At 45.4% G+C, this 69,771-nt stretch overlaps 4 protein-coding genes across 12 annotated transcripts in view; 2 read left to right on the top strand and 2 right to left on the bottom strand.

Moving 5' to 3' along the window:
- Positions 1–2,198: 2,198 nt before the first annotated feature.
- Positions 2,199–58,338, bottom strand: SEC31B (SEC31 homolog B, COPII coat complex component). Of its 7 annotated transcripts, none has more exons than XM_035027199.1 (27): positions 56,107–58,338; positions 55,626–55,749; positions 48,572–48,767; positions 48,263–48,358; positions 47,165–47,305; positions 46,690–46,832; positions 45,741–45,840; positions 45,475–45,636; positions 44,811–44,945; positions 42,245–42,475; positions 39,787–39,861; positions 39,421–39,525; positions 38,979–39,078; positions 38,063–38,241; positions 37,682–37,808; positions 37,181–37,326; positions 36,280–36,453; positions 35,622–35,783; positions 32,330–32,507; positions 31,572–31,886; positions 31,256–31,314; positions 30,587–30,733; positions 30,186–30,305; positions 29,646–29,717; positions 15,869–15,979; positions 3,516–3,630; positions 2,199–2,995 (listed from the first exon to the last, which is right to left on the bottom strand). In XM_035027199.1, exons 1-27 carry the CDS (start codon positions 56,183–56,185, stop codon positions 2,988–2,990), a joined length of 3,600 nt encoding a protein of 1,199 aa, XP_034883090.1. In that variant the 5' UTR covers positions 56,186–58,338; the 3' UTR covers positions 2,199–2,987. The 7 variants fall into 7 exon arrangements, 6 of the variants coding, with proteins under 6 accessions (XP_034883090.1, XP_034883082.1, XP_034883099.1 ...); XM_035027191.1 differs by having other exon boundaries at positions 47,165–47,308; XM_035027208.1 differs by lacking the exon at positions 3,516–3,630 and adding an exon at positions 47,740–47,748 and having other exon boundaries at positions 47,165–47,308.
- WNT8B (Wnt family member 8B) lies at positions 20,611–24,504 on the top strand. The gene is made up of 6 exons (XM_035027323.1): positions 20,611–20,648; positions 20,840–20,873; positions 21,666–21,804; positions 22,666–22,791; positions 23,523–23,665; positions 23,876–24,504. Coding segments are annotated over exons 1-6 (990 nt in total). The 5' UTR covers positions 20,611–20,646; the 3' UTR covers positions 24,422–24,504.
- Positions 58,339–61,380: 3,042 nt separating the features above from the next.
- Positions 61,381–66,021, bottom strand: NDUFB8 (NADH:ubiquinone oxidoreductase subunit B8). Of its 3 annotated transcripts, none has more exons than XM_035027335.1 (5): positions 65,878–66,021; positions 65,467–65,593; positions 64,096–64,195; positions 63,504–63,659; positions 61,381–61,565 (listed from the first exon to the last, which is right to left on the bottom strand). In XM_035027335.1, exons 1-5 carry the CDS (start codon positions 65,960–65,962, stop codon positions 61,473–61,475), a joined length of 561 nt encoding a protein of 186 aa, XP_034883226.1. In that variant the 5' UTR covers positions 65,963–66,021; the 3' UTR covers positions 61,381–61,472. The 3 variants fall into 3 exon arrangements, with proteins under 3 accessions (XP_034883226.1, XP_034883231.1, XP_034883239.1); XM_035027340.1 differs by having other exon boundaries at positions 65,969–66,008; XM_035027348.1 differs by having other exon boundaries at positions 65,836–65,969.
- Positions 66,022–68,561: 2,540 nt separating this feature from the next.
- HIF1AN (hypoxia inducible factor 1 subunit alpha inhibitor) overlaps positions 68,562–69,771 on the top strand; it is a 19,361-nt gene continuing 18,151 nt past the window's right edge. The window contains exons 1-2 of the mRNA XM_035027359.1: positions 68,562–68,757; positions 69,036–69,286. Coding sequence (XP_034883250.1) covers positions 68,581–68,757; positions 69,036–69,286 — 428 coding nt within the window. The 5' untranslated portion in view covers positions 68,562–68,580. The remainder of the gene's footprint in view (positions 68,758–69,035; positions 69,287–69,771) is intronic.

Below are 69,771 nucleotides of genomic sequence, written 5' to 3' on the forward strand. Positions count from 1 at the left end.
CACACTTAGGAATCACAAATAAAGGCCTGGTCTGGAAGATTCCAGGTGGACAACAAATTAGTCAGTCAAAATACTCAGGTCAAGAGCCCTCAATCATCCAGCCTGAATAATCTGACAATGAATTAATCTGATAATTCTTTTCCAGTTGAGTTTGCCCGTGTAGACCTGGCTGGAAAGGGTTCTGAAGAGCCAGCAACAAGGATAAAAGGAAGAGAACAAAGACAGACCATTGCCTCTGGGGAGCCCTCAGGAAAGGCGATGTGGATGCCAGTCCAGGAGATGTGGCCACGTGCAAGTAAGCTGGGGGCCCTTTGAGGACCCCAGAACTGTGACTGAGGTGACCCTTCCTCTCTAGCGGACAAAAGGGACAGCAACTCAGAGATGTGTGAGCAAGAAGCTTCAGTGCCCTACTTGTTTCACCACCAGAGTTTTAAGAGGGTAGGGTTTTGGCTGCCTACTGAAATCTCTACCCTTTAGGAAGAGTAGGGGCTCTTCCTAAATTTATGAATTTTAAGTTCAAATTCTACCCTCTTTAGAAAACCTTCCCTAAATAAGCCTATATGATTTATAGTCAGTTTGAAGCAACTTAATACCTTATTAAATTACATTCTTATATTACCACCTTACTGGGCTATAAATGTCTCGAGGACAGAAATCATGTTTTGTCTTTTTAAAATGTCCATGATGCCTAGCGTCGGTTTGAGAATGTAATAGGTGTTCAACAAGTAAGTGTTCCATGGAAAAGTTGAAAGGCAGAAACCATCAGGTTCCCTAAAGTAGCCCAAGCTTCTTTCTAACTTACAGAGGTGGTTGGGTTGAATCCCCCACATTCTCAAATCAGAGGGCTGAGGTTCACCCAGTGCATGGTATATTTTTCTCTGAAGAAAGCTACTCTGAATGCAGATTAAGGCTCAAAGCCCTACAAAGGACAACCGGGAAAGCACAGTCCCTTCTAAATCCCCTTGGGGACCAGGCTCTCCTCCCTGTGTGTCTGAGTCTGCGGGTGAGTGTGCGTGGGTGGGGGAGGTTGTGGTGGGGCGGGAGGGCATAGGCAAGAGGGAGGAGAGAAACCCCAAGCGGTGATTATGTGGAGGGGATTTGCTATGTCTCTTTTCCTCCCCCCCTTCTTTCTTTGTCCTCTTTCTCCGTGTTCCTCGCTTTGTCCCCTTTTCCTCGTCTCCTTCTTCTGCATTTGTCTGGGAGGATCCTGGAGTGTTCTTTTGATCGACTCAATCTTTCTCTGGCACTTGAGTTCTGATTGGCTGAAGGACTTAGAAGGGGGAAAAAAAAACTTTAATTAAGTAGATAATCTCTTCTTTGGAAGTTTGGCAGCTCCATTTCACCTCCCCTTAACTCTGTTTGGGATCGCTTACACACCACGAAAGTTGGGACTTGAGGAGAATTCCATCCCACTACCACTGAGGAGTATATTTCCCCATCTTGTCTGTCTCCCAAGTTTTTAGAATTTTCTATCTCTGTTGCGCCAGAGGATTATGTTGCTTACGAAGCCTTCTGTGTGTATCTTCCTTTTCACCTGTATCCTCCGACTCAGCTACACCTGGTAAGTAACCTGGACTCCTACCTGGAACTGGGACTAGGTAAATGTATGTAATATATGGGAGAGAGCTCTTTTTCATTTCCCGAAATGTAGGAAGATTTGGGATCTCTCCTAGGAAAAACTGTTCTATGGAGTAGGGGCTCTTCCTAAATTTATGGCTGATTTCAGTAAATCTTTAGGACCCTGACTAATAAAATAATAGATTTAAAAATAGATTAATAAATTGCTGTACCACAAATATTCTAAGTGGTTTTGGGAGAAATGGACAGTAGTCCCCCCCCCCCCCCCCTTTTTTTTTTTTTTTTACCAAATCCTGATGTCAGCATTGTGGAGAAAAGGAAGGTGGTTCAAAGCAAGTTCTACTGTGTTTGAATCTGATCTTTGAGGTGAAGGCTGGAGACAAAATACAATGGGATCTTACTTTGCACTTTCTGACTTCACTTTTTTCAAAATATTCCAAGTAACTACTCACATCATTGTGTCTTAGAGATAAAAATTAGCTTGATCTGTTGAGTTGGTATTGGGTTAACAAACATATTTGAGATAAAATATTTTAGAAATCTAAACTTTCTACAAATTTATGTAATGTATACAATTTACAAACATTTCTAAATTGCTCAGGAAATGAGGCAATGTTGGTGAAAGTGCTTTGGAAACTATAAACCACCTCACAAATGATAGGTGATATTATTGTCAGTTTTGTTTAGCTCTTGGAAATCACATAAAGTATCTATACATGGAAATGTTAACAAGTAACTACGCAATGAGATACAAAAGAAAGACCTGGGAAGTGCAGGTTGCTAGGGTGTTTGGAGATATACTGAGATATATAAGCTCAGTCTCTTTCTTTATCAGTTTGCATTGTGACCATTTAACCAAGGTATGAATCCAATTGCTACATAAACTGTTGATGAAGCAAGGATAGGGATTTCTTTGCTGAAATCAGCTTCCTGTGCCAAGAACGTATTCTTATCATAAGCTAGTATAGCCATCTTTATGAGAGAGCTGGTTAAGAAATACGCCAAATTTATACAATGATTTGCAAGTCAAGGCAGTCATTTGCAACACCTCCAATTACGAAATGAACTACCAAATAATTGGTCAATTTTTAACTGGCATTTTAATTAAATATTTCACGTTCAAAAAAAAGTCTCTCTTTTTTCCTCTCATGAGAACAAAAAGACAAAAGGGAGCGGAGACTATTTCAGAGCATTTCTACTGATGTTCATGGTATTCTTCAGCTGATTCAGTATCAGCAAAAGAGAAACACGAGATTCCTTTCCCCAGTCACCAGGGCAGTGTGAAGAATTGTTCTGTAAAAAATACCTTTACTGTGTGTTCCTTCCCTGCTGGAGGGGGTCATGTTCATTTCATTCCAATACTGACAGAGCCACACTGAAAGGTGGCTGGGTTGCTTGTCTGTCCAAATTCAAGTGTCTGGATTCAAAAAGAAAAAAGAAAAAAGAGATGTGAAAGAAAGTTCTAATTTAAAAACAGGGTTTAAGAACCCCTTCTCGCCTTGCCTGACTTTGAGGAGAAAATGTACAAATCTCCTGTATAATGCAATGAGATTTTAATTGCTTTTTCTCTGTAAGCCCTAATTTGAATTAAACATTTACACTTCGCCAAGGGTCTGCTTTTGGTAGCATTTGAAGAGTGATTTTTACATTTAACATTAAGTCTTGATTATTCTTATAATGGAACTATCAGGGTTCTGCATAAGGTCATCTTCCCCTTTGTGCCATGCAGAGAAATTTGACCAACCACAGCCTTTCAGATGCTTCTCTTAATACTTCATTATCAGCCTTTTATGTAAGGACCTCAAAAGCATTTAACAAATAGAGAACCACAATTTCTGCTTGGCTGTTCAATTGTAGGCTTGCCTGAAATTACTGTCAAAAAAGTCCATCAACAGAAGCTCTTGGGCTTGAAAGGAGGAAATAAAGATGACACTCACTTACAACATGTAGTTTTACTAGGGTTCTCAAGGCAAGATGACTGGAAATTTTTTTAAAAAGCATTCTCCACCGTTTCTTCTTGTTGGGACACTCCTGAGAATTCTCCTTTAGTAACTGGAGAAAAATATTTTCTTTGAATCTGTTTTCCTTAATCCCAATGGCTCCCCCCCAAAAAAGCAGATAGTGATGGTTATAATGGTGGCCAGAGATGAGCCAATTTGACTTTTCATTTCCAGTACACTCACTCATCTGGCATGAATGGGCCTGGAACACGTTTTTCCTTAACTGTTGCCTTCATTTTACTTCAAATGATGTCTCATAATGATCCTAGGTTTTGCCCAATTCTGCCCATTTCTCCTTTCTCTCTCTCTCCTCCACCCGCCCAACTTGATGACCAAATCAGAAAGATGCACTGGAACACAGAGGTTAACTATGGCTCTGCTCTCATTCTTTCCAAAGCATTTAAACAGAGTCAGTTTCTTTTCTGCGGTAGAGCAAGAATTTATTGAAAATCTTTGGGTTTTAAGGCAGCTTTTGAAATACACCGTTCCTTGGTTAGCTACATTTATGTATTTAAAGTAACCTTTCTATGACCTTTCTATGAATTTCTGTGAAATTTCACCTGATAATGACTTGCAGAACCCCTGATCAGCAAGGGCTTCAGTGAATGTAGGGGGGTTGTCTTGCATCCATACCCTCTCCAAGCATCATCTATAGCTAAAATTATTCTCCACATACATGTGCTACTATTTTTCAAATGTATATTATGAACAATAAAATACACACTTAAAATTACTGAATTCATGATAATTTGTTGTCAAGTTTCTGTTAAGTTTTTTCACTAACAGATACAAAAGAACAAGTGCAATCAAGTGAGGATGCACTAAACTTTGTTACATTAAAAAGAAATTCTCATCCTCAGAGAGGCTGGGAATCTCTGATGTTAGGGAAATAAAAGGTAAGTGAAAGTTCCTTTGGAATCTGGAAAATAATATGCGAGTATCAAAGGGTCACATACCAATAGCTTCCCTGATCAATAAAAAAATTCATAACCCATGAAAAGACTTGGGATTCATGGGGTAACTCTTAGGGGGATTAGGTTAGTAGTTGCACTGTTGGAGGTTCTTCTAAGGGCTTGAGACATGATCACAGAAGTTTAATTCCCAGTTTTGTCATTGATTTGTCAACAACTTGAGCCCCACATTTTTACTTTCAGAGTCTCTATACTTCCTGCCATGAATAAAAATAAGTTAGCTAATAATAATTAATTAGTTAATAATATTTATTACTATCATCATCATCATTTGCAAAGGCTAGGAGGTCCTGGGAAGAGACACTTCATTGCAGCTTTTCTTACAAAACCAGTTTGTTTAAATAGGGCAGATGCTCCATGATGCGTGTTTATTTTGTGCATGTGGATGTTAATATGACACAAAGAAGGATCTCCTTAAAAAAGGATCAGAAGAAAAGGAGTTTCGATCCAAACCCTCTCTCTTCCATGGAAAGAGTTTACTTTTTTCTCTTTTTCCCACCTGGAACAATTGGTTTAATGCTATATATTAGGCAATGCTATTCTCTCTTGGGACTATAAATACAAATCCCTTTTTCCTGGGCTCAATTTACTCTTAGCTTTTTTTCTTTTCCAACTGATATGATCAAGTTCTCTTAATCTGCTTGATGTTTACTATTATTAAAATCAGTTAAGACATTTAGAAAGGATTTTATTTGTTCACATTTTGGGTGAAATGTTTTTTGGCTAAAAGATTCCAAAGATTCCACTAGAACCTTGCCATCTACTCATCTTTGAAGACTTAGTTTAGGTATTCCCTCCTCCTGGAAGGCTTCCCAGGTTGAATTAGCTACCTCTTCTCTCTGCCCCCATTATATCCAGTGGCAGATTAAGCCACTGTGGCACTTGGTACCTTTTATTGGAATTCTGCTTTTGAATCTGTCTTCTTCACTAGCCCAGAAACTCCTTTAGGATCAGACACCTTGCCTTATCTATCATTGTGTCTCTTATGTGGAAATTAACCACAATTGTAATAATGGGTAACTTGCTATGTAGGCAGGCACTGTTGTAAGTGCTTTACAAATCCTTATATTGATCCTCCAAAGTAGATTCTATAGTCATCTACATTTTACAGGTGAGGGAACTGAGGCCCAGAGATCTTAAATAACTTGGCAAGATCACCTAACTGATAATGATCCAGATGGAACGTGAACACAGAAAATTTGGTTGTTGAGGCCTCAGGCTGAACTATGCCCTACTGACGAATGTGTTTTGAACTGACCTTTGCATGTAAACTATTTTACATAAGGGAAGACCATGACAGGAAACTTCAATCTTAATTTAAGCTTAATCTTTTCTTAAGTTCAGAAACTTCCAGAAGTAGGTATCAGTTCTCAGAGCTTTTTCATATTTTCTAGTTTAAAAGCAGAAGGTTCCATGGTTTACTTAAGTCCTTACTTTTGCATTGCTATCGTCTTCTGAAAAAGGGTCATTTAGAATTAGCTTTGGCTCTGCCCCATATCCTGGGACAAAATCTATCTCAGGAATAATGATAATGTGAACCAACACTTAGTACATGTTCACTACCTAACTGGCCAAAGACACAAAACTTGTCAGTGGTAAGACAGGAATTTGAATCAACAGCACTCATGGCTTTTCTCCAATAAGCCCTTCTGCTTCAGATAGGACCTTGCTTGGTTTTCCGTGCCCACATTCATAGCTCAGGAGCCAGAACACTGGACCATGGTCCTTCCTGCTGTGGCCATCCTTCTTTCTCTGACACTCCAATTCTTCTGGGAATTTTTAATGATGTTAACAGTAGTCTGATCCACATTTAGAAGTCTGGCATTAAGAAACAAAAGCTTGTACCTGACTGGTATTTTTATGTTAAAAAAATTAGTTCTGTTAGCTTATTTAAATTATCTTACACTTATTATTTTAAAAGATTTTATTTATTTATTTGACAGAGAGAGACATAGCGAGAGAGGGAACACAAGCAGGGGGAGTGGGAGAGGGAGAAGCAGGCTTCCTGCCGAGCAGGGAGCCCAATGTGGGGTTCGATACCAGGACCCTGGGATCATGACCTGAGCTGAAGGCAGACACTTAACGACTGAGCCACCCAGGCGCCCCTATCCAACAAATTTATATTATTTCATTCTGTTATTTCATTCCTTTCATCTCACTGAAAACTGTCTGCAGGCTCTTTGATTTGGATTACATGTGTACCGTCTTTTGCCAAAAACCTCAAATTACCTGTTCTTTTCAACGTAGTGGGCTTGTGCTTATTTAAAGATCATTCAAAAACTATCTGTACTGCCTGTGATGTTAAGGTTTCCGGTATAGCATTAAGAAAGCTAGCTCTGACGATATTTTCCTAAGGATAAAGACCCATTTTTGTAGCACATCTTAGGATCTGCAGGAACCCAAGAATTATTGTGGTGCCCTCCATTTCATTGTTTTTCATGTAACAGCTTTTAAAGAGACACTTGGAATCTTTAGAGCTCTTTTACTTTTGATTCCCCCTACATTCAAAGTAATAGGCAGAGGCAAAAACAAATTCCCCAAGATCCCTAATTCAAACATGTGACAGGGAGATGTAGAGAATAAACATACAGTGTTGGTCTTGAAAGGAGGGAAGGAAGGAAGGAAGGAAGGAGAAAGAAAGAAAGAAAGGAAGAAAGAAAGAAAGAAAGAAAAAGAAAGAAAGATAGAAAGAAAGAAAGAGGGGCACCTGAGTGGCTCAGTCGGTTGGGCGTCTGCCTTTGGCTCAGGTCATGATCTCAGGGTCCTGAGCCCCGCATTGGGTTCTCTGCTCAGCAGGGAGTCTGCTTCTACCTCTCCCTCTATGCTCTCTCTCTCTCTCAAATAAATAAAATCTTTAAAAAGAAAGAAAGAAAAAGAAGGAAAGAACTCTGTTCTATCTCCATCAGAAAGGCAGAGGAGAATTCATAGGGCTAGGAGAGAGAGATCAATATAATTTTTCTTAGGATAAACCCTCACTTTGCAGAAAGCAGATTTTTTATCCTAAGTAAAAGACTAGCCTGGGGGAAACTGAGCTCAGTTCACATAAATAACATTCCCCATTGCCTCCCATTGAAATATATCTACACTCGGAGGGCCTCTCAAAAGAAACCACCATTCACTTTGGACAGATTCTCTAGTCTCATTATAAGCCAAACTTTTATGGCTTGTTTTTCTCAATCTTTATTGTAGGCTCTGGTTATTGATCATATCATTTCTCTGTATGCTTCTTAGGTCAGAGTTATCTCTAAGCCAAGAGCAATCAGACCATAAGGGGATCACTTAAATTCACCATTACCTGACCAGTCCAAATTCACTTTTGGTTGTTTCCCCAACTTCAGCATCCTCTGGAACCAGCACAGTATGAGGCTGTGTTCCAGTCATCTCCATGAGGCCCTGTCAGTGGGCCAGTAGTTCAGTCTTTCTGTACAACTCCATAGATGAAATTCTTAGGCTTTATAGGCCAAACTTAAATATTCTGCCTTATGAGAGATTTCCTCTTCATTCAAAACTAATTCTCTTTTGCTGCCATAAATCTCAGTCCTTTTCCTTTACTCAAGCTCTTCAGGCTCACCGCACCTGACTTGAAAGATTCCATTCCACACCAGGAGCCAGGATAATAAATAGTGAACCAAATTATCCTGTCTGACATTTCTTCACGTTAATCCAAGGTGTCTGGTGGAACCTACACTGCATAAATTATTGGTTCCGAAGTAGTGTATTGTTTAATTTTATGTTATGGAAAATTTCATTTTTTCAACAAAGAGAGAGAGAACAGTATCTAATGAACCACCCAAACTCTGCTTCAATAGTTATCAACCACTAGCTTATCTTGCTTCATCTATACTTTCTGTCACATTTTCAACTGCATGTATCTCTTTGTCTAAATCTTCTAAATACTACCATGGTTCAAAATTGGAAGAGGAGCAATAGGGAAAAAAAATCTCCTATCCTGCCTCTGAGAGATCTAGAGTCAGTGACTAGAGTGAATCTTGGAGAACATACAGATATGACCAACTGCCCTTGGGGAGAAAAATCAAAAATAAAAATTAGTAAAAAGAGAAAATTCATTCAAATACATATTTGAGTTTATTTCTGTTTGAGCTGTGGCTGATTAGCAAAGGCAGCAGAAGTAGATAGTTGGATTGGATTGAGGACAGAACATTTTTACCATCTATTTAGATTCAGTTCCATTAAATAGTAAAAAATGACACTAAAGTGCCAAAACTTGTCAAATTTCTCAGCTTGAACTCTTCACCTAGTTGCTCTGTAGGATAATTCTTAGAGTTACCATATACACCTACCTTCTTTTTTTTTTTTTTTTTAAGATTTTATTTATTTATTTGACAGAGAGAGAGATAGCGAGAGCAGGAACACAAGCAGGGGGAGTGGGAGAGGGAGAAGCAGGCTTCCTGCCGAGCAGGGAGCCCGACACGGGGCTCGATCCCAGGATCCTGGGATCATGACCTGAGCCGAAGGCAGACGCTTAACGACTGAGCCACCCAGGAGCCCCTACACCTTCCTTCTTGATCCTGAAATCAACTGGTATTGTATTCATCAGTGCAGTTGAGAACATGAACATTTTCTAAACCCTATACTACAGGGACAAAAGTAACAAAATCAACAAACAAAACAAAATTCTCTGCCTCCATAACGATCCTGGAAGAGGTTCCTGTAATCCCAGGCTTTCTGGGAACAGTGGCTTGGGCTGTTCCTTAGCAGCTTTTGCTTGGAGGCCACAGAACAGAGACAGAATACAGCTTATTCCCAGTTAGAGTCCTCATTTAAATGCTAAGTGTTGAAGTGCTTTTTTGTAGCTCAGCGTTTCTCAGCAGAGTTTGCCACAATACATAAAGAAGGAAGGAAATAAGGACAAGGAAGAACAGCCTATCACTTTATAAAATATCCGGGAATACACTTGACGTTTTAGTTCCAGAGGAAAAGACTGTGCCTTGAAAATTTGTGATTTGCTCGGGAAAGAATCTGCCTGGGATTGTTTTGCAGAGACCTATAATACACAGTTGTCCCATCAGCTACTGTATGGTCTTTGCCAGGAATTATTTGGCACGGGCTGGATTTGAGATAATGTGGGACTTTATTATAAATTTTAATATGACTTCTACTAAAACTGATGCATCTGTTTAACTTTTTTTTTAGCTAAGTGGTTTATAAGACTTTTCTTTTTCGTACGTTTTAGGGCACTGCATTATAATATGGAAAATTTACATTTGTGAAAAACAGTTTGAGAATTATTTATAGGCCTGAATTCCTTTGGAAGAAAGAGACCTAGGTATGGGAATAGGACAAAACAACACGTTCCTTAATTTTTTTTTTATACTTATCTTGGAAAAAACCTTCACTTGGCCCCAGTCTGCACTGCAATCATGTCTGTCTTTCCTTTTAATGCCTTCCTCCCTCAGTGAGTCTTCACTGGCAGCTTTCATTTCATAACTGCTCGTTTGCTGTAACCTTGCTTCTGTTCCTCTGCTCCTACTGAAATAGATCTCTCCACTAAGATCACCTTTGTCCCTTCCGGACAGATTTTTAAGTAGAAGGCAACATGTCTTTGAAATTCTGGATATTTCTCTTCCCTTCAAGACTTCAGATATCTGTGCCTTCTACTTTCTAATCCCTTCCCCTAGCTAAATGGGAAAGAGCCTGATCTCAATTATTTGGACTTTACAATGGAAAAGAATTAGTCATGCTGTTCACGCCTTAAAAAATGTTTGCATCTTAAATTTAATTCTTTCTAATTGTACAGCAAAATGCTCCTAGTTTAAATATCCTTGGGTATTGTCAGAGGGGGTAGTGAAAAACTTCGGGCCTATGGGATATTCTTTCACAGTCATTCGTAAAGCTTGTCTTCTATGTCACTGTGTGTGTGCATATCTCCACGTGTGCTGGTGAGCATGTGTCCTGTGGGTCAGATGCTGTAAAAGACGGAGAGAATCACACGGAGACTTGCTCAGAAAGAACCGTCTTTGGGCTCTCCCTGGCCCGAGACATCTTGTGAGTTCTAGGAGGTGAAAAGCTGGCTGTCACACATTCATTCAAAGAGAAGCTGCTTCCCTGGTGTACCTTCTAGCTACAGCTCCAGGCGGCTCCCCTACTCTGGATCCTCCCCTTAACCTGTTCACTCCTTTCCCATTCTCTCTCTGTGCTAGATCACCAGACAGAGATCTGCATCTGCATTCATTCCCTGCCACTTCTCTGTTTCCCTGGGCTATTCCCCCAATTTGTAATCAAATGGTCTCTCCTGAAATAGGCCAGCTAGAGCTTCAGAGACTTTTTATGGACCTCGAAAGATGGGATTAAAGGGTAGGGAGAAGTCAAACCTATTATTCAAAGACTTGTGAGGAAAGTGAAGGGGGTGGGTGCCAAATAAACGAGGGTATCAGAGTACATTGAGATGAAAGTTTTGGGCCCTGAGAGGAAAACACTAAATTCTGGAGACTCACATTCAGAATTTTGCTTTTTAAAAATATGTGGGGGAGGGGGGCACCTGGGTGGCTCAGTCTGCCTTCGGCTCAGGTCGTGACCTCAGGGTCCTGGGATGGAGCCCCACATCGAACTCCCTGCTCAGTGGAGAGTCTGCTTCTCCCTCTCCCTCTCACCCCTGCTCGTGCTCTCTCTCTCAAATAAATACATAAAATCTAAAAAAAAACCCCACAAAACTACACAGGTTTAAAAAAATAAATTAATTAATTTAAAAAAAATTAAAAAAAAAAAAAGGGGGCGCCTGGGTGGCTCAGTTGGTTAAGCGACTGCCTTCGGCTCAGGTCATGATCCTGGAGTCCCGGGATCGAGTCTGACATCAGGCTCCCCGCTCAGCAGGGAGTCTGCTTCTCCCTCTGACCCTCCTCCCTCTCATGCTGTCTCTCATTGTCTCTCTTGCAAATAAATAAAATCTTAAGAAAAAAAAATTAAAAAAAAAAAAACCTACACAGGTTTAAAAATATATATACACATGTGTGGGGAAGGCAAAAAGGGAATCCTAGCTTCAATCTAAGCTACTACGTTAACCATTGGGATTCAAGTGTATCAGAGCGCACTTGGCAAAGTAGTGCTGGCCTGTAAGAAGCTTGCTGCATGGGACTGAATTCTTCACCGGGAAAGGACTCTCTTACGCAGGGGAGATGGAGTCCAGCACATGAACTTGACCTCGTAACAGGGTCCTGGCCATGCAAAGGGAGAAGTAAGTCTGAAGCCAGCATCGTGTTTGGTACTGCTGTTCCTGTGTCCATCTGTGCCCCAGACCATATAGAATCAGGCATGTGTTCTCACCACGGCTGCTGAACTGCTAAGTACACAATGTGATGTGCAACAGACAGCTTCACGGGCTACACTACTTTGGAAAACTCCCCCAAATGGGAAGAAATTGTTGAAACTAATTGGATAGTGGTTTAAACTGCTCATCCACAATTAGACGTAACTACCAGAGAGTGGGAACTTGCAATTTTCTGTGAACTTCCTATGGTGGTAAAATAAATTTCTTCAAATGGTATCACATGAAGAGGGGCTTTAAAATTAGGGTGTATGGATCGGGGCGCCTGGGTGGCTCAGTCGTTAAGCGTCTGCCTTCGGCTCAGGTCATGATCCCAGGGTCCTGGGATCGAGCCTCGCATCGGGCTCCCTGCTCTGCGGGAAGCCTTCTTCTCCCTCTCCCACTCCCCCTTCTTGTGTTCCTTCTCTCGCTGTGTCTCTCTGTCAAATAAATAAATAAAATCTTTAAAAAATAATAATAAAATAAAATAAAATAAAATTAGGGTGTATGGATCATGGATCATAAATGTTAGGTAAGAAAACACAAAGAAACAAAAGAAACTTGGAGACTTTCCAAGAGCTAAAAGAGAAGCTATGGCATTTGTATTTGGGTTGATCCAAAGTCCCTCCCCTCCTGTCCCAGCTCCCTGGGAAAAATTTTTGCTGGTGATCAGGCTGATTATGAAATAGGCAATTCAGGAGGCAATATAGCTCACGAGAGAAGCTGCACAATGCTGAAAGCTGTGGGTGTTTGAGGATTTACAGTGCCCTAGATCAAAGAATTTTGAATTGTGGTTAGATCGTGGCTGATTAGAGCCACTGAGGTGTTGCAAGGTTAGATCTATAGGGCAGAGAAGCAATGGGAAAATGATAGAAAGTCCACAGGACTCTGCTCTAGCATTACCCATAGCTTCGAAACTACAAATGCATCTGTATCTGAATGGTTGTTTAACAAGAACTGAAAAAAATATTTAGTAATTAGGAGACTAGTAAGGACTTAGACACCCACTGAAATGAAAGGGAAAGGACTTGTAAATGTTGACAGTAGGGGAGCTGGGCAAAAGACAGTGAAAATGGGACAAGAGGACATGATTTAGCTAATCAGCCTAGACAGGAGCAAGTGACAGCAGAAGGTATGGTGAAACATTATTGTGAGAGCTGAGAAGGAATGATGGAGAGAGCGAGATTATTGCTCTCCCAATTCTTACTGTTGGTAAATTAACTTGGGAGAAGGATGACATGGCATTAGAAGCTTATAGGAAAAAGTACAAAATAAAGACTGAATTACAGACTCATTGATGACAGTGGGTTGATGACAAGAACGTGGAGGTGGTCTAAGAATATAAAATCATAGGGCGCCTGGGTGGCTCAGTCGTTAAGCGTCTGCCTTCGGCTCAGGTCATGATCCCAGGGTCCTGGGATCGAGTCCCACATCGGGCTTCCCGCTCTGCGGGAGGCCTGCTTCTCCCTCTCCCACTCCCCCTGCTTGTGTTCCTGCTCTCGCTGTGTCTCTCTCTGTTAAATAAATAAATGGAATCTTTGAAAAAATAAAATAAAATAAAATCATAGCTATGGCATTGAAGACTTCCATGAATGGAGGTAGTTAGCATGTTTCCTAGAGGACAGATGGCCCCTAGACAAACATTCAGAATGCTCGTGGGCACATTCCACCGCCCAAAATATTTTATGCCTGGTATGACAAAGGTAAGCATAAACAAGTCAGTTACAATTGCTAGGGGGAAAAATAAAACACTACAGTACCAAGAAAAACTGCAGGGAAGGAAAGAGATCCCCGTGATTTTAATGCTCAGTGCAGTCAGAGACCCAGCGCCTCAAGGCAGTGACCAGAGAGCACTGTGAGAGCTGCTGAAACCAGAAGGTACTCCATCCAGAAACAAAACAAGAGCATGTCCACCAATCTGGAGCAGCCCTTGTCTAGAAGACCGAAGCAATAATTTAAGCTTTCCAAGTCCTCAAATTATTGCCTAGGTATTAGATGCCTGTTCTCCCCCTGGACCAGTGTTTCTCAAAGTGGACTCTGAGGATCATCTTAGGAATGTGTACATACAGATTCCTACCATCTATTCCACCCATCACCACTGCTCAACAAGAGTCTCTGGAACTGGGACCCAAGAATCTTCATGTTCAATAAACTCCCCAGAGGATTCCTTATGGACTCTACTAGCTAATCCATGTGGATTAATTTTCAAATGCCTACACTGAAGTCTATTCTCCAGATCTCTGGCATTCCAGATCATGTATGTATGTATGCATGTAACATTTAATTTTTATATATTTATATATATTTATATTTTATATATTTAAATTATAAATGTATTTTAAAAAGATTTCTTTATTACTTGATAGAGAGGGAGAGAGAGAAAGCACAAGCAGGGGGAGCGGCAGGCAGAGGGAGAGTAAGAAGCAGGTTCCCCACTGAGCAGGGAGCCCGATGCGGGGCTCGATCCCAGGACTCTGGGACCATGACCTGAGCTGAAGGCAGATGCTTAACCGACTGAGCCACCCAGGTGCCCCTATCAATTTATTTTTATATAAATAACATTTTACAGATTTACAGAAGTTTGCAAACCATAGAGGGAAGTCCTATGCACCCTTTCCCCAGCCTTCCCCAGTGTTAACATCTTATAACCATAGTACTTCTTCCATAAAGCTTATTCAGACTTCCCAGTTTTACATACAACACTAAAGTTTGCACTCCATTGTCCTAGACTGATGGAACACTTCAAAAAAAAGTCAGAGCAAGACTGGCACCAGGAGACAGGAGGTAGAAGAATCCAGTCCTGTCTAGGCCAGGCACTAGGCCACCTGACAGTTAAAGGGAATTGGTGGAGCATGGTTGTTGCTTATACCCTTCACCACTGGGACTCACGGGAAGGCCACAGGCAGATCTGGGGAGATGCTTTCACCAAAGCCACCTTCTTTGGGCATCCGGAGATAGAGGCAGGGCTAGTTTCAGTAAGAATCTCATTGAAGAATTATCTGCTTATCTGGCAGGAGAGCCCCATCTATTTGCTTTTGAGCCAATGGAAACTGCCAGCTCCCAAGGTAATAAAGAGTCTTTCCTAAATCAGAAAGTGCACTGGTGCTTATTCTTGAGGGAGTTGTTATAGGGATGCAGGAGGTCCAGTGTGGGTGAATCAATAATAGCCAGTGTGCCAAGGCCAAGGATATTGCTCTTGGGGGGACAAAGGCACTTTTAGCGGGAGGTCACTGAAAGCTGAGCCCAGGAAAGGTATCAACAAAACACTAGAGAAACTCTAGTTGATACTTTTCTTTTTTTTTTTTTTTTAAAGATTTTATTTATTTATTTGAGAGAGAGAATGAGAGAGAGAGAGCATGAGAGGGGGAAGGGTCAGAGGGAGAAGCAGACTCCCTGCAGAGCAGGGAGCCCGATGTGGGACTCGATCCCGGGACTCCAGGATCATGACCTGAGCCGAAGGCAGTCGCTTAACCAACTGAGCCACCCAGGCACCCCTAGTTGATACTTTTCTTAATCACCCATTTCTTTGTGAGGATGGCACCTTTTGAAGGGGCTCCAGGCTGGGCCCACCACTTGAATTCTGCACATATGGGCAGGTCAGGAGAATTGGCAGGGCTGAAGACTCCAGAAGTTTATCTAAATAAGTTGGAGTCTTCCCAGGATAGCCTTTGCTCTAAGGGAAGGGAATCGAGAAGATCCCAGCAATGAAGCTTGTCACTGGAATGTGTTAGCAAGCCCTTCAGTCCAATGAAGGAGGTTGGAGGGTGACTAGGAGGTCATGTTACAGGCAAAACCTGAAAGAACTGTTTTACTTAAAACCCTGTAAGACCGTGTATACAAATGGCAGTTTTGATACATAAATGGAAAAAGCAAAACCCTAAAATGGATTAAAAGACATTTGTCCCTGTATTTTAAAAAAATTAATAGTTGCTTTAAAAGAAGTTTTAGATTCACAGGGAACTTGAACAGAAAATATACAGTTCCCATAAATTCCCCCCTTCCCCCACGCACAATTTCCCCCATTATTAACATCCTGAATTAGTGTGGTAGATTCCTACTTTTTTATGCATTGAACCCAGTCTAAGCAGCAACAGTCCTCCGCAAAATATGCCCAGGGAATGAGGTGCTACCCAGATAAAGCAGAGGCCAGGCCTGGCAGATATGGGTGCCTGGTGGACATACAAACAGAGGGAGGGTTGGAGCAATGGAAGAATGGAAGAGCAGCAGAGACAATGTGATAGTTAACTGAGCTTGTTTATGAATGTGTGCAAAACATCACTAAGATCTCCAAGATATACTGCTCACGAACTTTTGGGGGATCAGGAGTCCTGAATTAGCAGGTGGGAATAAGAGCAAGAGAAATATGGGTTACGGAGAAGCATAGCAGTGAAGGAATACATGCTCCAGAATCACACTGACTAGGTTCCAATCCTGGCTTTACCACTTAACTAGCTGTGTGATCCTGGCTAACCACTGTATGTTTCAGTTTCTGCTTCTGTAAAATGGAAGACATTATAGTTTCTACCTTATGCAGTTGTTGTGACAATTATACGAGCTTGAAACATGTAAAGAAAGCACTTAAAGTATTTTGTGTGCACCAGGTAAACATTCAGTAAATAGTACAGTACCTATCCCATGGGGTTGCCATGGAAATTAAAAATGATGATACAGGTAAAGCACTCCTTTAGAAGAGACATGATAAATGTCAGCTATTACTGTGTGATGTAAATTAAATTTTAAATGGTGTCAGTATATATACTGGAAGACTGTCCAAAGGAGAAACAATTACAAAATTTTTATTTGGCAGTATAAAAACAAAACTAACTGCAGTTATTTATGCAAATTGCTTACCACTTATGTCTAATTACTATGAAGCACAATAACAATTATACATAACATGAAGTGTGTCAGATTGACTTTGCTAAAACTTTTGATTATAACACCAACCTCTGTGTACATATGCTTAGTGTTCCCTGTCTGTTCCTCCTGTGGTATGATCATTTGCTAACGTAGCACGGTCGTCTGCTCACAATGTTAGAAAATTAGTGGGAGCACTGGCTTGCCAGACTTCCTTCTCATATCCTTCCCCAGATCTTTTTCAGTCCTTATTATCCTACAATTTTCTGTTCATTCTGATGATCCTTCCATCCTTTTTTTGAAACCCTTTAGTTCAATCCATTTTTAAAGAGCACTTATTCTGTTCAAGGTATTGTAGTGGGAGCTGGAAGGTGATACAAGGAAAACTAAGGCAATCCTTACTAATAGTCAAGTAGTGGGGAATAAAAGGAAACCTTAATACAAGGCGGAAGAAAGTTGCTGTGAGTCTTCAAGAAATGCTGGTTGTGGCTTTTGAACTAGATACTTAAAAATAAGTAAAATGTTTATATGGAATTGACTATTCTGGACATTTTGTATAAATAGAATCATACATCTTATGAAGCAGAGAAAGATGGGGGAGTTGTCATTTTAAATAGGATGACCAAAGAAAGCTTTAGGGAGAATGACACACTGGATTTAAAGGACGAATGCAGGTGAAGGAACAAACTATGTGGATATCTGAGTAAAAAGCATTCTGGGCAGAAAGAACAGCAAGTGCAATGGCCCAGAGACTGGAGAGTGCCTGGTGTGTTGGAGGAACAACAAGGAGACCAGTGTGGCTGGAGCAGAGTAAGTAAGGGGAGAGTAGTATGAGATTAGGCATTAACGGAGGCCAGATTGTATAGGATTTTATAAACCAGGGTAAGAGTTTGGCTTCTGCTCTATGTGAAATAGGAAATCATTAGAAGATTTTGAGGAGAAAGTAGCAAAATTTGATTTACATTTTATTTTTTAAAAGATTTATTTATTTATTTGAGAGGGGGTGCAGGGAGGGGTGGAGAGAGAATCTTCAAGCAGACTCCCCACTAAGCGTGGAGCCTGACATGGGGCTCGGTCTCATGACACATGAGATCATGACCAGAGTGGAAAGCAAGAGTTGGATGTTCAACCGACTGAGGCCACCCAGGTGCCCCTGATCTATATTTTAAAGGGACTGATCTTTAAAGGGACCAATCATTTTGAGAATAATATATGGGAGAATAAGGGTGGAAGCGAGGAGCTCAGTCAGTAGGCTTTAACAATAATCCAGGCAACGGGGTGCCTGGCTGGCTCAATTGGTAGAGCATGCGACTTTTGATCTCGGGGTTGTGAGTTCAAGCCCCACACTGGGTGTAGAGATTGCTTAAAAGTAAAATCTTAAAAACAAAACAATAATCCAGGCAAGAGACAATGATAGCTTGGACCCAGTGATAGCAGTGACGGTGCTGAGAACTGATTAGAGTCTGAATATAATTTGAGCCGGAGTTGGCAGGATTTGATGACAGAATGAATATGGGATGTGAGAGAAAGAAAGGAGTCAAAGATGATTCCAAGATTGTTGTCTGACAACTAGAAGGAGAAACTGTCCTTTACCTAAGTGGGGAAGACTACAGAAGGAGCAGGTTTGGGATGGTGGCAGCAAAGATCAGGAGTTAAGTTTTGGATGTATTAAGTTTGAGATGCCCATCAAACATTGTAGTGGAGATGTCAAGAATATAGTTGGATATGCAAGTCTGGAGTTCAAGAAAAGGTCTGAGAATTGTTGGGAGGGTAAGGCACAAGCCTTTTGAATGACACTCAGTCTGGGTAGTATCTTCAGCAACTGTCCATATGGGGGATGGGAAGCTTGTACTTCGTCTAGGAGCATGCTGATTGTACCATGTTCTATTGAGCTGCCTCCACTTGGTAAACACATTTTATATCTTCTACTGTTTATTAGCATTCTGCCTCCAATCACATAATTGTCCCTAGGTAATACCCATACAAACACTTAAATTCCTTCCTCTCTGGCTCTCTTTACACTTTCTAACATCACACACTAACTATGCTTTCTATAACCCATATTATATTTTACTCCCTAATAAAAAATCTTGCCATTGTCTCATTAATTAAGAACAAGATCCTCCTCCTTTGGTGTTCACAAGGACACACAGTCTTTTTTTTTTTTAATTGAGATATAGTCAACATATAACATTAGTTTCCAGTATACAACAGAATGATTTGATATATGAACATACTGCAAAATGATCATTACAATAACTCTAGTTAATACCTATCCCAAGTCTTTTCTTAATACTGGATGGTCTGAATATGAGGAAGCCAGCCCTAACGGTTTGAATATGTCTGCAAATAACTCCAGGGTTAACAAACATTAATTAATGGAAATGTCCACACAAGGCCTACAGTCTTGTCCCATGGCAGGTGTTCAATTAAATCTAATTGATTAATCATTTTGGCTCAACCAGCATATCATACAAATCTTTACATATTGTAGGATCTTGAGAAAAGAATCCTCTATTATCTGCCCCCACCCCGCTCCCCCCGGCCCATGGTTCCCTGTGATTCCAACTTAGTATCCTCTCACAGTGTGTCTCTTCACCCAGGCTCATGGCAAAGCTTTCTCTTTTGTCTGCCACTTGATTTTTGTTCTGTTGCTGTTTTCTTTCCTGATACTGTCTATCCTCTGAATGGGAACTAGCCTCTGTCTGACCTGGTAATGTCCAAAAGTCTTTGCAAATTATGCCCAACATAAAGATTGCCTCTGTGAGCCAGAGCAAGACTCTCTGGTGTTACCCCATTATAGCCACACACATCCCCTATCCCTAGCCCCTGGCAATCATTAATCTATTCTCCAGCTCTGTAATTACGTATTTCACAATGGTTACATAAATGAAATCATGAAGTATGTATCCTTTTTTTTTTTTGAGAGAGAGAGACAGAGAGATAGAGCATGAGTGGGGGAGAGGAAGAGAGAGAATCCTAAGCGGGCTCATGCCCAGTGGGGAGCCTGACACTGGGCTTGATCTCACGACCTTGAGATCATGACCTGAGCAGAAATTGAGTCCGAGTCCGATGCTTAACCAACAGAGCCACTCAGGTGCCCCAAAGTATGTATCCTTTTGAGATTGGCTTTGATCATTTTGTATAATGTCCTTGAGGTTCATCCACGATATTGAATGTATCAATTAGTTCATTCCTTTTTACCACTGAGTAATGCTCTGTGGCATGGATGTACCACAGTTATTTTATCCACTTACCCTTGGAAAGGTATTTGAGTAGTTTCCAGTTTTGGGGTATTATGAATAAATTGTTATAAGCATCCATGTACAAGTTCCTGAGTAAAGATAAATCTTCATTTCTCTGGGATAAATGCCCAAGAGTGGAACTGCTAAGTTGAATGGCAAGTCCATTTATTTCAGTTTTGAAAGAAATGGCCAAACTATTTTCCAGAGTCAGATTATTTATTTTTGGAATTTAATTATGACTCAGGTCCTAGAAAGACACTCTACTATTTACCTCTTTCTGATTAGAGAACTATCGAGTTCTATGGAGTCTGATGGACGTGGATTCAATCCTGCTTCAATCACTTATTATCTAGGTGAGCCTGAACAATATATCAACCTTTTTGAGTCTCAGATTCCCTATTTAAAAAATAGGGATATTAATGGCCAAGAGAGCAAGAATTTAACAAGATCAACATGTAAAATTCTCACAGTAGAGTGTCGGTTCACAGTAGTGAGTTAATGCTCTCCCCACTCCATGGCAAAATAATAATCAAATATTACTCCCAACATTTTCGGTATTTGAAATTTTAAAAATCAAAAGAAAGCATAATGTTAGCTCCTTTTTTTTTTTTTTTAAGTAGGCTCCACGCCCAGCATGGAGCCCAGTGTGGGGACTGAATCACGATGCTGAGATCAAGACCTGAGCTGAGATCAAGAGTTGGACGTTTAACTGACTGAGCCACCCAGGCGCCCTAATGTTAGCTCCTTTTGTACATATTCTATTAGATAAATTATCTTTAATAGATTCCTTATGCATAACTTTTTGTTGGCAAAACCATTTTCATTTCTTCCTATCAATTATGTTTGCTGAGGTAATCCTTATAATGCTTGGCAACAGAAATGAGTTGGTATATCTCCATTACGTTCTGTGGTTTTTCTCTCTTCTAGGTCAGTGAACAATTTCCTGATGACTGGTCCAAAGGTAAGAAAAAATGTCCTTTGACTTATTTGGATTTCACTAATCTTAGCCTCTTGATTGAAGACTATACATGTCAATTTCTTTTCATTATATCCACATTTTTTATTAGCTGTGTATATTATGGAAGGAAAAACCGTGGCGCAGAGAGGGTTAGGGACACACCCAAAAGAACACAGCAAACTAGTGTCAGGACAAAGGCAAGAACTCAGGAGTATTGATTCTGAATATATGGCCAGAAGTTCCAGAGCCACAAAAGTCAACAGCCTTTCCCAGGTGTCAGGTTGCAGACACACGTCCTTCTCGATGCAGTGGTAAGACACAGTTCTTCATCTTTAAAATGCTGACATTGTATTCCATGATCTCTAAGGACAGTTCCAGCCCCCAAATGTTTTTTTCTAAGACAGTAATAGGATGAGAACAGCTGAAAATCCATGAATTATGTAATCTGGGCTCATTTTGGAGAGGCAGAATAGTATAGTGAATAAAGGCTAGTGAGGTCTGGAGTCTGGTAACACTGAATTTCATTCCTACTGTTACCATCGGCTAGCTGTGGGACCTTAAGCAAACTGCTTTACTTCACCTCTCTGAGCCTCAGGTTCCTAATCTATACAAATGGTACCTATTTCACAAGGTTATTTGTGATGTTAAATGGAACAGCATATTTAAGGTGCTTACTCTTGTCACTACTCCTGAAGGAGGATTGAGTGGGCAGGAAAAGAGATGTGTAGCCACTTCAGAGCAAATGCCTCCCAAGTTCAGCTGGGAGTCTGAATTTGGACCCCTGTGTTTCTGTAGGCTTACCTGATCTATTCCAGCAGTGTGGCAGCTGGTGCCCAGAGTGGTATTGAAGAATGCAAGTATCAGTTTGCCTGGGACCGATGGAATTGCCCTGAGAGAGCCCTGCAGCTGTCCAGCCATGGTGGCCTTCGCAGTGGTAAGGAAAGCCCTGGCCACAGCTCCCTGGACCCCCTGGCCACAGGTTAGAGCCCACTCTTCAGGGGTGGCCCCCTGCTGCTTCTACATCCCCATCCTAGTGCTCACCTGGTCTCTGCTCTCAGGTGATCTTGTCTCTGGGATCTTCTCTGTCCCTTCTCCATCTACTCCTTCTTACTTATAAAGCTTTTTTTCTTTCTTCCCAACACCCTCACTGCTCAATGAATGGACCTTGTCTCACCCCTAATCCTATATCCTTTGCCTCCCAGTTGGCTAAGGGCTTCCTCACAATATAAAGAGCATCAGGAGGTAGGTAGGAGTATTAATTCTTCATGCCTCTCAGCCCCTTCCTTCAGCAGCTCAGCAGAGAGGTACAGGACAAGTGGGGACTGACTTGGACACCAGATTCCCAAGGAGAAGAAAAAGAGTGGCCATGCCAGTAAATGAAATAGCTGCCAATCAGATTTTCTTTTCAGGATTTGCTGGCCCATGCCTCTTAGACTTCAGTATTTCAGGAAGAAAAAGGCACGGGTTCTTTACAACCTGGCCTTCAGATTCATCTCCCTTCCCATTTCTTCCTCTGGCTCTTTGCCACCTAAATCCTTTAGAACCATGTATGTCAACAGTAATCTAGCCACCTAGTCATAATGTGTGACCTGAAAAGATGGGAGGGGAGAAGCATAGCGCTGAGACCGAGGCTGGAGCAGACCGTGGAAGAGAGTAAGGTACATTATAAAGATGGGGAAACAGGATGGAGCTGGGAAGGAGAGCGCAATGATGGCGTTCATGGAAGACAGCGTGACTGGTACTCTGAGTTGCAACCCCTGCCTCTGACGCATCATTTTTGGTTCCTGCCTGCCAGCTAATCGGGAGACAGCGTTTGTACACGCCATCAGTTCTGCTGGGGTCATGTACACTCTGACTAGGAACTGCAGCCTTGGTGACTTTGACAACTGCGGCTGTGACGACTCCCGCAATGGGCAGTTGGGTGAGTAGAGGTACCGTGGGTGGCCAGGGCAGGCTGGCAAAGTTCACTACGAATGAAAAGTTCCGTGGGGTGAAGAAGAGTTGTATTCTTCTAAATCTGGGGAAAATCAGGGCCGCCCAGGTTAAGCCAAAACCCTAGAGTGAAAAACCAGGCTCAATGTAGTTTGGGGCCCTCCTTCTTTAAGTGAGGGGTTTCTTTAATTTAAACACCATAAAGGAACAACACTCCCTATGGATTCAATCCTGCTACTCTCTCAGAATAGGGGGAACATCATTCCATATTGCTTGTCCCTGTTTCCTTTCCGCTGTCCTCTCGAATCCTCTCTGCCCTCCAGCTCAACCTTCCAACTTGGTTGGTCCATATCACTTCTATTGCGCCTCTCTCCCCCCTCTCAATGCTGCCGATTTCCTCTCCTTTTCCGGGCCATTCTGTGGATGTCAATCACTCACGAGGCACGAACGCACTCTGCCCAAAGACCAGAAACAGCGTGTAGAGGGCCAAGCCGCCGGCATCTTGCAGAGAATCCACTCTGCAACTCCTTAGGTCATGGAGTCCCGAGCAGGCGACTGGCTGAGGCTGGAAGTGGAAGCGCAAACGGGGCCTAAACAAATCTAGGCGGAAACTGATCTGGAGACAGGGCACTTGCCCAACCCCAAACCCAATCAGAAACAGTAGTCCAGGAGCCCAAGCCCGCCTGCTCAACGACCTTTCCTCCCCTTGTACTCTTCCAGGGGGCCAAGGCTGGCTGTGGGGAGGCTGCAGTGACAACGTGGGCTTCGGAGAGGCAATATCCAAGCAGTTCGTCGACGCCCTAGAGACAGGACAGGATGCCCGGGCAGCCATGAACCTGCACAACAACGAGGCCGGCCGCAAGGTGAGTCCTGCAGCCCCTGGGGTGAGGCAGCTGGCTCCATCCACCAGCCCTAGGGGCGGACTGCTCTTCAGTTCATTTGGCGGATTGGAAAAGCGAGGGACCAAGCCGGCCAGCCATGTGGACTAGCTAGAGGCCGCACAACCCCCGCAGTGGTCGACTCCCTCCCCACCTCCTAGACCCTGGCCAGCTCACTCTCAGCTCTCTCCCCAGGCGGTGAAGGGCACCATGAAACGCACGTGTAAGTGCCACGGTGTGTCAGGCAGCTGCACCACGCAGACCTGCTGGCTGCAGCTGCCTGAGTTCCGCGAGGTGGGCGCGCACCTGAAGGAGAAGTACCACGCGGCTCTCAAGGTGGACCTGCTGCAGGGGGCCGGCAACAGCGCTGCGGGCCGAGGCGCCATCGCCGACACCTTCCGCTCCATCTCCACGCGGGAGCTGGTGCACTTGGAGGACTCCCCGGACTACTGCCTGGAGAACAAAACGCTAGGACTGCTGGGTACCGAAGGCCGAGAGTGCCTGCGGCGCGGGCGGGCCCTGGGCCGCTGGGAGCGCCGCAGCTGCCGCCGGCTCTGCGGCGACTGCGGGCTGGCGGTGGAGGAGCGCCGCGCCGAGACCGTGTCCAGCTGCAACTGCAAGTTCCACTGGTGCTGCGCCGTCCGCTGCGAGCAGTGCCGCCGGCGCGTTACCAAGTACTTCTGCAGCCGCGCCGAGCGGCCGCGGGGGGGCGCGGCGCACAAAGCCGGCAGAAAAGCCTGACGGGCTCCTCCCCCCCTCCTTTCCCCATTTGGCCTAGGCTTCTTTTAGAGACCCCAGTAATAGAGGAACCTAGGGAATGCCCCCCCCCAACATTCCCCTGCCCAGGGATTCCCAAGAGGGAGAGACGCCGCCATCTCTCCGGAGCTTGCCACTCTCCAACCCCTTCCCCCAATTCCTCTGCGCTCTCCTCGAACTCAGTCTGCATCCTCCTCACCAGCCGCCCTGAGGGCTGAGAACTCCCAGTCCTGAGATTCTGAGCTATTGATCTTCCCTGGACTAGGATGAGAATAGGCGTTCCTCCCTCCCCTTCTAGCTGCCCTAACGCCTGACCTGGCCTGTGGAGCCTGTGGAAGAACACTTCTCGGATATGCAGGGCCAGGGTAAAGCCATGCTTTTCTTTTTTTTCCATTTTCTTGCACCCTTCCCCCCATTTTTCTGCTGCCAGGTCTCTACCATAGCCACGTCTTCTTTTTTCTGCAGAGCTCCTTCCGTGCTCCCGATTCCCTGCTAACTGTTGGCAGACACCCCAGCAATCTCTAATGCTTTCTCTCCTTCCCTTTCCCTGAAGAAAACTGTGACAAAACTGACCCCGGGAAAAGCATGTCTTTGGGGCTTGTTTCCTAGAGGCAGGCCCTGAAGATGGAAGAAGTGGGAACCCTAGCAGGCTGACTCGCTGGAAACCAAGGGTGCTACTCATCCTCGTGATACCATGTCTCCAGCGGACTTCACCAGTCAGGCAGTGACCTAGTGACCTTCCTAGACAATCACCCGAGGTGCTCCAGGCATACCCATAATGTCTAGGAACTATGTAAGGGCAGATTACCAGTCATTTCCTACCCCTTAAACTTCTCCCTGCTCCTAACCTATTTCTTCCTAGCAACCAAATTTACCTCTTCTCCTTCCCCAAAGGATCCTTGTTTCTCTGAGCCATGACTGAGCTAAATAAAGCCCATTTCCCATTCAGACCCCAGTTTGAGGAAGGAGAAGCTGGGACCTTTCCTTTTTTTTGCAAACCTGGATCTCAAACAGGCAGGATTCAGGGCACTGGATACTTGCCTTCAATAGGTAAACTTCCTGCAATGAAACTTTCCAATTGGAAGCTCAGCACCTTGAACTTTAATTTATTGCAGTCACTGTGATACGTGCCTTCTTTTCTAGGTATTGAACTTATTCTTGGGGACATCGGGGAGGGTGGGTGGAAGATATAAAGTCTAGGCCCTCTCTTCCCTCCCCCCCTTGCCAGAACACTATCCTCCCTTAAGCCTCACTTCCCCGATGGCCTAAGTAGTTGTGCTGGCCTGACAGAGGCTAATCTGCCAACAATTAGTGAATCATCCATATAAATCTTCCCTCAGTACATGCACTCAGTAGCTCAGAGCTCACTGCTTGTGTACTTGAGACAGAAGCAGTACAGCAGGGACTCGCTTCTGAAAGAGGGCTCTGGAAAGGGAAGAGTCAATCCCTGACAGACTCTGTAACCCGCGGAGCTTCCCAGCCATCTCCCTTCTCCTAAGCTGGTCATGGGTCTGGACACGGGACAGCTCTTTAGGAGAACTGGTGAGATGCCAGACCACCTCATCCTACCTCCCAGAGTAGGAGAGAGCACAGAGATGTGACTCCAAGTAGGTAACAGGGGCTGAGGCTTTAGAGGCCAACCCAGGAGACTGGAAAGACTCCTTTTATATTCCAAACTGGGACGGTGGCCAGGTCAGACTCAAACCCCGAGCCTCATCCCTATACATCCTCTGGTCAACTAACACGCACTGAGGGGAGAGGCTGCGTGTCCTTCCTCACAGGGGACACACTTCCCTTCAGGGTCTCCTAGTGCTTCATTTCCAGCTCTATCAGCAAAAGGCCTTTTTTGCTCCTTCCCTCCTCTTTGATCTGGGCCCCGTGAATCTCCCAACTTGTCCTTCCCTAATCAAGTAGCAGCATGTATTAACCTGGCTGTCCCACTTGGCAGAATTATTTGATAATGTGCAGTAAGAAAATCTGGCAAGGCAGCTAGAAAATATAAAACTACAGGGTTGTAAAGGAAAACTGCATTCTCCAGGAGGTCTCTCAGCATAAAAGTAGGGAACTATTGTGCTTCATATTTGATAATTCCAGGTCAGTACTTGAAACCTGTCATGCTGCCAGAAAGTTCTTTCATAGGTTGTTGTTTTGTGTTCCCAAATGGATATAATTGATACCAGATTCATCTGAGTTCTATAAAGAAAACATTATTGAGCTACCTTAGATCTGAATTGCTTTTTTTCCTCTCTTGCATTATCCATTCATTCATCTGGTCATTCAGCAAACACTGGAGTGCAAATACAGTGGTGAACAACACAGCAACCTCCTTGCATTCAAGGAGTTTAGGTTCTCTCTTACACTCAATCACCAGGGCTGTGTTCCCCTTTGCAAATATGGACAACTCCAGAACAGCTGCTTGGGAAGACACCTTGGAGGTCAGCTAGTCAAACCTTTTGTTTTACAGATTAAAACTGATGCTGAAAAAGATGTCCGTCTTGTTCAGCCAACTAGTAAGTTACCATGGGGTACATACTGGAACCCTGATCCCTTCCCTCCTCTTGTGTACTCTTTAAGCCCCATCTGTCTCCACCAGAGAGAAGCAGAGGCAGATCCTGAGAAGTGACAAGGACTCTGGGTGGAGGGAGGGGGGCGCAAAACACTCTCTCCTTCCTGTCCCTGGCCTGTGAGCCTACACACAGGCAGGACTTTTCTTTTCTTGAAAAGAATCCCAGCCTCAACTGGCCTTAGCAGCAGGTTAGGGCAAAGACAGAGCCAGGGTCGTGCTCAGCCCTGGTGGTGCTGGCGGTGGTGGGAGGGGAGGGCAGGCCAGGGCACCCGCCTATTGTGGGTCTGGATTGGATGCTTCCACTCATTCATTTCCTTTTAATTAACCGCATTCCTGGAGGAGAAATATTTATGTTGGCTCCCATAGAGGCAATCCGCAGACTGGAAAGAAGGGGGAAGAAAGCCTGCCTTAGCAAAACAATATCTCTAAAGAGCTCAAGAAGAGAAAATAAGAGAACAAAATGCCATTAAAATAGCCTTCTACCCCCACTGGAGTCAATGAAAACTTCATTTCACATGCTAATCCCCCACTCCGCCCATTCTCTTCTCACAACACCTTTCCCGAAAGTGTTTGGGAAAAGTCTTCGCAGTCAGTACACAGCTCCCGCAGCTCAGACTTCTCCTTGTGTTAGTTCAGGGCCCCAAGTGGGGCTCTCACTCCAGCAGCGGCTTTTTTCTCCCCCCCTTTAATTTAAACAAAGACTTCGGAGTTCATCAACCTCCCACTGAAATTCACAGCTGCTGAACAAACTAATCCCCTCTCCCTGCCTTTCTTCCCTTCAATGGGCTCTTGGCTTCAAAGACACTTTGGGAAAGGACTTTGCTGGGGCTCACACTGCTTCATCAATAGAAGTTAGTGCAAGTATTATCTGAAGAGCAAGTGGCTTTACAAACAAATACTGCCTAACAATCCCTTCCTCCCAAACACACACATCTAGCCCACAGACATGATGGGATCTACAACAGGATTAGAGATCGTACCCCCGGCTTCACACCCAGCCCCTTTGTGCAGCTGAGCTCGGCCCTGAAGTGCTGTGGGGAAAACCCTAGAGCTGAACGTCAGGCACGGACGGAGACATACAGACACACACACACACACACACAGCAGAGTGGCCACAGATGCTGCAAGGCTTTCTCCTTGTACCTTCCTTTCTTCAACTCTCTAGACTCCTTATGTGTCCTGCCTTACTGGGATGCAGGGAGCAAGAACAAAGAGGCTAGGAAGAGAGGTAAGGGCAAAATAGGACCAGAGGAGACAACAATCGGGAGATGACTGAGGAAACCAAATCAAAGCAGCTTTATTGCCCATTAAGTACATCAGCGCTTCAAATGCAAAGTTCAACCATAAAAAGTGCAGCCAGAGAAGGCAGCCCTGAGACATGTGGGGGCTGAGGAGAAGGGCCTCCAACTCTTGAGGAGCAGTGCTAGAAAAGGCTTTTGTTAATATGAACTGGGCTGATGATCACAGAATGAATGGTCAAGGGCCGTGTGCCAGGGCCCCGACAGGTCAAGTCAGGACCATTCCCCGCAGGCAGTGGTCCCTCTCCTCCTGTTTCCCAGCCTAGGACAGCTCCCAGCAAAAGGCAATGCACCTCTTCTATTTTCCGCCTAACCTAGCCCACCCTTATAATACTGGCAGATGAGTAGGTTCTTGTAAAAAGGGCCAAAGTTCCTCCTTTTGGTTCTGCTCAGCACCCACCCCTCACGTCCATGACTTGTTCAAAAGATGAACAACAGTCAACTCTACCCCAGCCTCTGGGGCTCAGAGAAAAAAGGACCTGGAAATATGAAGTTGGAGGCAAGGAGAAGGTAAGGTCAGGCTCATCACCCACAGAAGGGGAAAAACAAAAGCCCCACAAGATGGGTACAGCAGAGGCAGACTTGGAGGTAATGATCCTACTTACCCCCTCAGAAGCCACTTAATCAGAATATCCCAGGGGTAGAAGACGCCCTGCTCTGGGTCCTGTCAGGGTACAGTATCAGGGAAAGTGAAGAACCAGCTCTCTGCTCTGCCTCAGGGGCTGAGAGAGCCTTGGGTAGATTCCAGAAGGCCAGGCCTAAAGGCGTGGAAAGCAGGCACTCTGCTAGTTCAGAGGCAAGCCCACAGCATCATATCCCTGGCAGCAAGGGAAGAGCGCGGGGAAAAACAATCTATTCCGAAATTCCCCCTTTTCTGCAGGGAGGAGTTAAGTAACAGCAGAAGTAGCCTCTTGGCAAGAGAGGCTAGCTGGTTTACATGTACAGCTTATGAGCAATGGTGAGGACAGCCTTCAGGACAAGCATGAAGCTGGAGACCTCGCTGAAGCTGCTGTAGCCCACCACCTGGGCATGCACCGCAAGGCCCTGCTCAAAGTTTCCTGCGTCCACACATCGGGCAACCTCATGGAGCCCAGCCAGGACATGAGGCGAGAGCTGTGGAGGGACAGACGCTTAGGTCAGGGAGCCCAACCCAGACCCTACCCTGGGAGCATGGAAGGGTAAGAGAGGATTTAAGTTCTGGAGCCCAGGCCGGGCAAGATGGCTATGTATGTATATTGTGGGGAACCCAGGTCAGTGAGACCTATGGGAGAGGACACTGGGGTCCCTTTGGCCACAGGTGATGGTGGGGGGCAGGGGGCAGGGGGCCACCACTAAGTGTACTTACTGTGCCCTGGCAGAGCTTAGCATATAGACATTCTAGACGTTGGGCTGCCTTCTCCAGCTTCCGTTTTGTCTTCTGCAGGGAGGGAAATGGATTCTGAGTCCAGCCCCTAAGACTGACACTACACAGGACTCTAGAGAAGCACAGTATGTCCGAGCTGGAACGACTTAATGCTACTGCTTTCATTTCACAGGAGAGGAAATGGGGGCCCAAAGAGGGTAAGTGACTTGCTTAAGCTGACACAGCCACTGCATGAATAGCAGGTCGCCTTACTCCTAGTTTCACCCTCCCTCCAGTGCCCCATGCTGCCTTTCCATGAGTTAAGCCTCAATGCTGCTGGGCCCTGCTACCTAGGTGCTAGACTCAGATCAGCCGAGCCCCCCACCCCTTGCCCCACACGGATATCAAATAAGTACAAGACACAAGACAGCGGGTCCGGGGACCATGAGAAAAGAGTCACACAAGGAGCTGATCTACAGCTCAGGGATCCTGGGAGCAAGCTAGTGGTGTGAGGAGGACATCGTGGGGAAGGCTCAGACTTACTACATCAGTGGCAGACAGGGAGCAGCGTCGCAGAAGCTTCTCAAAGCTGGTCTTCAGGGACTGATGCTCTGGAGGCAGCTCTTTCCTTTCCACCTTCCGAGGGGGCCGCTGCTGAAGTTGCTGAGGGAGGAGCAGGGAGACAGGGCAGACTGGCAAGCTGTCCTTCTCACAGCTTCCCTACGGACTAGTCCTCAGGGACCCAGTGTCACGCCGCTCCCCCTAGACCACAGCAAAGCTGGGGGAAGGGGCGCGCCCTCTTCTCTGCAGTAAGGACATTTGGTACCTGTCCACACTGGTTCCCCAGTGCAGAAGGGGCCTCCCCTCTGGGGAATGAGGCCCAACTACCCATGCTCCCTGCTTTTCTATACCCAAGGAGAGTTGGACTGCACTGTTCCTCTCACCTGCAGGCTGAATTCTCCTGGAGCTCCTGGGGAAGCATGGTCCACACCAAGGACAGAAGGCTGTGAGGAAAGGAACCCTCGTGGCTCAGGGGTGAGGCTCATAACTGGAGCAGTAATCGGTACCGGGGGCATAAATGTCTCTGGCAACTAAAGCCAGAGAAAGAAAGGCATATGAGTCTAAACTGAGAGACTTGCTAGGCCCTGCTTTGAGAGAATAACAGACGGGGCGCCTGGGTGGCTCAGTCAGTTAAGTGTCCACCCTCGGCTCAGGTCATGATCCCGGGGTCCTGGGATCGAGCCCCACATCGGGCTCCCTGCTCAGCGGGGAAGCCTGCTTCTCCCTCTCCCACTCCACCGACTTGCGTTCCCTCTCTCGCTGTCTCTCTCTCTGTGTCAAATAAATAAATAAATAAATCTTAAAAAAAAGAGAGAGCCACAGAAGTCCTGAGTGAGCAAGGGAACAGAATAGCGAGTAGGGAGCCAGGAGATGGGGAGACTGATACATGTATGCAAGAAGGAAACAGGAGATGGCCGAGGGGAGAAGAATGAGTGGGGAAAAAGACAAGACAGTCTGTGTGCCTGACAAAGGGACGGGCTGAATTCTGGAAGAAACTAGAATGTGGGTCATTGGTGAATGTATGAGGGGTAGGTGGCAAGAGATGAACTGACCTTTTTCCTCTGGAGGTCTGCCCTGGGCACTGGGGCATTTTTCAAGGAAGCTTGAGGTCCTGCATAGCACAAAGATAGAGGTATTTAGGGGCACAGTCAGGGACACTGGAAATCTTCAGTCTGAAGGCCAGCAAAATTATTTTAGTTGGAGTCAATCACACCTCCCTCTGCAGACCAACCATGTGCTCAGTTGACATTCTCCAGCCCAACGGCCCCCAATCCACTGGCGTGAGGAAAGACTCCTAAGGTGACAGTGGAAGGGGGAAGAGAAGGAGGCAATGACCCAGAAGGTGGAAGCTGTGGAAAGAAGACTGACCTGGGTGAGCAGTCGAGGGGCCAGTGGTCGGGAGGATACTAGAGCATGCAGCACCTGGCCCTCCTGGAGGGTGCGTCGCAGAGAAACTGCCAGGAGGGGCTAGGGACCGGAAGCTTGTAGGGCTGACCCCTGGTAGTCTCACAGGAAGTGGAGGGAACAGTCGAGCAGTCTCGGCCAGGGAGGTAGAGCCAGGCTGTATGACATCTGGGGGTACCATGGGTGGAGGTGGACCAGGAAGAGGCCATGTTCCAGGGAACCCCATGAGGTTAGGAACTTGGGCTTTTTGCCCTCTTAACAACAGTGGCTCAAATAAAGCTGAAAAGGAAGAGAAACAGGCCATTTGCCATCAAACTTCAATTTGGGAGAGACTTGGAGCATATCAGGGAAGAATAAGGCAGCAATAAAACCAAACAACCAACCAACCTAATAATGCTAACGAAAGATTAATATATGCATATGGAGATCTACCATTCACAAAATACTTTTAACTATTCCTCATTTGACCCTAAAAACAATCCTGTGGGGTTGAAATGACCAATATAATAGCTATTCTCACTTTTCAAAAGAAACAGTGGCTAAGTTTGTTGCCCATTGATACAAAGCCAGTAAGTGACAGTACTGGGGATTCAGACTTCAAATTCTAAGCTCTTCTTGCTACATAGTAGACATAATGCCTCCCATACCCATGCTGGCCATGCCAACTGTTTTCCTCTGTGCTCTGCCCAGACAAATCTTGACTCACTCACTCATTCACTCACCAGGCCTTACACCAGGGGCCAAAGGCAAAGGCTGGGCTGCCTGGGGCTCAGGTACCCTGTAATCATTTATATTCTGTGTTTGGAAGCTTTGATAAGGGCCCGGATGGGAAGGTATCAAGGGTGTCAGCAGTGATGACTGAGGTGTGAAAATCCTTGGCCTTGGAGATGGAGTTGGAACCTGTGAAGAGAAAAAAGGGTCAGCACTTGGAAAGGAAAAGAAAGGTAAGTAATTGAAAATAGAAGAACAATAAAGAATATGAAACAAAAAGTTAGCTCTTAAAATGAAAATCAACGGAACTGATAAGTTTCTATAAAAAGTGACAAAGACAAACAGAGAAAGACATGTATCATATGATCTCACTGATATGAGGAATTCTTAATTGTAGGAAACAAACTGAGGGTTGCTGGAGTGGGGGGTGGGGTGGGAGGGATGGGGTGACTGGGTGATAGACACTGGGGAGGGATGTGCTCTGGTAAGCGCTGTGAATTGTGCAAGACTGCTGAATCTCAGATCTGTACCTCTGAAACAATGCAATATATGTTAAGAAAAAAAAGAAGAAGAAGGTAGCGGGAGGGGAAGAATCAAGTGGGGGAAATCGGAGGGGTAGATGAACCATGAGAGATGATGGACTCTGAAAAACAAACAGGGTTCTAGAGGGGAGGGGGGGTGGGAGGATGGGTTAGCCTGGTGGTGGGTATTGAGGAGGGCACATTCTGCATGGAGCACTGGGTGTTATGCACAAACAATGAATCATGGAACACTTCATCTAAAACTAATGATGTAATGTATGTTAATTCTTAACATAAGAATTAAAAAAAAAAGTGACAAAGAGGGGCGCCTGGGTGGCTCAGTCTGTTAAGCATCTGCCTTGGGCTCAGGTCATGATCCTGGAGTCCCACGATCCCTGCATCAGGCTCCCTGCTCAGCGGGGAATCTGCTTCTCCTTCTTCCTCTGCCCCTCCCCCTGCTTGTGCTCTTTCTCTCTCTCTTTCTCCCTCACTCTCTCTCTCAAATAAATAAAATCTTAAAAAAGAAAGAAAAACAAAGCGGGAGGAATTATTCTTCCTCATGTCAGGACTTACTATATAGAGGTAGTATTCAAGACAGAGTGGTATTGTCAGAGGGAAAGACACACAGATCAACAGAACAGAACAGAGATCTGAAAAATAAATCCATAAAAATATGCCCAGTTAAGTTTTTGACAAAGGAGCAAAATCAGTTCAATGGAGGAGAGACAGCCTTTTCTTTCTTTTTTTTTTTTTTTTAAGAACTTATTTATTTATTTGTCAGAAAGAGAGAGAGCACAAGTAGGCAGAGCGGCAGGCAGAGGGAGAGGGAGAAGCAGCCTCCCTGCTAAGCAAGGAGCCCGATGTGGGGCTCAGTTCCAGGACCCTGGGATCATGACCTGAGCTGAAGGCAGATGCTTAACCGACTGAGCCACCCAGGCATCCCGAGACAGCCTTTTCAATAAATGATTATGGATATCCATTGGCAAAAAAAAAAAAAAAAAAGCTTGACCTAAATTTCACACCATATGCAAAAATTAACTCAAAATAGAACACAGACTTAATTGTAAAACATAAAACTATAAAACTTTTAGAAAGAACATGGGAAAACTTTAGGGGACTGTGGACTGGCAAAGACATAAAAGCCATGATGATCCATAGAAAGAAAACTATAAATTGGACCTTAAAAAATTAAAAATTTTTGCTTTGTGAGGGACCCTGTTAAAAGGTGAGAAGACAGGGGCACCTGGGTGGCTCAGTCGTTAAGCGCCTGCCTTCGGCTCAGGTCATGATCCCAGGGTCCTGGGATCGAGCCCCACGTCGGGCTCCCAGCTCCGCGGGAAGCCTGCTTCTCCTTCCCCTACTCCCCCTGCTTGTGTTCCCTCTCTCGCTGTGTCTCTCTCTGTCAAATAAATAAAATCTTTAAAAAAAAAAAAAAAAGGTGAGAAGACAAATTCTTACATAATTATACACACACACACACACACATACACACTGGTGAGATCTGAATCTATGGATTGTACTAATATCAGTTTCTTGGTTTTGACATTGTACTATGGTTGTGTGGGACACTGGAATGAAGTGGGGGTGGGGATGTGATGCATGAGACTTCTCAGTACATTTCTTTGCAACTTCCTGTGAATCTGTAATTATTTCAAAATAGAAAGGAGAGAGGGAGAGGCAGAGAGACAGAAAGAAAGAGGGGATAGGAGAAGGAAGAGGAGGGAGGGGAAAGAAGGAGGAAAGAAGAAAGAAAATTAAGATGAGAACTGAAGGTGGGACAGGATGAATCATCAGAGCTTCCACCTGGTACCTCTACTTACCATCTTGCTGGATTTTGTTCCCCAGTCCCTCCAGCAGGATCCTGGTATCATAAGTTAATAGCACCCTAACCATCTGGGCACTGGATAGTGTCTGGGGGTCAGTTCCCCCACTTCACAGACTCCTCTAAGCCATCACCAATTTCTGTCAATTCTACCTATTATCTTAAATCCAACCTCATTCTCCAGCTTTAGGTCAGTCATTTCATGTCCTCATCATCTCTTGCTATTGCCTCTTAAATGCCTCCAGCCTTGTCCTTCCTAAATACATAGTCATTCCCCTGCATAAGACCATTCAATTTCAGGGTCGAGTCTAAGGTCTTTAGCACAGAATTCCAGGTCCTTCCTGCTCTATCTCCTACCTGTTACTCCAGCTTCATCTAACCTCACTCCCCTACAACAAACACCTGTTTGGCAGCCCCATTAAAATATTAGTAGTTCCTCAAGTGGGCTTTGCTTACTCTCCCTTCAATGCTTTTGTACAAGCTGTTCCCATTGCTTGAAATAGCATTTACCTACTCCTTCCCTTGCCTAAATAACTTTTAATCTTCAGTACTCAAACATCATACTCATTCTAAAACGTTCCCTAAACTTCTCCCCCTCCTCGAAAGACTAAATTGCTTTTTTCTGTGTGATCCCATGGCACCTTATCATACCCTAATCATGGCATTGATGAATTTTACTGTACTTATTTTTTACATATCTATCTTTCTACTAGACTATGAGCTAATTAAGGGCATAAATCATGGTTTGTCCACATTTCTGTTCTAAGAGCCTAGCAGTTGTTTGACAAGAAGTTATCAGAAAAATAACTGAATCTATGCTCTGCAAAGTTGAGAATTTTCATCATTTTTTTTCACTAATATATTCCAAGTGTCTAGAACCATGCTTGGTACCTGGTAGACATTTAATAAGTATTTTTGAATGAATGAGCAAATGAATGAACAAACCAAACCAGATCTTACCAGGTGAGAAGGCCAGAATCCCAATCTGTAAGATGATGTTTCTTCAGAGTGGGGGGTAGCTCCCACAACAACCCGTGGGAAGGGGAAAGGAGGACACTGTTGGCCCAAGACACCAGAACCTTGGGCATGAAAAAGTCGATCTCTCAGCTGCTGAATTGGTGGCTACAAAAGTTATAATAGTGAAGAACTGTGTTAATTAAAACAAGTAAACATCCTTTCTTATAAGCCTCGCCCCATATAGCATTCAAACTTCAGTTGGCCCTCTACACTTCAGCCACCTTAGATGACTCAAAGGTCCCTAATCCCTGCCAAGCCTCCCTCCTTACTGTTCCTTCTGCCTAGAATGCCCTACATCTGCTGGGAAGCTGCTTCTTTTTGAAGGTCCAGCTCAACTGTTTTAACCACTGGAAAGCCTTCCTTGATTGCTCTGGGCAAAACCAGCCCCTTTCCTGGAGTCCCACAGTGCCTAGTATAAGCTTCTGTTATAACACTGTAAGTTACTGACATCTGATTTCCCCCAAGGGACTGTGAGCTTCCTAAGGGACTAGATCTCATTTATTCTAGAATTCCAGCATTTGCATAGTGCCTAGAACATGGCAGTGCTCAGCCAGTGTTAGATGACTGAAATGGTTTGCTCTCTGTACGTGGTCCCACTCACCTGAGTACAGTCACTGGGTAGGTAGCTCATGGCAGTGGCCAGGCTGCCCTGGGCTGCCAGGAGGTTGGCATACTGAGTGACCCTGCAGGTTGTGGCAGGGCCTGCGCTCACCCCGTCAGGACCCCGCAGTAGCTCCAGGCTCCTATTAAGGACCATCACCTTCTCCATCAGGTCCTATAGGAACAGGGATAAAGGCAGTCAGGTCTCTTCAAAGCACATCCTTCTCCCTAAGACCAGGCAGTTCACCCAGGGACTTCCCACTTTGGGTATGAGGGTACCTGGCCATGGCCAGGTACAGGCAGCAAGTGATGATACGTAAGAGATGTAATAGTTAGAGAAGAGCCTCTTGGCCTCACCTCCCAAGCTATTAGCATTTGCTTCAACTGGGTCCATCTGGGTCTTAGACTCTCATACATCTCTGCCTCTTTTTTTGCTTTCTTTACCCTTTCCTCTGCTAGTACATCATCAGTTTCAGGGTCTGTTATACTATCGTTTCATCTGTGACTTTGTCTTCCTATGAGTCTTCTCTAGTTACCTGTAGAGTGTCTGGTAAAATTTAAATCCACAGAACTTTTCATAGCAGCTAATAGGAGGCTCAGGCTCACAATTATTCAAATAGAGAATAACTTTGTATAACCAAACCTAAAGTGGGAAAAAATTATAAAGGTTAACACCTAAGCAGCTGTTGCTCAGTCTCCCCTGACTGGGAAGGAGAGAGGGAGGTGCTAGCTCATCCCTGGGAAAAGGTCCCAGACACTGAAGGCCCTTTTCTACTCCCTAATATACTGATCCCAGCCTGGGTACCCAGAAGACTTGCCTCTGATGTCCCTGCACATCCCTATCAATAGCCTTTCCTAAGAGCCTGGTATGGAGTGACCAGTGCCCTACAGAGAAGGAGCACCTGTAGAGCCAGGGGGGAGGAAGCCTGGTGGCATCTTGCCCAACACTCCACCAGCTGCTCCACACTCCCTGAGCACACATAACAGAGTCTGGCTTCGGAGGTTAGTGCTCTGCCACCCTCCTGTTCCATGCGAGTACCCAGCATGTCTGCAGAGAGAAGGAAAGTTCTTTAATGGCATAGCTTTCCCGTGCTTCTTCTCATTCTCCTGTTTGAAAATAGGTGGAGGATCATGAGCTGGGACAAGTAACCACAGTGGCTTTGGACAATAATGAGGCCAACTTTGCGCTACAGGGAAGGGCGGAGCTCTTGCGAGAAAAAGTAAAACAGGACAATACATGATCCCTACTAGAGTCCTTGCCTCCCAGCTGAACCAGACCTTGGCCTTGACAACACGGCCTGACCTCCCAGAGCTCAGGCTGCTCCTCTGCCTCCTCCCTCACCATGTCCATGAACTCCACGCTAGAGTCACACCACTCCATCCTGAAACCCAGGGCTACCTACCACAGAGCTCAGGGAACTTCTCTGGCCCAGAGTAGGTCAGGAGCAAGGCCAGTGCCTCTTTCCAGTTCTGCAGGCTACAGGCATAAACCATCTCCTCCCAATTCTTCCGTACAACACAGGCTAGCAGCTATAATGAGCAGAGAGGGAAGGACGTCATTAGCCATCCATCCAACACAGTCAGAGTCACACACAGGGACGTGCTAAGAAAAGCCACTGGTGAACAGGCTTCCTATTAGACCACTGACTAGGTGTTGGGGGTGAGGTAGGGGTGGTTGGAGTGGGGAGAGGGAAAGCCTGGCAGATCTTCTAAACATCAAGGTGTAGGCATCCACCTACACCTTGTAATCCCCTCCCCTCCTCTCCTGCACAGTGGGCAGTTACCGAAGAGATTCTGGTTTTCTTCTTGGCCCAGTAGCACTCCTGTGTTTGCTTTAGCAGATCTGCACCCCCAGCCTGGGCCAGGATGATGGCATCAGCAAAGCGCTCTTCTTTCAGACACAGCTCCACAGCAGGGCGTAGTTCTCCAAGCAGGAGAGCCTGGCTCAGGAGTCCATCAGTGTCTGCAGGCAGAGGCATCCCCTCCATGTGAGCCTGCCCTCAGACCCTAGCTTCCTGTCCCCTACAGGGCCCATAGTACACCCCTTCTATCTCTGTATCACTCAGCCTCCCTTGCCCCAAACAAAACTCCCAAGTTTCATTCCTCAACAACAAAATGTAGTGGGCTGTCCCAGAGTGCCAGGTCCAGTGGTAACTCTAAGGACAGGGCTCAAGATGAGGGAGAGCCTCATATGGCAATATTAGAGGTATAGTGTGTGGTTGCTCAGCAAAAACAGAGTCACAGTGGGTTTTTTTTTTGTTGTTGTTGTTTTTTTAAAGATTTTATTTATTTGCGAGAGAGACAATGAGAGACAGAGAGCATGAGAGGGAGGAGGGTCAGAGGGAGAAGCAGACTCCCTGCTGAGCAGGGAGCCCGATGTGGGACTCGATCCCGGGACTTCAGGATCATGACCTGAGCCGAAGGCGGTCGCTTAACCAACTGAGCCACCCAGGCGCCCCGAGTCAGTGTTTTAAGTAAGAAAACAGTAGAAAAAAAAAATCTTGCTAGAAGGCCTTCCACAGGAAAGACATATCCATAAAAATCCAGAGAGAGCTCTAACCAGTAACAGAACCACTCAGCATTTGTGATGGTGGGAGGGAGGCAGGAGGCAGAGGACAAGAAGAAAATGTTCTCAAGTCCAAGAACTCTGAGCCCACCTACTCCCACATAGAGCGTTTCTCTCCCTCAGGATCAGAGTACCTTCTGTGATGGGGATCTCCCATGGAGTCATATTCTGAGGGACCAGCTCATCAAAGAAGGATGAGGAGGCAGAGGCTTCCTCTGTGATGTGTTCGGAGGTCTGTACAAGAAAGGACAGAGGTGGCTATTTTGGAAATGAACCTGAAAACAGACAGCTGGCTTGGTAGCTCTCTCTGAGAGCTCTACTATCTGGCCCTTAATGGGTAAAGCTACAGAATAACCAGATAAGGTTTGGGAAGGTCTCTAGTCCATAGCTCCTCTCCCAGCCCAAAAGTTTATGCACTCTGTGTCTCACTGTGGTTCCAAGAAATGAGGAGTTTGAAGACTTCTACAGAAGCCAAGCACTTTATGAGAGCAAAGCAAATGTCCAGGAAGGGGCAGATGCCCTAAAGGCAGGTCTCCTGTGCTACCCCAGGTCTGGCTGTCTGGGCTCCAACCACACCTGGCTGCAGAAAGCCTGCTGTCTGTTACTGTGGAGATCATCTCCCTTGGGCCTCCCTTGAGGGGTCTCACCCAGCCCCAAGTCACTCTTCAAACCCGCGGCCACCTGCAAGGAGAGATCTATGAGTACCCTCTTCCCAGCACAAGGTCAAACACCTATTATGCTTTCTTCCCACCTCCACACCACACAGACTGGACTCTCTAAGATTCTTGGGCTATTTACCTGGGGAAAAGCCTACATCCAGGAGGTAAAACGTTTGTATATGCGTTAATGAAGCCCAGAAAGAGGTCACTGAGACGGTTCCCACTGACAGCATTCTCTTCTTCTCTGCTTCAAGTACATGCTTCTGATGTGAAAGCAGCTTACCTTCTTCTGGAACTCATCTTTACTGTATCCTAATAGTTTTAGAAATTTCATTCTGGAGTCTTCCTCTAAGGTCACCTAATGAACCACACAACACACAAGTCTCCATTAAATCAATGTGAATGACCCTCTCTTGCATAAGCTGAACATCTATGCCAGTGTACCCTCTAATATAGTTCTTCATACCACCAGAAGTGCCCTACTGAGGCCAACACCGTCTCTCCCCTTTTCCTCCCCCAATTTGATCCTGCTGAGCTGGAGGCATGGTGTTAACAAAACCCTCTCCCACTTCTACATGAAAACTGGACCATGGACCTTCTGTTGACTTACTAGATCTGTTAGCCTGGATACCTGGTAAGAGTCAAATGTCACCTATGTTTCCAGGCAACGTTGCTTGTGATGGATAAATTGTATCTGGACTCGAACTATACAAAACTTAAATAGCATCTGTGGACACCATGCTCGCAGGCTTCCCTGATTGCAAGGACTCTTGTAACTGAAAAGATCTCTTGTAGGGACTCTAGAAACATTTTGGAAGTGGGTACAAGAGACATTGGCTCTTGTGGGCATGAGGCTTCAAAGCCGGGGCCACCGACACATCTGCCTTGTGTGCATCTCATCACCTTGCACCTGAGCTGTCTTTTGGGGAGGTGATGAGAACTCTGGACTGCTGCATGGGCTGCAAGAACCCCCACAGAAGAGCGCCACCTCCGGCTGCCCTGCCAAGCCGTGGTTCCTGTCCCACATCCTTCTGAGGAGACTGATGCCAAGTGAACCTACAGAGTCTCGTGAGTCTAAAATATCTAGTTGAAGGGGCGCCTGGGTGGCTCAGTCGGTTAAGCATCTGTCTTCGGCTCAGGTCATGATCCCAGGATCCTCGGATCGAGCCCCACATTGGGCTCCCTGCTCAGTGGTGAGTCTGCTTCTCCCTCTCCCTCTGCCTGCCTGTCTGCCTACTTGTGATCTCTCTCTCTGTCAAATAAATAAATAAAATCTTAAAAAAAAATATCTACTTGAAAACATAGTTCGTGGTGGAAGCTGCATAGATACAATAAACAAAGTCAGCTTAGAGGCGCCTGGGTGGCTTAGTCGGTTAAGCGTCTGCCTTCGGCTCAGGTCATGATCCCAGGGTCCTGGGATCTAGCCCCACATTGGGCTCCGTGCTCAGCAGGGCGCCTGCTTCTCCCTCTACCTCTGCCTGCCTGTCTGCCTACTTGTGATCTCTCTCTCTCTGTCAAATAAATAGATAAAATCTTTAAAAAAAAACAAAACAAAACACAAAGTCAGCTTACCCATTCAGTGTCCCAGATACTGGGGGCCAAGCCTTCCTGAAGCCGTACCTTAATCTGGGTTAGGTGGCTGGGCCCTTCATTTGCCCTACACAGAGCCATGAATTCTGACTACTATCTTTCTCACAGTCTCTCAGGGCTCCCTTCTTCTCCCATACTTGTCCTTTGGAAATGTTCAGCCACATTCAGCTTCAGAACCATCATAATGGACAGCTCTTGGGTAGGTTTTCAACCAGACTCCCCTCTATCCTTAGGTACTGCTGCCTCCTTTGTTTAGAAGAAAGGCTCAACTCCTGATGATGCCCTCTATTCTCTTTCCCATTCCACCATTCCTGGAGCAGTTGGCCGTATTCTGCTTACAACAAAAGCATCATTTCTTATTCTTTTCTTCCCACACCTTTTTCTAGCTTCACTCTACAGTTGATGATCCTTCTCAAATCCTGTCTCCTTCCCAGATTCCTGGTGTCTACCATCACAAAGTTCTACTGTGTCTGAAGCATAGACCCCAAGCCCTTCTTAGATCCCCTGGGACAGCTCTGTCCTTTTTGCATTATTTACTACGATCCCAAAGCTTTGAATAATCCTCTCACTGCCTGTCCAGTCAGTTCTCTTTCTCCCTTTAGTTCTCTCCTCCCATCTACTCAATTCCTTTGACAGGTGGAACACTCCTCCTGATGTCATGCACAACTTGAAATTTCATTAGCACTGAACTTGATCCATGCCTCCAGAGTAAACTGGGACTTAAGCCCTGAGTCCCACCATAATAACTTGCCTTGGGTTATCTGAAACAAACTCAAAGCCTTCTCATGATGATGCCCCCTTCCAGCCAATCCTCTTTCCTTCCTTTCCTTTCTCTTCTCTCTTCCCATCACGTTATCTGCCCTTTGCCATGGCATAAAAGCCTTCACCTTGGCCTTGGTAAAGTATCTAGGACATCAGCAATAGAAGCAAAAAAGGCAAATGTCACTTGTACCCCTCAGCTTCCTTAGCTGCAAAAGGTCTCTGAGACACCGGTAAAAAGTGAAGATTCTGTGTCCAGAGGGTGGTGTGGTGTAGGAAAAAGCCTAAGAGGTCAGGGCCTCTGTAATCTAGGTCACAATGTGGTTGTCCATCTCCTAGAGTTTCTGGCTTTGGGGAAACACTTTCGGAGCAGCCAGCCTCAGGCTTCCTACCTTCAGGAATTGCCAGAGCATCTTTTCACTTTGCAGTGATGTTTGTTCGATCTTGTTCTGACAATAATTCAGAAGATTTCCTGATTCCAGGGCCTCCCGCAGCTCAGCTGACTGCCTCAGTAATTCAGATTCTGTGATGACTTGACTGATGAAGACTAGGCGGAGGCAAGGCTGTGGCATCTGATGGGCAGGGGTGCTGGGGAGGCCAAAGGTAACCAGCTTCCCTCCAAACTGGCGAGGAAAAACAAGAAGGGTTAAGGTTGTATCTTCAAGCTAAAAATTAACACCAAGTCCAAATCACAGGGAAGGCTATTTATTGGTCGACCCTAGGATAGGAAATCAACAATAAGAACTCCTGGGGGTGGAACAGGATCAGGAACTGAGTAGAAAATGCACCCCTATACATAAACCACCTCTACATTTTTAGCACCATCAGCATAAAACTCTAGCACATGGTACTCATCTTCTGACCTGTGCTGGCAGCCCCATTCTCCCAGTCACCTGGACTAAACGCCTTGGCATCGTCATGGTCTTTATACCCATCACAGCTACAGCCACGGAACAGCAGTCTGACCTCGTCTTGTGCAGTGTCTCTCACACAGGGCCCCCTGTCCCATTCCCAGCGCTAGCACACCTAGGTTATTGGAATAGACTGCTAGCCTCTGGGTTTTCCTCCTCCAATCCAAGCCTTAGACTACCACCCTGTACCTATGGCTGCTTAGGAGTGTGTTCTGGTTTCAAAGGCCACAGAAGAGAGCTTAAGCTCCTCCAAAGTCAGGGCCAGACTCTCTAGCCTCTCTCTCCCTGCTCATTTATGTGATCACTCCACATCCCCAAAGTGCCCAGTTCATTCCTGCTTCTGAGCCTTCAACCACCAAAACAGCCCCCCCTGAGCATCCTTCTCACGCTATTAGGTACCCTACCTAAAGCATCTGTCACCAAGCAGAGCTTAGTAAAGTTCCTTGACTCCAGCAGGTCTCCACCGTGGCTGCACATTAACACAACCTGAGGAGCTATCCAGAGTCATGAGGCTGCACTCCAGACAATGAAGTCCGAATCTCTGGTGGTGGGACTAGACATCAGTATATTTGAAAGTCCTTCAGGTTGCAGCCATGGTTGACAACTACTGCTTACTCCCCAGCCTGCTTCTGCCTCTGACCCTCCCCCCTCTCATGTGCTCTCTCTCTCTCATTCTCTCTGTCTCAAATAAAAAAAAAAAACAAAAACAAAAACATAGAACTACCTCCTGAAACAAACAAACAAAAGAATGTACTTCTCTCAACATCAGAATTCTTCACCTCCTGAGTATGTTAGATTTACCTCCACAATAAAACTGGTGGCTGTGAACACAAGAACCACTTATTTGATACATCTGTTTTCAATTCAAACCTAATATTTAAAGCACTGGATTAAGTGCTTTAGGACCCTGCCACTCCTCAGACCAGCCACAAGGGCATCACCTGGGAACTTGTTGGAACATCAGAATCTTGGGCCCTACCCTAGACTGAATGAACCAGAATCTGAATTTTTGTAAGATTCCCCAGGTAATCTGTATGTGCATTAAAGTTTGAGAAGCACTTGCTTTAGGGATAAAAACGAACAAAATGTGGTCCCTATCTTCAAGTCTTCAAGGAGTCTATTACTTAGTAGGGTCTCCACACATGTATTTAAGTAACCTTAGTACAGTTAGAATGTATCATTACAGGAAAAGAAATCTTGGAAGTGAAGTTTGACAAGGGTTTAAAGACAGGCATTGTGGACGGGGTGGTACTTAAGCAAGGGACCATGAAAGACTATAGTAGGATTCAATGGCTCAGGAGAGACGTGAAGGGCAGGGTACATGCAGAAGCAGCAAAGTTGAGGAGTTATTTGTGGAACAGAAAGGAGTCATATGTAACTGGAACCTACGGAACACATAAGAATAAGGTGGGGGGGCGCCTGGGTGGCTCAGTCGTTAGGCGTCTGCCTTCGGCTCAGGTCATGGTCCCAGGATCCTGGGGTCGAGCCCCGCATCGGGCTCTCTGCTCTGCAGGAAGCCTGCTTCTCCCTCTCCCACTCCCCCTGCTGTGTTCCCTCTCTCGCTGTGTCTCTCTCTGTCAAATAAATTAAAAAAAAAAAAAAAAAAGAATAAGGTGGGGATAAAAACTGGAAAGGTAAGTCCATAAGGAAATGGGGGTCAAAGGTTTTGGGCAGAGGAGTGACAGGATGGAATTTATATTTTTTTTCTTTCCTGCTTTGTATTTCTAACCCTTACATGTCTGGACTCACTACCAGTCCAGACATGTAAGGGTTAGAGAAAAATCAGGTGGAATCTCAGGCAGTTCTCTATAACCAAGCAGCCTATAGCAACCAATACCTTTTAGACAGGACTGGCACAGTAAGCAAGGTGAAGGGGTAGAGGGAAAAGCAATAGTAACTCTGCTTGAGCCCTAAAATGGGCCTGATCTGAGACACAGGCAGTGGGAATAAATCTATAGAACACAGCTACATGTTGGGTTTACGAGAGGCTTCACAAACACACACACATGCACAACCATGCACACACACACCCCCACACTATACTTACAGCAAATGAAACACCTGCTGGCCTTCTCATCCATTTGGGGGGTTTTTTTAGAGGAGGTATCAATGATGCTTGGGCCCCTTGCTCTGGTACCTGCAGTGGTGGGAGAGGCTGGCCTTTGCTGAAGAAAGAAGAGATCTGAGGGTAAAAGCACACCTGTATCACCAACCCGAAGTGGTGCTGCATCTGTAAACTTTACTCTGGGAGAAATCCTTGAGATAACCAATCTGGCCCAGAAAGGCTGGACTCCCGTTTTCTAGGGAACTGGTAGTGAGGGTAGGACTCCCATGCAGTAGGCTCTTGGAAAGCCTACTGCATCCAAGGTCTACAGTGGAGTGTAGACACAGAATGGATCTACAGGAGAAAAGGAGATAAGACAGTTCATACTTCCAAAATAATGGTCCCGGCATGGAGATCCAATGTCCCTGAAATATCACAGGGAATATCCAAGAGCAAGAGTCAATATGAAGGCCTCTTTTGTATCGTGGCAGGAACGGACACCCTCCCAGGAAGATGGGCACTAGAGCAAAGGTGAAGCCCTCCCAACCCAGGGTCCTGGTTTCCCAGTCTCCAACAGTCCCCACTTCCTCCTAGGCCATTCGTCCTTTTCTCTCCCCCCATATAGAGACAGCATTCCCTCCAGCATTCTCCACCAAGCCTTTCAAACCTTGTCAGCCTGTCTCATCTGCTGGACTTCCCAGCTCCTACCCATCACGGAGTACAATCTTATCCAGCCGTCAAAGGAGGCAGCAGAGAACACTGGAGGGTCCCGAGGGCACCACTGCACATCAAAGCACCAGCTGCTCTGTGTGGGCAGCTTATACACTACCTGTGAGGGAACCCGACCATTAGAGAAACCCTGACTTAGGTAACGTGACCCAGAACACACAGCGGATTTCCCCTCCCAGCATGCCCACACAACGGCGAGTCTACCTCATTGCTCCCCAGGTTCCAGCACAAGATCTGGTTGTCCTTGGCACTACTGAGCAGAAGCTCAGCATCAGCCTGGCTCCACGACACTGACAAGATCCCCCTAAAAAGGAAAGAGCAACTAACATTTGTCAAATGGCTACTCTGAGTAGGGTACCTCAAATATCTTGGATAAGTTTCATCCCTATAAAACGAGCAGTCTCATTTCATTTTACAAACGAGGAAAATGAGGCTTTGAAAAATTAAAGAACCTTCAGCAGTCATGCAGCCCGAACCCAAGTCAAATCCCAGAGCCTATGCGCTACACACTGTATCACTCTGCCCCCAGACGTCCCCACAGAATGGCCTGCTTCTTTTCCCTGACTGTAGAGTAGGGACTATGAACAGCATTTTTTTTCGCAGGAGGGTGTTTTTTTCGCAGGAGGGTGGTGAGGACCCAACTCTTCAAAGTCCCCAAGAAGGTATAGAGGCAATACAGCTCTTTAGTAAGAAAGAACAGTGTGGGCTGCTTTTTCCGCTATGGGCCTAAGAGCTACAGCTTCAGGGGCAGGCCTGTTCAAAGGATAGATAGGAGCCTAGGTTCTCTTATTAAGGAGAAGTCTTGGAGGAAGCAACCTCACTACCTAAAGAAATGAACATTATCCTTAAATCAGAGCCTGGGGACTCTCCCAGGGGGACTAAACATTGGCTCCAAATATTTCTCATGACCCCATCTGCACTCCCATTTCTGGAAGTTAAATGGAATCTCAGGTTCTTTTCCATAACCTCAGGATCTCAAGGATCTCCTCTTTGTTGGGGTTACAGCTAGGACTGGGAGACTGTGTGTTCACTGGGAATGACTTTGAAGACACACAAGATGTTTGGTAACTAAAGTGAGGCATTCACTGCCTCCTACCCAGGTCAGTTATGCCCCACCATCCACCAAGGATGTAGACAGAGCTTGAGACATTACCTACTGTGGCTCTCCAGCACCTTCAGGGGCGAGGAGGCAAAGCGCAAATCCCACAGCTGAATCACTGGAAAACGATCATCTTCTGAACACAGCACCAACTGGGTGGCTATGTCTGGGTGCCAGGCCAGGCCTGAGCTGTGCATCTGTGGACAAAGCAGACCCCAATGGGTGATATAACCTGACACTTCTGGTTATGAACCTTTTCTGCCCAGTTGGAATAGGATCTCTGAGGGCAGGTTTTGTGTCTCTTCTATGTGATAAGTGATGACCATGAGTAAGTAAGGAACACTAGTAGCCTCTGGATCAGCTGTTTAGCTTCCCTAAGCATTCACTCTCAACAGGAAATCTGCTAAGAGGCTGAACCTACAAGTGCAACAGCTGAAAGCAGACACCTGGCCTGGGGAAGAGCAGCTCCAAAGTCTAGGCATGAGAAAGAAGCCAGAGCCCGAGCCTGTATTCTGTCTCCACGACGCACCCTGTTGCTATGATCGCTGACTTTGATGATAGGTTCATTCTTCCTGAGATCCCACACAACTGCCTTGCCGCTGGGGTGAGCAGAAGACAGAATGTGTTGAACTTGCCGGTTCCAAGCGAGTGCCTTGATGTCTTCTGGAGGCTGCTGAGGCAGGAAGGGTGGGGAGGGATAGAGGATAGAGGATAGAGGACAACTTGTCATCTCCTGGACCAAGAGCCATTTGCTGTTCCACTGCTCCCAACCCCCCACAGAAAGCCCAAGAGTAGACATGGGGCTTTCCAAACCCAGTGTCAGGGAGCTGGGAGTTGAATTTTCCAGAGAGGATCCTTTAGGGAACTGGTGTAGAAGCTGAGAGAATGGCAGGCACACTTGGAATTTACCCCTATCCCAAGGTGCTCCTGAGAGGATGGAGTCAAGATTTAAAACAGCCCTCTTATCTATGACAAAGAGAGAGGTAGAGGAGGAGGAAGGGAGGGAAACAAAGACATGTAAGACCCCCAGAAAGAATGAGGCAGAAAGAAAAGCCATTGCTATTTTTAGGGCACAGGGTGCTATCAAATTTATACTTAACTTACCTCACGATACTGTAAGCACAAGACAGAGAAGAGCCAGGAAGCAAAGAAGATGGGCCCAGTTATAGACTGACAGGTAGATGCACTCAGAGACAGACATACACCAGATCCCCAACTGCATGGGAGAACCTGCTATAGAGGCAAAGCTGACCCACCCCAACAAAAAGGACAAGGATATATCTGGGCGTCCCCTCTTGGCCCCACTCCACTGAGCCCAGGGCCCTACTCTACTCTGCCTAAGCTCTACTATGATAAATAGTACTCACTCCTTTTCTCAATGTCTTTTACTGCCTTTCTTCATCTTCCTTCCAGAAACCCTAGGACAGTTCTTGACCACAAACCATCACACACACACCCTCCCCTCCATCCCTGTTATGGGTTGGCTGGTAATGTTAGTCTGTGGTGCTTTATTTCCCTCCAGTGGTAAAGTCCAAACTCTCCTGTGCTCTGGGTGCCTCCAGAATTCAAGACTTTCCTGGGCAAATCAGCTGCACACTCTAATCAGCAGCCCCGGGAGACTCCTTACCTGTGACTTAGATCCTGGGGTCCTTGGCACATTTAGGTTATTCAAATCCCAAATAAAGATTTCAGAATCACTGGCTCCCGAGGCCAGGAGGTTGCCCTGTATGAAGAAAAGGCCTTAGGAGACACACCATCCCAGGAAAAGGTACGAACAGGTAAGGGGGAAAGAGACCCACATTTGGGGCTTCCAAAACCTCCCCCATAACAGTGTGGGAAGGGCTAAGAATTATAGACTGGAGGTCACAAGTGAATGCTTCCACTCAGATCTGTGGCTCCATGGCTTGGGCATGTTTGACCAAATGAAATGCCGTACCTGGAAAGGATTAAAGTCAAGGGCTCTGACAGCCCCCGTGTGCTTCTGTCTCTGGGCAATCACAGGCTCCTTCCCGGGAGACAGGATGTGGGCCACATTGTATAGAGTAAGCATGCCATTGTCCCCGCCACCTGCAATGACCCCGGAGCCTTCCAGAAGCCCATCGCCAATGTTCCCCCAGATCAGCTTGTAAAACCTACAAAGAGGAGGAACTGGCATCAGCACCAATGCAGAATCAGGTCAGTAGGCAGAGAGGAGGCATTTCTGTCAGCCTCTGCCATTACGCAGGTATCCCCACCGAGATGGAGTCTGCCTGTCTCCCTCACTTACTAGACACACAACATCGTATTCCTTGCTTGGTCCTGCCCTTTCTCTGGAAAAAAATTCCATCTTTGTTACACTAGGAAGGCAGGAGACCACTGCCTCAGGGTTGTGTGGCATGTTTGTTTTTTTTAATTAACATTATTAGGGTTATATAGGCCCAGGGATACATATTTCAAATAGATTAGTTTACTTAATCTTCACAACTCAAATAACAACAACTAATGCTTATTGGATACTTCCTATGTGCCAGGCACTGTTTTAAGTGCTTCACATGTATTAGCTGATTTAATATTCAATAACCCTATGAAGTATTATTAACTCCATTTTCAATTGAGGAAACTGAGGCACAGAGAATTTATGAAACTTCTGTATACACAATAACTTTATCCCTATTTGACAGCTAGGAAGTGGCAGAATCAAGGTTTAAAGTCTGGCCCATCTTATTTTATTTATTTTTATTATTATTTTTGTGGCGAGAGAGTGAGAGCAGGGGAGGGACAGAGGGAGAGGGAGAATCTTAAACAGACTCCACACTCAGCATGGAGCCCAACATGGGGCTTGATCTCATGACCCTGAGATCATGACCTGAGCCAAAATCAAGAGTCAGACGCTCAACCCACTGAACCACCCAGGTGCCCTGGCCCACCTTATTTTAGAGCCTGAGCTCTTAACCATCATAAAATAGTGTATTCTGTTTAGAGGAAGATCCAAATTCTTTTGTACCTGACTAGAAGTAGGTTTCCCTACACCAACAATTGCTGTCCCCTCTTCCCTCTCAAGCTGAAAGTAAAAAAGACCCAAGGACCTCTCCACCCTGTGTCTCTTCCCTGTGACTAGCCCACTGGATCTATTATATGGTTGCAGTGGGCCAGCCCTACAAACATAGAAGCATAAAGAATAAACATACCTCTTGGAAAACACTTTTGGCTTTCTAATGATGCTTCTCACAAGACACTGCCCCTGTCTTGCACAAAAGAAAAAGATGGACCCTGCGCCCCTGCAGACAAAGATGGGTCCTCTGCAAAGCCCCTAGGGAAGGCATGTGAGATCCCCAAAGCCTCACAGGTAGTCTGTCCTTCATTTCACAGCTGCTAGCCAAGGGTATTTCCACAGCCCTTCAGAGAAGCCAGATTTCACATCAAATGATGTCATAAGATCCCTAACTGAAATGAAATGCTTCCACACCCTGGAAAGTTGGCCAAGAAACTGAGTGGGGTGACCGGGCAGGGACCTGTCTGGCCAGTCACTGGTGCAGCAACCACCTGTTAGAAGTAAAGAGCTGAGCACTGGTTGAGACCAGGTCAGCAACTGAGATAAAACAGCAGAGCTGACACAAACAGTGGTTCCGAAGTTACTGTCCAAACGGCCATGTGTTCTAAGGTTGCACTGATCTTAACAAGGCAGACAAATATGTGTTACACTGGCTCAAGAGGCTGCCACGTCCCCCTGGGGCCAGACGTCAGTGCGGGCAGCAGGCAAGTCAACAGAGTAGCTAGAGAAGCCCGGAATCGGTCTCACAGGAACCAGAGGAGAGTATGGCCAGAGAAAAACCTCACACAGGGATGGTAGAAGATGTTGCAGTAACCTCAGTATGGTCACAGCTTATGACATCCAGACCGAAGACAAAGGTACCTGAAACCTCAAGGGGGAATCACCAAAGAGTTGGAAAATAAAGCCCTGTTAGTTTAGAGTGACCAAAAGGCAGAACACACAGCGTGACAAAATGACTCTCTCTAAGCATGTAGAAAGTACAGTCCTATGGTTAACAATTTCACTAATGAGGGTGAAGCAGGAGCCCAAACAGGACATGATAGAGAACACCTGGGAGAGTGGGACCAGCTGGGACAAGTTAAGCAAGGACCCGGACATGATCATTCAGTGGGCTCAAGGAGTGTCAATCATCTCTGCTCTGCAAATGGACAGGGAATAACACGTGTGTGTGTGCGTGTGTGTGCGTGTGTGTGTGCGTGTGTGTATACACACGTGCATGTGCATGCAGAGGAAGAGCGCATAAGCATGTAGGCAAATGCAACAAAAAATTAACAACTGATAAATCTAAGGAAAGGTATATGATTATTCACTGTACTATTCTACAACTTCTCTATGTTTGAATAGTTTCAAAATAAAAACTTAAGAAACAAGATGACCTTTGGCTTGAAAATAGGACTTTCAGACATTAGAAGAAAAGAGATTTAAGGAGAAGGTATAGAAAGCGTTTGTATAGAAAAATGGGAACTTTCAAAACATGAGAATACTGATGGAATTCTCTGCTGAAGAGGTTCCCATGGAGATGGCAACAATGGGCACCATAGAGCATCAAGAATGATGGGTGGCACCTAAAGAAAATACAGATTCTTTACACACCTACCTAGACCTTGCAAAGCAGAATTTCCAGAGAGAGGCCCTCAGAATCCACATTTTTAACATGAGCCCCCAGGTGATTCTAACAAGCAACCAGGGTTGAGAACCCCTGTACTAAATACATCAGACTGATACCAGCCTAGACCAATAACCAGTAAGGGAGGACGTTGAAATTCACAAAGACAGAACCAGCCCCAATGACCAGCTCATGGCTACGCTTCTGGCAGAGAGAAAAAGACAAGGTTAAAGAGAATAAACTGAGGCCTGAGAGATCAGAGGGTCATCCCAACGAAGCTCAGCTGAGGCCAAGCTTTAGCTACTTTGTAATTAGGAACGTGTGCTGTGTCAATTCTTGCTTCTGTAATTTAGGTACTTCTTTGTTTAGGATTTTGCTTTGATTTGCTTAGTCAGGTTCCTTTTTAAAAACCCCAACCTCATCTTAGCGAACTAAAGTGAAAACAAGCCAAAATAGCTGAGGGAATCCAAGTTTCCTTAAAAGTCAGAGCGGTGAAGGCAGTGCTCCAAGCTGGAGAATGAAGACAGTGAAGCGGAGCAGTGGCTGTTTGAGGAAGTCCTTTCCTTATCCCTAGTAGGCACCAGGCTACTTATGCCCATACATCCCGAATTTACAGCAGAGAAAAACAGAGCGAGAGAAGTTAAATAACGTGTCCAAGAGGACATTAGATGGCAGTGCTGGGTTCTGAACCCAGGTCTATCCAACAACAAAGCCTACGTTCTCTTTACTCTGTGATTTTTTTTTTTTAAGATTTTTTTTATTTTGAGAGAGAGAGAGAGAGAGAGAGCACGAGCCATAGGGAGCGGCAGAGGGAGAGGGAGAAACAGACTCTGTGGGGCTCCACCCCAGAACCCAGAGATCATGACCTGAGCCTAAGGCAGCCACTTAACCAATTGAGCCACCCAGGCACCCCTCTACTCTGTCATCTTGAGGTAATCTCTAAAGAAGGCAAACCTTGGAAATGGGAAAACCAAGTACACAAAGTGATCTTTTTCTGCTTGCTGTTCCACACACAGGCACCCAAAGAAGGTCACAGTACTCCCCAAGTAGCTAGAACTGCTATAAAGGTAATGGAAGGTAGATCACCTACTTTCTTCATGTTACTAGAGGATGGGTCATACGGAGGTTACAGAGACCACAAGGAGATCAGTGTAGACACAGGGTGGAGTACAGTACACCCATCACACATCGGCCTCTGATCTCATTCAGCCACAGCAGCTGAGACCTCAGTCCACAAGTCAACACACATCACGTATTATTCTCCCCAAAACATTTCTTCTTGCATGAGATTCGTCTAACAAACCAAACATCGCCAGCTTTAGCGGGCGTGCTAATCCGAACCGATTCTGATGCATCCAGGGCATTTATCTACTTACAGCCTGAGGCAGTCCCTTGTCTGCACCCTTACCAGTGTTTCAGAGCAGTTCTCTTTTGGTCAGGTATTTCTAAATACGTAACATTTCTCTGATGCATCATGGATTGAGGATAAGAGGGTCTTCAGAATTCAAATGTGGTTAAGCCATGGGTCTGGTGAAAAGGGCAGGCAAAAGAAGGGGAAAGATTTTGAAAAGTATATGTTGAGGTAATAATGAAGAAACACAAGGAAGGTTTCTTAAAAAAAAAAAAAAAAAGAAGGGGCACCTGGGTGGTTCAGTCGGTTAAGCATTCAACTCTTGATTTGGCTTGGGTCATGATCTCAGGGTCCTGAGATTGAGCCCTGAGTCAGGCTCCGTGCTCAGTGGGGAGTCTGTTTCTCTCCTTCTCCCTCTCCCTCTGCCCATCTCCTCTCTTTCTCTCTCTCTCTGATAAATAAATAAATAAACCTTCAGGGAGAAAAAAAAGGAAAAAGGAAAGAGATTATGCTATAAAAAAGAAAGGGAAGGAAAGACTGAACATAAGACCTGAATCTAGAGCCCAGTAGGTTCTTAGCAGTCATCTTGCACAACCTCTTCTTTACACATAAGTGAGGAAACTGAAGACCACTGTCAGAATACCATTTGCACAGTCATGTACCGTTAGCCAAGGATGCAACTCAATACAATTGTGCTTTCAACTAAACCATGCCAAAGATGACACAGAAAAAAAAGAGGAAAGCATAAAGCAAAGAATGGGCAGCCCTCTACTACCCTGATCATCTTGGTCAATAGTTTGAGATGTGGATTTCTGAGTAAGTGACTGAACCCAGGCTGAGCCACAAGTGGGTGTCTAAGATAATTTCTTCAACAAGACTCTTAATAGAGCTAGGTCAAAGGTAATTCCTTAGGTCTCTGGAAATGCAAATCAATCTTTGGATACAATTATGGAGTTAGAAAAGAAAGTAGAGATGAAATACTATCAATAGTGTTAACTGTACTATTTATTTTGGTTTTAGCCCCAATCCTTGCAGGATGGAACAGAGTATGAAATGAAGTTTATGATTCCTGAATTGAGTACCACCAGTTCAAAAAGGATCCCTTCAACCTAGTTGGCTGCAAAACCAACCAATCATCCCCCTTGAAAAGCTCTCAAGCCACTAAGATGAACTGAACAATAACTATAACTAACTGAAATGGTGGCTAGGAGTGCTCACTTTGGTAATCCAGACATTTCTAACGTCACTTGTTCATTTAACAGATATTTATTAAGTATCTAATGCCAGGTACTGTTTTAGGAGCTAGAGATACAGCAGTGAGTAAAACAAACAAAAATCTCCGCCCAGAGGGATCTTAGGATATAATTTCAGATTTCTTTTTTCTAAAAAAGGGTTTTTTTAAGATTTTATTTATTTATCTGACAGAGAGAGAGTGCACAAGCAGGGGGAGCTGCAGGCAGAGGGAGAGGGAGAAGCAGGCTCCCCACTGAGCAGGGAGCCCAATGTGGGGCTCGATCCCAGGACCCTGGGATCATGACCTGAGCCGAAGGCAGATGCTTAACTGACTGAGCCACCCAGACACCCCCTTTTTAAAAAAAAAATTTTTTTTAAAGATTTTATTTATTTATTTGACAGAGAGAGGGAGTGTGCGCATGTGCACACACAAGCGGGGGCAAGATTTCTTAAGCAATTACATTGCCTCTTGATTAGGAACTCTTTCTCCTAAGGAGCCACTACTGTGCTGAAGCTGCTGCTTTGCTGGCTGAGGATAAGAGCCCTTGCCTCCTGCCCCTCCTCTTAACTCCAGGAGTATGAACATTATTGCATTAGCTCACCCCTTTCAGGGGCCCTTTCTGAAATGCTTGCTTAGATGCTAAGAATATTTCATGATTATTGGTAAACCCTCCAGTGGCTGCTCTTCGAAGGGAAAGGTACTGGAAATACAAAGAGATGTAAAAAAACTATAAAATAAGGGATACTATCAGAAAGTGATATAGGGGCTCCAGAAAGGGAGAATAACTAACCTTTATTAGGTTAAACCATGAAAAGAAAAAAAGGGTACTTCTGTCTAAATAAATTAATTAATCTCTCAGATGAACCAAAAAATGCACAAGAGAATGCAAAGTTGCATTTGGACCAGTAACCTCTAAAGTGGGATGGGCAAGATAATTTTCTGAGCTGTAGGAAAAAGACTTATATTTTTAATCTAAAAATTATAGGAATTGCATTTTTAATAGTAGAGTAATGCATGTATACTACTTACATTGCCTATATAACTTGAGTATAGTGAATATTCACATTTTCCCTGGTGGTATGAAAATTTGGAGACCACTGCTGTAAGGCACATCTTTATAAAACCTTTATAAAAGAAAAGTTGAATAATAGAAAAAAGGTAGATTTTGGAGTTAGGCCTAGATATAAATCCTAGCTTCCCAGAGTTTCAGTTTCCTCCTATGTAAAATGGGACTAATGGTATTTATGGCCCAGGCCCATTTTGAGGGATGAATAAGATATACAGCTCCTAGCATAGTGTCTGGCCTGTATACATATGCTCTGTGAATGCCAGTACTCAGCCCTGTAAGCCTGCCAGAGCCATGAAATCCACGAGGACCCAATCTGTGCCTAACCACGATGAAGAGAGAGGCTCACTCATTCTCCTCCCACTGGCAGAAAACAAGATATTGTTTAAGGTTATCTTCACAAGAGCCAAGGGAGGAAGGAGCCAACATCTCTGGGCTCAGAGAGAGATCAGGTACTTATGGGTCCAGCTTTGTGTGAGGCGTCTCTATCACATGATTCTGCCTGACACCACTGCTGCTGCTGACCGAAAAGGTACGAGTGGGTGTTTTAAAAAATCCTTTTGCAAAATAAACCCAGGGTTAACTTCTCCCCTCACGTATCTCCTCATGAGCCCTGAGAAGCACACATTACTACCAGGATTCCTGAACAGGGTCTACATCAGGATCTGTCCCGCACACTCATCAACAATTCAGACATAGTACCTGCTTGAGGCAGAAAGGACTCCCTTGTGTTTCAAGTCCAAAGAGGGGTCCCTGAAATCAATCTCAAAGATTTCCAATGTGCCATTTGTGCTAAAGGAGGCATCTAGCTGCTGGGCAGATGTTCCTAGGCACAAGAAAAGTTAGGAAGAGGCAGCATATAAGCAAAAATACATGCATGGGTTTGGGGTATAAATGGTTAGGGAGTGGAGAGGCAGAGGAACAGGAGAAGACTGGGTATACCCTTTTTCAAGTGGTAACTCCAAAGAAAGCAAGAAAACAGGAGGTGCCCTGGCTTGAGCCATAGTTCAAGGCTGCCCCCAGGTACTCCAAACACCTAATGTCCCCTTGCTTATGCTGCGAGCAAACCCCACCTTTCCATGACTCTAAAGCTTTCTCTGAAGCTCAATAAAGAATTCTGGATATTAAGTCTCCCTTTGACCTATGTATTTTCAGCAGATCATAGTCCACAATATCATCATACCTGTGGCCAGATACACAGGGTACTGGCTGGCTGGGCTCCACGCTTGGACAGCTGGCCGTTCAAGTTCCTTTAGCTTCATGGCCGGTCCTGTGTGTGGCAGAAAACTGACATGGCCCTCAGCCTACTGAAAACAGAAACCTGCAAACTTAGGAGTCAGATCCAGGGACTACCTGCAGACATGAGATCTTGTTTCTCTCTCCCCACCATGGAATGGGGATTTCAGGGCAATAGGAGGTAATATACACATAACCATCTGCAGATCTGCAAGGACAGTTCACTTACCTAATTACTGAAATCTAATGCTTTAATCCCAAAAGGATATCCAAACACAGTGGTTGCCACAGGCCCAACGGTGATGATAATCATCAGATCAGGTAATATCTCAGTGACCTCATCTATTCCTTTGGCTTTACGTGTCATCCATATGCTGATGACCCCCAAATTCATACCACCAACACAAATTTCTCCTCTGAGCTCCAAGTTCTTATGTATAACTTGCTAATCAAATATTTCCATTTGGATATAGCAAAGATACCTAAGTTAGTCTGTCTAAAACAGAATTCTCTATTCCCCCAAATCTGTTCTTCCTCCAGTTTTCTTCATCTCAGTAAATGGTACCACTATCCATCCAATTGCTCAACCAGAAAACCTGAAAATCACCCTTGATTCCTCCTTCTCCCTTATTCTCTTCTAATTCATCATTAAGTCTTCCTGATTTCACCTCCAAAATTATATCTTAATCTATTTACTTTTCTCCATCTCCACCACCACCACACTATTTGAAGATACCATCATCTCTCACCTGGATTACTGCAATAATCTTCCAACTGGTCATCTTTACCCTACCATAACCCAATTAACTCTACACAGCAGCAGAAGTGAACTTTTAAAATCAAAAACAGGATTTTGGCATTCCATGCTTAAAACCTTCCAATGACTTCTATTGCACTCAGAATAACATTGCTAGTGACCCTGCTCAAAGGCTCCAGCCTACCACTTCAACCTCATCTCTTGCTACTTTCCCCTCTTATTCATTGTGCTACAGCCACATTAGCCTTTTCTCGTTTCCTGGCTTTTTACTACCTCAGAGCTTTTGTAAATTCTGTTTCCTATACTTTGAACGTCCTTCCTTTCATTCTCTGCATAACTGGCTCCTTATCACATCTTTCTGGGCGCAGCTTCTCACCCCCTCAGAGAGGCGAGCCACCCAATGAAAATCAGACTCTGTCTTTTTCTCCTTGGTACCTTATTTGCTGAATGAAGGCAGACATCCATTTTAATTCTGTGGTTTCCAATCCAGTTCTAACGCATATTCAAGGTGCCATCCCAACAGGCTAGCAAAGTGGCAGGAAAGTGTTTTGTTTGTTTTTAATTTAACACTGAACTTGAGGGAGGAGGCTTGGGACCTGCTGTGACCTGCTTAAGGAAGCCACCGTCAGGTTTGTCTCAACCTAGAAAATAGCAGGTAGTATTACTCAATCTCTAATGTACTTTCCAGCCTGAAGAAAGTTTAAGGCTCCCAATTCAGCCAAGATTCTCAGGGGGCCTCTAAACGCTTGAGGCAACATCAGTTACGTTCGGACTTGCTGCACAACATATTATATAGTCACCACTGCCACCTGCTGGTCAAAGCCATTTTCACGTTTCTGGGGAAAGCCCTTAACAAAAGTAGGAGCTGTGTTTAGCACTGCTCATTTAACATGCAAATCTCAATTCTCACAATGGTTCTATGTGGCAAGTACTATTATTATCCCCATTTTACGGGGAAGAAAACTGGCTGGGCCGAGATGTGAACCCCAATCAGCCCCCATAGCCCAGTGCTTTTAACCATTATACTAGTTCAAACTCAACTCAACTCCACATGAGGTGTTAAATCCCCGACGGTCTAGAAACTGGGAAGACGGGCTTTTAATCTACATTCAACCAAGAGCCGAACAGACTCCTGCAGTGACGGAGGGCGGCAGCGACCCTCGGCAGCCCCGGCCCTTGGGGGCAGCACAGCTTCCCGCCAGACCTGGCCAGGCCCGGGCCCGGAGCGTACGGGAAGGCGCGAGGGCAGCGCAAAAGGGAGACCCTCGTCGGGCCGCAGCACCTCCGCGCGGCCGGGAGAGCCGGGCCGGGTCCAGCCCGAGGGCGGGCGTGGTGGGGCCCTGAGAGGCGCGGGCCGGGGTCTCCGCTGGGGGCGGGCTCCCCTCCCCCCGACTCTCTCCCGAGGGAGCAGAGGCACTCCCGGCCCCGCCGGAGAGGTGGCGAAGACCCACCTGCTCCGGGAGCCCAGGTCAGGGTAGCGCGGCGCAGCCAGAGCCGATCTCCTCCGAGGGCCTTTGGCTCGACTGGGCGCTGCGGACGGCGGCCGCCGAAGGCCAAAAGTAGTCCTGGCAGGGCACCGCGCGCGCGGAGCTTGGGGTCGAGAAGCGGGCCGACCGGCGAAGGATGGAATAGGACTCTCGCTTTTTCTCCGGGCTCCCTCACCTGTCCTGTGATTGCGCATTTCTGCCATGTGGGTCAGATCCTGCGACTACTAAGTTCTGGCCTATTCAATTTGAGCCAGGCTCCGGGAACAGCCCCCGCGAAAAGGGAAAATACTAATTCATTATTTGTTGAAGTGGAGAAGACCTGGTACTAGCTCCAGAAGCTCTCAGTGGAATCCTAATTGAAAAGGTAAATAGCAATCGAGGCCGTGAATAATGGCAACACACTACACCCCAGCAACAACGGGTGGCCAAAAGCTGTTGGCTGAACTAATTAAAAGGTATAGGCATGCAGGGGGCTAGGTACTGTAGACCAGGAACTTCCTGAAGGGTTTCAGGGACACGAGATAATAGGTGTCATACCTTGCAGCGGCAAGATAGGTGGTGTCTCAGAAGGAAGGGCCCGACTGCCTAGTAGGCCCCCTGGCACTTCCCATACCATGAATTAAGGAGGCCGGATACAGATTGGGAATACCAGTTCAACTCTGCAGGTAATTGGGAGTTAATGAAAATTATGAGTAGGGATGCAATAAGATGAAGATTGTATTTTGAGACAAGTAATATGGATTCCCTTGGAGCTGGAGGCAGGGACTCAAATTAGGAGACTAATAGAATAGTCCCAGGTCCCAGGTGATGAAAGCCTGGATTAATACAGTGGCAGTGACTGTAAAGGAAAACTGGACAGGCTCTTGTGACTGATGAAGGTAAACAGTTGAAGGGGGAGGTGAAAAAATCAGATGGATTTTATTATGTTGACTGAGGGAATTATGGCATTTTCAAACAACGTTCTGTCAGCAGCTGAAGATCTTAGACCTGTTACCTGAGATTCAAAACTTTGGTTTAATGCATAAGTCCCACTGTGGTTTTGCCAGTTACACCTCCAAAAACAGTGAATTGGTTCAGTTATTTTATGACGGAGCCCCCAATCACCGTGACACAAGTCTAGATTTCCTTTTCATGTAGACTAGAGGGTTTTGAAGTCAGGACAGAAGACAATTTAGGGTATTGCTATGCCTGCCCACTCTCTGCGCACTAAGTACTCACTAAGCATTTCTTGAGCATCTTAGCACCACAACAGTGGATGAGACCTGAGAGTAAGTAAACAGGGTGGAAAACTGGGCCTTAGACTACACCTTAAATTAGGGAATGAGGCAGAAATGTCACTGATGGGAGTGTTCTGAAAGAAATTTGAACCAAAAGCGTAAGGTCACAGTTTTAAGCAGGACAGAATTAAAAAAATAAAAAGTACAGGGGTGCCTGGGTACCTCAGTCAGTTAAGCCTCCCTCAGGTCATCATCTCAGGGTTGTGAGATCAAACCGTGTCCGGCTCCACGCTGAGCGTGGAACTTCCTTAAGATTCTCTCCCTCTGCCCCCCCCAAAATAAATATTTAAAAAAATTAAAAGTAGGGGTGCCTGGGTGGCTTAGTCGGTTAAGTGTCTGCCTTTGGCTCAGGTCATGACCCCAGGGTGCTAGGATCGAGTCCCACATCGGGCTCCCTACTCTGTGGGGAGCCTGCTTCTCCCTGTCCCACTCCCCCTGCTTGTGTTCCCTCTCACGCTGTGTCTCTCTCTGTCAAATAAATAAATAAAATCTTAAAAAAAAAAAAAATTAAAAGTAGGGGTACCTGGGTGGCTTAGTCGGTTAAGTGTCTGCCTTTGGCTCAGGTCATGACCCCAGGGTGCTAGGATCGAGTCCCACATCGGGCTCCTTGCTCGGCAGGGAGCCTAGTTCTCCTCCCTCTCTCTCTCTGACAAAAAAAAAAAAAAAAAAAAAATCTAAAAAAAAATTAAGGTATACTCTTCTCTCTCAGCTCACACATCTCTTAATTCTTTCACTGTTTTATAACTGCCAGTCTCAGCTTCTAGGTAAGTACCTGAAAGCAATTATTTTGTCCTTTCCAATTTTATATCCCCAGGACCTATCAGTGTCTGATATATAGATACACAGATGTTTAATATATTAAATATATTATCAAATGTGACAGAGGACAGAGAATGAAGACAGATAAAAAGCCAGTGGAGACACTGAAGTAGAGGCATTTTAGTATCCGTACCCACCCCCTGATCTCATAAAAGTCCCCTTCAGTGCCTGGACAAAAACTAACTTGGATGGACTTGCTTTCATAGGTCATACTGAATGTGTGCTTTTTTTATGGGACAGGCTTTCAGGCAGCATGACTGCTTAAGAAAATGTCCCCAAAGGGACAAAAAGAAAATGAGCTGGTTCACTTAACAGATGCACTGAGATAGACCCTCAAAAACAGGAGCAAAAGCCATGCACAGGTTCAGAAAAACTCACTGGACAGTCCTCTAATTCATAAATGCAGGATTCAGAAGTTGCTTTGGAACAAGGAATACACACTCTTACAATAGAAATAACATTACGGTCACATTCCCAGGTGAGTCCAAAGACAACTATATATCCTGGAATATACTTGAAACGTGTTAAAATACAGTTTTTTAAAAAAACTAGCCACTATAAAAAGTTTTTTTTTTAATGGGAAATACTTTTTGTTCCAACTTGGGAAGTCAGGAACGTATCTTTCTTCTTCTTCAACCCTGTAAATGGGAAAAGGAGCTACCCTTACCACCTGCTGCCAACTGGAACCCTCAAATACCTTCACGGTCCCAGCAAAATTAACAAATTACCATTTTCTTGTGCTTAACTCCCCCCACCTCCTGTCTTTCTAATCTCAGAGGTGCTGGGGGGTGGGAACGGACAGCAGACCAAAAAAAAAAAAAAAAGGAAAAGGATGAGGTTTTCATGGCAGTGGCTATTCCTGGGGAAATGATGCACAGATACCACAGCACTAAGTTTTATTAGGGACTTCATTAAGGTTAAATCTCTAGAAATGAGGGAGTCAGTTCAGGGGCACAAAGCTGATGAAGCCACCTCAGATCTCATAATGAACCACTGGCTCAGGCTCTTTGGTGGGATCGCCGCCTCGTTCCAGGTACAGATTGTTATAAGGATACTGCTTTGGCCCCTAAGGAAAAAACACAGGTCAGCAAGATAGCATACATCCCAGCCAATACCTGGCTATACCCCACTCCGAGTTAACAATCACACATGGTAAGTGGATACGAGGTAGCCTCTGGTCAGACCCAGCTGCGCCAGAACAGCAGGAACAGCACTCCTCTTCCCTAATCAGCCCAAGGCAGAGAGAAAACCTAGATTGTAAGAGAAGTGGTGCCTACACTGTGTGTGTGTGTGCGCGTGTGTATGAGAGTGAGTGAGAGAGAGAGAGAGAGAAGGAGGGAGGGAGGGAGGGAGCTTTCTAAATGAGACGACGCATCCATCCATCCCACTCTCTCCTGGGGTCGAGACAGACTCAATCTCCTTTAAGTCACTCAGCCTCTAATGGTTCCACCACTAAAGTGGCCTAGCAAATGAGGCGTGCAGGAGCAGTGGTGGGGGAAAGCACAGAGGAGACACGGCTGGGACGTGCTTCAGGGGCTGCTGGCTTTACCAACAAACAGCTGTCAGAGAACACAGCTCAAGGGGAGGAGAAAAGGGTGATGTGCTTACAGAACTGAAAAATGGAAGCGCCACACTGTGTTTCTTGCTCTCCTGAAGTGAAGTTAGTGCTCACACCAGCCCTACGTGCACTCTCCAGCCTGGAGCCCCTGGGGCTTGGTAGGAAGGTTCGTGTCAGTGCACACAGACGTACCAGCTACCATCAGGACATTGATTATCTCTGCAGAGGTAGCACTGAGCAGCCAACTGCAAACCTGACAGTCTTCCTGCTTTCAGTTCTTTCCTGTACAATCTACTCGGTAGACTATTCCCAGATTAAACATCCTAAAATCCTAACCTTCATTATGTCATTTCTGTTCAAAAACTCAACATAGTTCCTTGCTGTCTAGAGGTAGACCAAGTCATCACTGGATCCCCAACCCCTAGCACAATCTGTATCTGGTACATAGTAGGGTCTTCATAAATATTTGAATTAATGTCTTACTATACCGCTGAGTGCAAATCCCTAACTACACAATCAAAGCATCCCAACCTAAATGACCAACTCACCTCACAACATTTTTTAACATGGCAATTTCCACACCTAATTTCCCAGAACATGAGATACTGATTCTAGAACCCCATCATGGAGCTACTGAACCAAGGATCTGAATTTTTAGCAGCTCTCTAGGTAACCAAAAGCTGGTTATCTAGGAATATTTTATATGCCTATTCTATTGCAGCTGACTAACTCTCCTTTTCCTTCCTTCATTCTATTTTTCTTGCCCCAAATGTTCTCTCCAACTTCTGCCCCAAAGCAAAAGTCTATACATATTTTTAGTATCTAGCATGATCCTTCTTTTTAACAAGACCTCATACCCCTTAACACATAAGTTCACTACAAACATATGGACACTAAAACTGCCACATTCCTATATCTCTGTTCAAATGTTGCTCATCGTGTCATTTTCTACATCTTCTTCTTATCCAAATCAAACTTCCTTAAAGCTAGACAGTATATTTTCTGTGTCTTTTACGCTCTCCAAGATAAAACTGTTATGCTCGTAGTAAACAATTGCTTCCAGTACCCTATAGGACCTAGTGCCCTTTACACCTCCAGCAAAGAATAGGGTTTCAGCTCTAGATTACCTGACTCCACCTTCAAAGATCACTTGCTAAAATATAATTGGTAAGTATAGTCCCCAAATGGCAACTTTAGAAGACTAGTTGACTTACACATTCTCATTTCTCATCTAGTCCTGAACTGTTTCTTCTCACTCAGGCTGACCCAAGAAGTAGGCATGGAGCAGTTCTCTGAGACTTGTGCCAGGTCAATGGGTAAGGCCTTCTACAGGCCTTAACAGGAAGCCAAGCTTGGTATTGGCTGGATCCCTACTCCAGAGACTTCATTCCCTCAGGAAACAGCACTAAGTAAATATGCCTACCAGAGCACTTCTCAGATACTCACCACAGGCTGGTAGGTGGGGTAAGTCTCCCCGACCCAAAACATGAACAGCATGAAGGCCACGAAGCCGAAGAGGTGCTTACACATGAGATTCCAGGAAACAGGCGTGGGGGATGTGTCCACACGGTTCCTGATATACATGTCAAGGTCCCAGTGCATCTGAGGCAGAAAAACAGTTAAATGCAACATTCTGCTCTTCCTGCAAAAGGCAGGCAGTCTGCAAAAGGGTGATCAGAGCCTGATAAAAGGTTCGGTAAAGGCATTCTACTGCCCTGGGGCAATATTCTGCCAGTCAAGTGTGAGCTACTCTACCACATAAGACTAGGTGCTGGCTTAGGTCTAGGTTCTGCTGACCAAGGACAGTTCAAGCATGGAAGTGCACAATTTTCAAAGTACAGACCTCTGATTATTTCTAGAAGTCTCTTCCCATGTGCCATACATGGGACCTCAGATCTCAGATCACTGGGTCTTGCTTTCTTGGGCAGAAAACCTTAATGTTGCTTAGACAGCAAAATGCCATTTAAGCTAAATAAAGAATCCTCATGAAGATACTAGCAAGAAGGAAGAAAGGTCAAATGGGACATGGATCTCTCACCGGTTCACCCCAGTTCAACCTCAGGTCTGGGTGGTCCCAGTTATACCACGGATCCCTCTCCTGCTGTGAGCGGTCAGGGAGCTTTGGGTAGTCACCATACCTGAGAGACAGAAAAACTTCTGGAAGGGGCTTTGAGCAGCATCACTCAGGCAATTCAAAGCCCCCTCATGTTAAGAGATGAGAAACCAAGTGACAGATAACGGCCTCCCCTAAGGACAGAGAAACCCACTTTCAAATTAAGATCTCAATTTACAGTCACTAAGCACAGAACTAATCACAGAAGTCCAAAATGTAAATAAAAGATGATGTCAAACTCTGAAACATTATAATATACATTATAACATACATGCTTTTCTTACCTTTTTCAACAACAGAAGTCATGCAATGTTATAATGTTAAAGCTGGAAGGGAATTTAGCAATCAATCACTCTGATTCCCTCATTAGACAGAAAATGAAACTGAAGTTTAGTCTGAACCCCAGGTCACCCAGCTAATTGGAATACAAACAAAAAGGGTTCAGATTAAAGCATTCTCTTCATAGCAACTGTGCTCCCAACTACCAAGTTAGCATACAGCTCCATGTCTCAAACGCCTCATGGGACTTCCTGCTAAGCTGGGTTTTCCGTAACAATCCAGTTTCAACTTTTACAGACTGCTACCAAGGCTACTCTTGTCCACAACAAAGTAAGAGACATAGGAAATGATGACAACTAGTTATGTGTCACAGAAAATGATTGGAAAACAGCAAGAAAAATAGGAGCTGCTAAAACCACTACTGAAAGAGTATGCTAGGAAAGAAAATGAGGGTGACCATAATCACGTCAGATACTTAACCACAGGGGTGTTATGTAAAGGGGGGGATGGATAACATCACTGGGAGTAGGGAAGTTGGCTGTTTAATCTGCTCGACAGTTACTACAACTTCCACAGCCCTAACAGCAAAGATATTTTTTAAAAGAAAGACATACATACGAATATAGAGTACTCCATCTACAAGTAAGGCTCTCAAGACAGGAGTCCAGCTCCAGCCTGATCACGTGCCTGGATGACAGCACCTGAGCCCAGCAGATGCTCAATCTAAATGAAACCTCGCACTCTGGTTGAAGCCAAGGAAAGTTCCTGCTATTCAGGGGTCCTCAAGGGAGCTATTAAAATCTCGGCTTCCTCATTTGAGGAAATAGCCTGAGCCAAGGAGAAAATTGAAGTCCTCTAGGCTGCAGCTGCTCACCCATCACCTCCCACTTCCCTCCACCGAGAAAGGCACCCACACCATTGACTCTGAGGGGTCACGCGAAGGTTCAGGGAAAATGGTCGGAGTCGAGCCACCCAACCCGGCTGGCCATCTCACATCACGACTCTGCTGCATCTCACCCCATGCCATCATCCGGGTACGGTTGGTAGTCTTCTACCCGCATATTGTATTTCTTGGCGGCGGCGGCCCGTTCTTCCGGCGTTTTGGGATAGGGCCCCGGGAGCATCTCCTTCGTAATGTGCGAAGCTGGAGAGCAGAAGAGGGCGGGTCAGAAAAGACCCTGTCCTTCCTGCTGCCCCGAAGGCTTCAAGCTGCGGTGGCTGCGGTGGCCCAGGCTTCAAGGGACCAGTGAGACTCTTGACCCCCTTTTCTGGGTATACTAACTCCACCTCCGCCCCCTCATTGGACACAGCCACCGCGGTATCCGCGATACCCGTCCCCCCCCCGCCGCACCCCCCACCCCCCCGCCAACCCTCGACACACCAAACCTCAGGCATCCCCACACTCGGGCCTCGCCCGTTCTCGCGGACCTGTCCGTGCACCCAGCGGCACCACGGTCCGGCTTGCCCTTTGCAGCCATCGCGCTCCCAGGACCCCCGCCCTGGCCGTCGCCATCTTCACCTTCCTCCCGGTTGACCCTGCACATGCGCAAAGGCCTTGTCACGGCGGCTGAGCCGGGCCAAACGCGACAAGGGAAGCCGGTAGCGAAGGAAAGTCGTTAGGCTCCAACAAGGGCGGGGCTTAAACCGTGTTGAGAAGCCGCAGGGAAGATGGGAGGTTTGATAGAGGCAGAGAGGGAAAGTGGAAAGGAGAGAAAATCGAGCAGGTCATTATTTGACATTTCATACTGTTGTGTCCCTTTCTCCGTCAGCTGACTTAGACACTTCCAAGGATAATGGGGACACAGAACCCGAGTATCTCAGGTGGACAGCTAACTTACCTCCCCCAGGTGCAGTACAAGTCGAATGAGCCTGTCTTAATGTCTTCTTTGACCGCCTGCCTTTTTCCTCTCCTTCACTGGCACTTCCTCCTTTCATCCCCAAACGTGATCATTCTTCAGATTCAGCCCTTGGTCTTCCTTGCTCTTGTTCTGTTCTGCAAATTGGTTGATCTCCTTCACATAGAGGAATGATGCAACACACAAATCGCCCCAAATTCGCTCCTCAGTTTTACTCTGTATTTATATTTGAATGTCCCAGTCACCTCAATCCAACAAATGTAAAACCAATCCTAGCACCTAAAGCAGCTCTTCCCAGACTGGCTAAAGCCTCAGATTGGCTAGGACTTGTAAAGATTTCAAGCCGGACCACAGTTAACAAACACTAGCTTAAAGAAGAATGGGGGATATTATCATGTTTGCATATGAATATGTTTTCACTTTTACACAAACAGGATTTGTATAATTTAAACAATATAAATGTACACGTATTTCTAGCAACTTTTAGGGTCATGACTGTTTTGGTGCAGAATCCATTATTACAGACATTCTCAAATATATATTAGAGCAATAAAGATTATATATACTACTTGGCATATAAAGTTGGGGGAGGATTACTTCACAGCAATTTGCCCTCTTGTAAATAAGCATCACTAGTTGATGTTCAAAATAATTGTACAATATCTGCATTCAATCAAGCCCTGATTGAATTTGGGTTAAGAAACAGTGTTTTCTAATTTATTTACTATTATCAAGATATAATTCACATACAATAAAATTCATCCCTTTAAAGTGTACAATAAAGTGATGTTTAGTATATTTACAAAGTTGTGCAATTATCTCCACTAATTCTAAATTGTTTTCATTACCCCTACCCCTAGACCCTGGCCATCACTAATCTACTGTCTGTCTGTATGGATTTGCCTATTTTGGACATTTTATATAAACAGAATCATGCAATATGTAACATTTTGTGTCTGACTTACTTCACTTAGCATAATATTTTTAAGGTTTGTCCATGTTGTAGCATGTGTCAGTTCTTCATTCCTTTTTTTAATAAAGATTTTATTTATTTATTTGAGAGAGAATGAGATAGGGAGCATGAGAGAGGGGAGGGTCAGAGGGAGAAGCAGACTCCCTGCTGAGCAGGGAGCCCCATGCAGGACTTGATCCTGGGACTCCAGGATCATGACCTGAGTCAAAGGCAGTCGCTTAACCAACTGAGCCACCCAGGCACCCCAGTTCTTCATTTCTTTTGATGGCCAAATAATATTCTGTTATATTGATATACAACTTTTTGTTTATACACTCATCAGTTGATAGACATTTGGGTTATTTCCACTTTGGGGCTATTATAAATAATGCTGCCATGAACATTCTTGTACAACTTTTTTGTGTGGATGTATGTTTTCAATTCTCTTCAGTATATACCTAGCAGTAGAATAGCTGGAGAAAGAAGAAAGAAAGAGAGAAAGAAAGGGAGAATTGCTGGATCATAGGATAACTCTGTTTAACTTTCTGCAGAACTGTAAAACTGTTTTTCAAAAAGCTGCACCATTTTACATTCCCACTGGCCGCATATGAGGGTTCCAATTTTTCCACATTCTAGTGGCTGTGAATGGTATCTCATTGTGGTTTTGATTTGCATTACTCTGATGACTAAAGATGTTGAGCATCTTTTCATGTGCTTATTGGCCATGGTATATCTTCTTTGGAGAAATGTCTATGCAAGTCTTTCATCCATTTCTTAACTGGGTTGACTTTTTATGCTTAGTTGTAAGAATTCTTTATATATTCTAGACAGAAGTCACTTATCAGCTATATACTTTGTAAATATTTTCTCCCATTCTATGGATTTTATCTTTTGTCTAGGCCTGCAGAGCAACCTTTGCCCAACATCTATCAATCTGACAATTGCTTTTCCTTCTGATTTCTTAGGTAGGTCAAGAGTTTACTTCTCTCCCCATCCATGACTGTAAAGTTTAATGCCCCGCTAAACTGGCCTCCTTCTCTGCTTCTCGTGTAGGCCTGGGCACACTGACGTAGCAATAATATTTGGTGTATTGGTTAACCAGGTGATCAGTGGGTTTAACCTCTGCGCCCCAAGACTTCAGGGGCCGAGCTTAGGGTGTAAAGCTGTAGGTCACCATTAGGAGGAGCTCCCCCACGCCCCGGTTCCGCGTTCTTTGTGTCTCTGGACCGCTCTCGCGCGCAGGCCATCTCTATGGTTTCCGTTGTGTTTTATCCGGAATAGGCGGGGCTTCCGGTTCCGGTGGGGCCGTCTGTAGCGACGGAGATGGCGGCGACAGCGACGGAGGCTGCGGCCTCGGGCTCTGGAGAAACCCGAGAAGAGGCCGAAGCGCCCAGCCTCGCCTGGGATGAGTCCCAACTGCGTAGTTATAGCTTCCCGACCCGGCCCATCCCGCGTCTGAGTCAGAGCGACCCCCGGGCGGAGGAGCTTATCGAGAATGAGGTAGGAGGCGGGGCCCCGTCCGAAGGGGGAGGGGGAAGGGACCAGCTTGAGAGGAGAGGTCAAAGGCGAGTGGTGATACAAGTGGGGAACTGGCAGGGCTGTGGACCAGGGCCTGAGGGAAGATGGAGAGGGAGGCGAGGAGAAATGGAACTTAAGGAGTTCGCGCTTGTTCACAGGAGAAAGTATTCAGAAGTAGGGAAGCTGGACTCATGAGACAAGAATCCACCAGGTCCTTGGGACGACTTTATTTGTTTTTTTCACTTGTTGTTTTCACTTAGGAGCCTGTGGTGCTGACAGACACAAATCTTGTGTATCCTGCCCTGAAATGGGACCTTGAATACCTGCAGGAGAACATTGGCAACGGAGACTTCTCTGTGTACAGTGCCAGCACCCACAAGTTCTTGTACTATGATGAGAAGAAGATGGCTAATTTCCAGAACTTTAAGCCCAGGTCCAACAGGGAGGAGATGAAATTTCATGAGTTTGTTGAGAAACTGCAGGATATACAGCAGCAAGGAGGAGAAGAGAGGTAAGTTCCCAGATCGTGGCTTCCCACTGAATCTAGGGCATTCATTTTCCTTTCTTGTAATTGAGCATATGGAGGAGTTAGACGAGTTCTCTAGCTTGAGAGATGAGAGAATGATTAGACTTGAATTGTGACTCTGTAGTTCTTTGTTGTCTTCACAGAGTGACAGTCACAGTTGCCTAGAAGGGTCAGGTAGGTGAACAAAACGAGAGAAGTTGTTTGGGTAAAAACTACAATGAAGCTGAAAGCATATGCCTTGTTCAAAGTGAGAAGTCATTACTTGACTCTTGTTTCCATTTAGGAATGCAGTCCCAGGGTTGCCAGATACTCTCATTTTCAAGAGAAGCCAGAAATTAGGATTTTTACTTAACATTTTTTTGACTTTTAAATGGAGGCAGCTAATTCAAATTTTTAGAAATGCTGCGGGGTACCAAACAAAACCGACTGTCATTGGATTTAGCCCTGAGATGGCCAGTTTGCACCCTGTG

Source organism: Mirounga leonina, unplaced genomic scaffold, assembly GCF_011800145.1.
Source record: "Mirounga leonina isolate KUSES-001 unplaced genomic scaffold, KU_Mleo_1.0 Mir_114, whole genome shotgun sequence".
NCBI lineage: Eukaryota > Metazoa > Chordata > Mammalia > Carnivora > Phocidae > Mirounga > Mirounga leonina.

Bases quoted from the DNA above. Each gene is read 5' to 3' on its own strand.
- NDUFB8 (XM_035027335.1), bottom strand. From the start codon at position 65,962: ATGGCGACGGCCAGGGCGGGGGTCCTGGGAGCGCGATGGCTGCAAAGG. The intron at 64,196-65,466 runs GTGAGATGCAGC...TCTGTCTCTCAG, and splicing joins TACCCGGATGATGGCATGGG to GTATGGTGACTACCCAAAGC. The intron at 63,660-64,095 runs GTGAGAGATCCA...TTTCTGCCTCAG, and splicing joins GGTTGAACTGGGGTGAACCG to ATGCACTGGGACCTTGACAT.
- SEC31B (XM_035027191.1), bottom strand. From the start codon at position 56,185: ATGAAGCTAAAGGAACTTGAACGGCCAGCTGTCCAAGCGTGGAGCCCA. The intron at 36,454-37,180 runs GTGCTCCTTCTC...CTGTTCCTATAG, and splicing joins CCTCCCCCCTGGCTCTACAG to GACCTGATGGAGAAGGTGAT. The intron at 15,980-29,645 runs GTAAGTACACTT...TATGTCCACCAG, and splicing joins CTAAGCTCTGCCAGGGCACA to GCACCCATATCTGCCAGGCC.
- WNT8B (XM_035027323.1), top strand. The intron at 21,805-22,665 runs GTAAGGAAAGCC...CCTGCCTGCCAG, and splicing joins CCATGGTGGCCTTCGCAGTG to CTAATCGGGAGACAGCGTTT. The intron at 22,792-23,522 runs GTGAGTAGAGGT...GTACTCTTCCAG, and splicing joins CTCCCGCAATGGGCAGTTGG to GGGGCCAAGGCTGGCTGTGG.